This window comes from Electrona antarctica (assembly GCF_951216825.1).
Source record: "Electrona antarctica genome assembly, chromosome: 24".
Classification (NCBI taxonomy): domain Eukaryota; kingdom Metazoa; phylum Chordata; class Actinopteri; order Myctophiformes; family Myctophidae; genus Electrona; species Electrona antarctica.
Window position 1 is genome coordinate 20,124,039 of NC_136803.1, and position 71,768 is coordinate 20,195,806.

At 42.9% G+C, this 71,768-nt stretch overlaps 4 protein-coding genes across 7 annotated transcripts; 2 read left to right on the forward strand and 2 right to left on the reverse strand.

Annotated features, from left to right (window-relative positions):
* Positions 1 to 6,164: 6,164 nt before the first annotated feature.
* LOC306916999 (cytochrome P450 20A1-like) lies at positions 6,165 to 16,283 on the reverse strand. Of its 4 annotated transcripts, XM_079495114.1 has the most exons (12): positions 16,090 to 16,283; positions 15,522 to 15,571; positions 14,474 to 14,640; positions 13,349 to 13,494; positions 12,567 to 12,734; positions 12,378 to 12,456; positions 11,979 to 12,091; positions 11,383 to 11,437; positions 9,468 to 9,588; positions 8,617 to 8,728; positions 7,376 to 7,567; positions 6,165 to 6,238 (listed from the first exon to the last, which is right to left on the reverse strand). In XM_079495114.1, exons 1-11 carry the CDS (start codon positions 16,159 to 16,161, stop codon positions 7,484 to 7,486), a joined length of 1,167 nt encoding a protein of 388 aa, XP_079351240.1. In that variant the 5' UTR covers positions 16,162 to 16,283; the 3' UTR covers positions 6,165 to 6,238; positions 7,376 to 7,483. The 4 variants fall into 4 exon arrangements, with proteins under 4 accessions (XP_079351240.1, XP_079351242.1, XP_079351241.1 ...); XM_079495115.1 differs by lacking the exon at positions 6,165 to 6,238 and having other exon boundaries at positions 7,428 to 7,567; positions 8,617 to 8,735; XM_079495116.1 differs by lacking the exons at positions 8,617 to 8,728; positions 9,468 to 9,588; positions 11,383 to 11,437.
* A 526-nt stretch (positions 16,284 to 16,809) lies between these two features.
* Positions 16,810 to 30,583, forward strand: LOC306917559 (uncharacterized protein; the record flags this gene model as incomplete). Its single annotated transcript, XM_079495852.1, has 14 exons — positions 16,810 to 16,983; positions 18,721 to 18,819; positions 21,972 to 22,005; positions 23,865 to 23,945; positions 24,039 to 24,178; positions 24,813 to 24,951; positions 27,224 to 27,298; positions 27,389 to 27,528; positions 27,894 to 28,019; positions 28,510 to 28,555; positions 29,111 to 29,173; positions 29,258 to 29,607; positions 29,937 to 30,032; positions 30,473 to 30,583. Exons 1-14 carry the CDS (start codon positions 16,981 to 16,983, stop codon positions 30,581 to 30,583), a joined length of 1,503 nt encoding a protein of 500 aa, XP_079351978.1. The 5' UTR covers positions 16,810 to 16,980.
* A 17,973-nt stretch (positions 30,584 to 48,556) lies between these two features.
* Positions 48,557 to 58,279, reverse strand: LOC306917439 (cytochrome P450 20A1-like). The gene is made up of 11 exons (XM_079495663.1): positions 58,070 to 58,279; positions 57,512 to 57,561; positions 56,464 to 56,630; positions 55,342 to 55,487; positions 54,565 to 54,732; positions 54,378 to 54,456; positions 53,969 to 54,081; positions 53,534 to 53,588; positions 51,237 to 51,357; positions 50,377 to 50,488; positions 48,557 to 48,706 (listed from the first exon to the last, which is right to left on the reverse strand). Exons 1-11 carry the CDS (start codon positions 58,139 to 58,141, stop codon positions 48,623 to 48,625), a joined length of 1,167 nt encoding a protein of 388 aa, XP_079351789.1. The 5' UTR covers positions 58,142 to 58,279; the 3' UTR covers positions 48,557 to 48,622.
* Positions 58,280 to 59,339: 1,060 nt separating this feature from the next.
* LOC306917560 (uncharacterized protein) lies at positions 59,340 to 70,698 on the forward strand (the record flags this gene model as incomplete). Its single annotated transcript, XM_079495853.1, has 12 exons — positions 59,340 to 59,385; positions 60,459 to 60,557; positions 63,149 to 63,182; positions 65,053 to 65,133; positions 65,227 to 65,366; positions 65,990 to 66,128; positions 68,352 to 68,426; positions 68,517 to 68,656; positions 69,017 to 69,142; positions 69,691 to 69,736; positions 70,211 to 70,273; positions 70,358 to 70,698. Exons 1-12 carry the CDS (start codon positions 59,383 to 59,385, stop codon positions 70,696 to 70,698), a joined length of 1,287 nt encoding a protein of 428 aa, XP_079351979.1. The 5' UTR covers positions 59,340 to 59,382.
* Positions 70,699 to 71,768: the final 1,070 nt, after the last annotated feature.

Below are 71,768 nucleotides of genomic sequence, written 5' to 3' on the forward strand. Positions count from 1 at the left end.
TGTAAACAAGTGTAATGCTTGATTGGGTTGTCCACTCAATTAACAGTCTTTGTATTGAGTTGTGCTTGAATTGTACTGTAATTCTGCAAACTGTTAATAAATATTTCAATCAATCAATCAAAAAACTCATCGGATGTCTGCCACAAGAATAAAAATCAAAACAATTGTTAACATGATTATAATTCATATTTGAGTTCTGACATGAACAGTAGCTGTGCCATGTTGTCTTTTACTTATTCAAATGTTTTTTTTTCCACTTTTCTTTAATGTGCATGTGTACTTTGGACATTTGTAGTTGGAGACATTGTTATAACAAATGTGATGCACACTTCCCTATTTTAAGGTGTAGGACTTTCTTTTATTAAAATACAAAAAATAAAAAACGGACTTTGTTCCATACATACAGTGAATGCAAAATGACTTGTTTCCATACTAGTGAGTAAAATTGCTTTACAGCATTGATGGTCTTTTAAACTAAATTAAAGGCGGATGGTTAAACAAAAATGTTGTATTACAATAAAGGTACCCCCATCTCTATACAAAACACTGCCATGGTGTATGAAGATATATCGAGATGCAATTTTACAGAAATGTAATCATTTGTTTTGGTTTAATTGCATTTCATTTGCACAGGCTGTTTCTGATGAATCAGTGTGCACTGTGCGGTCAATCATATTCTATTTATTTCCCATGTTATTTCTCCTATATCAGTGTGCACTGCAGCAAGACAGGGTTGACTGATGTAATAATGCCAAAACCTTGTGCAGCAGTAGGCTGTAACAATTAAAAATCACACCTTTGTGAAGTGAGGGGCACTCTTATCGTATATCATCCCTTCATTGTCAAAGGACAAGGACAAATGTAGCCGATGTGCTCGTCTACATATGACGTAAATTCATCCATTGTCAATGTAAATATGTTTGTAAGACGAAAATTGTCCAAAAACATTCCACATGTCACTTTTTTCCAATATTTGTTTTGTTGAAAATATCAATATCTACAAGCACTGGGCTTGTAGATCTGATAAATAACTAGAAAAAGTGCCCTTCTGGGCACAGGTCTACTCTCCACCAGGAGTATAGGAGTGTGTGTGTAATGTTTGGCAAAATGTTTAGGAGCAATATAAACGTGTGTGTGTGTGTGTGCCGCGGCTTGGCCTGTTGTAGCGCCACCATGAGGCTGATTCGAAAAGTGGCATTTCTTCCAAAGCCTAGTGGGAATATGCATGCACAGTTTCACCACAATCGGACGCTGCATTCAGTAGTTGTGGCGATTTGTACAAAGCGGGCTACTCCTGAAAAGTTTAGAAGCCAATCGTAGCCAATGAGGGTGGATTACGAGAAATTAAACAAACCCGTCTTGATCACATGACTATGAAGAGCATGTGTACCGATTTGCGTGAAATTTGGATAAAATCTGAAGGAGTAATATTAGAAAATGTGTTTTACATAATTTATGTCGGCCTCCTGGTGGCGCTAAAAAGAGCAGATGTGAAAAATTCCAGGCAAAGGTTTTTCCTTGGCCTCTAGGGAGTTGGCATACAAAGTTATCCACAGATCCGTGCAGTTAGAGGTAAAAACTCTTTTCGGCCAGTTATAGCGCCACCATGAGGCCGAGTTGAAAATGTTCATTTGGCATTTCTTCCTCATCCTAGTGGGAATGTGCGTGCACAATTTCACGGAAATCACACGATGTGTTCATGATTTGCAGCATTTTGTTTGAAACTGAGCACTCCTGCGAACTTTGGAAGCCAATCTTAGCCAATCAGGATGGAGTCTGAGAAATCTGAAAGACCCTTTCGTTGAATGGCTCTAGAGAGACTGTGTACCAATTTGCGTGATGTTTGGACAAAATCTGTAGGTGTACTGTCCAAAAACTTGTTTTGCACAAAGCGGCCTCCTGGTGGCGCTATAACAGGCCGTTCTGGAAATTTGGGGGCAGAGGTTCATCCAGGGAGTGAGTGCAAAATTTGGCATCGACCGGATTAATGGTGCCGGAGATTAGCTGTTCACAGACGGAAGGACGGACGGACGGACGGACGGACGTGCAAAACATACTCTCTCCCCATGCCTTCGGCCTGGTGGAGACAATAACATATAGTGCAGTAACAGTTGCTTGTTTTGGGCTTGTTTTCATAGACCTGGTTGCTTATTTCTCCCACAAAATATGGCAACACTGGGAGTAGAGTAGACCAAATTAATTCATCTCAGAGAGAGAGTGGATGAGAACATGAAAACAACAAACATCAGAGAGAGACGAACAGTGGACGTTTTATAATAGAAGTGTGCTGCAGTGCACAAACCTTTGTGTTTGAGATTGTCTTTGCAGTTCCCTGTGTTTCTTCACTAGTCCGATCCTGAAGAACAGTTTGCCGGCCACTGCTACAGAGCTGACAATGAGGTTATATCTTCCCTTCTTCTCTGGAGTCCTGCCTCAAAGCAGACCAGAGGTAGAAAACTGTCGTTCCCCTAGGGACACAGGCATCACAGTAAGCAGGAACTGGGGGTGGCAATGAAGGACCGGGAAGTCTGGCGTGATGTTGTGAAATCCACGATCTCGACCGCGGTCGAAAAATTATGACACCAAACCTTTTTGCTGAAAATAACATCAGTAATCAGTTTAGGCCCTAACGCATTGGTTTTCAAAGTGGGGACTAAGGACCCCCCTAGCCTGACCAAATTAGTAACTACATTTTAACAGATTTAACTATAGGCAATTAATCAATTATAGTTAGAAGATTGCATCTAGGATCCTCTCCCATAACTGTTACCTCTGCAACCTGACTCTGGATAAAAGATGGATGGATGGATATAATTCAATTAAACTTAAGTTATTACAAAAAAAAAATTACCAAGTGTGTGTGCGCGCGTGTATATACATATATATATAGACATAGTTAGAGAATTAAATTAAGTCCAAAACAAAGTTATAAATCCCTTGGACTAACAGAGAGAAAATGGAGATGCAAAAACTGACCCCACACAGTATCCTGACTGCAGTATTCTTATTTCTCTTTAGGCTTTGTAGTAGAGTATTTCTCTGTAAGAACTTACACCAGTATTTTTTAAATAGTGATTGCATACAGACGCCTGGCTTCTATACGGGAGCATATCGTCATTTTACAACCAGGATGCTACCTAGTGGTAAGTCTACATTGGATTGGCTGATAAATAATGAAATCCTCTCTACAGAGGACAGAAATGGAACGTTTAAATTTCGACGATTCTACAAATGTCTTCTAAATCCTGATAATTTTCTGAAAAACCCACGATGTTTCTATGTCAGTGGTTCTCAAGGTTTTTCATGTCAAGCACCCAAAAAATTATATGAATTTGGCCGCCGACCCCCATCTGAAAATATGTTGTTCCAGGGATTCCCCCCACCCCCCCCACCCCACCCCACCCCCAGAAGCAAAGATTTGAGTTAATTGTTTTTCTCCAAAAATAGCAGACCTACAAGCTCGTAGCTATGAGCCTGTAGATCTGCTATTTTTCAATAGCTAAAGTATAACAATGCTTAAAACACCAAAAGGGGTTCCCGCCCCAAAATGGGTTAATTCCGAAATCTCACTGTTGAGCTCAATAGAATATATGAACGAAGCACAGTCATCACTGCAGTTGGATAAAATCTTATATTTCAAAAGGTGAACATTATATACAACAGATTAAAGATTAAAATACAAAACTAATGTACTGCCAAAAAAATATGCTAAATAGTACAAAGGTGTGTGAAATGTGTAATTGCGTATTTTCTTTGTCTCATGCAGTCATTTCATTTTTGTCCTCTAATTCAGGTGGTTTAATCTCCATCTCCATGAGGTACCCTGAAAAACACAACAGACGTGAATGCTACTTTCGTTTGTTTTTTTTGCAAAGTGTGTGTGCGTGCGTGCGTGCGTGCGTGCGTGCGTGCGTGCGTGCGTGTGCGTTGAGAAACAGACAAGTGAGAGAGAAATGGTTGTTCTATGGTTTTATGGTTAAGACTTTGAGATAGGCTTACAATTAGGAAAAGGGGTGTGTGTGTGTGTGTGTGTGTGTGTGTGTGTGTGTGTGTGTGTGTGCACGTCTCTCACTCTCAGTGTGGTCAATGTCAGGCCGGGTGGCGATGAGGATCCAGGCGAGGCCGACCAACAGCGCCACCACCAGGTTGACCGTCAGCCAGGGGTGAAGGAAGTGGTGCTCGGAGCCTTGAGGCCTGAGACAGACAGGGAGAGCACATTCAGTCAAAACGGCTTCAAAAGCTGTTCGGAGATAACACCAGAATCCATCCATCCCATCCATCCAGTGTTGTTTTTAGTTTTAAGTCATATTCTCTTGAATAGTTTTCATTTAGTTTTAGTCACCTGGAATGTTTTAGTGTTAGTCTAGTTTTAGTCGTCATAAGATTTTTAGTCGACTAAATCTACAGTTGAATTAGTCGAACAAAATGTATTTTGGCGGGCCTTGATGCCGTTTTTTACACTTGCTGAAAATAGCTGATCTACAAGCCCACGACACGTTGTGAGCTTGTAGATCGGCTATTCTCAGCGTGCAGCTAATTGTAAAAGGACTTATACTGGATCCCTTGTCCACTAGTCCCTTCCTAACATTTTAGTCTAGTTTTTTGATGAAATTTTCATTATATTTAGTCTTATTATTTAGTTTCCATTTAGTTTTCGTCAGTGGAAAAAGGTAGTCGCCGAACATTTTTCGTCTTAGTTTTAGTCGACGAAATCAACACATCAACCCATCAATCTTCAAATGCTTATCCGTAGTCGGGTCGCGGGGGCAACAGCTCCACCAGAGCGCTCCAGACTTCCCTCTCCAGAGCAACATTAGTGACTTCCTCCTGGGGGGACGTGCCTCGAGGACCTCCCTATAGGGAGACGCCCAAGAGGCATCCTAAACAAGATGGCCGAACCACCTAAGCTGGCTCCTTTCCAGGCGAAGAAGCAGCGACTCTACTCCGAGTCTCTGTCGCATGACTGCAACTTCTCACCCTATCTCTAAGGGAGATGCCAGCCACCCGACGAAGAAAACTGACAGACAGCGATTCTAACATCAGAATTAGAGATGGGATTTTTGGTTCTTTGAAGGGAGCCGGATCTCTGGGATCCGTTCCTTTCAAAGAGTCGTTCAAAAGACTGGCTCTTTTGAACGACGTTCCCGCTGGGGGGGGGGGGGGGGGGGGGGGAAGGGGGGCAAAAAAAAAAAAAAAAAGTCTGCCCAGTGTCCCCCCCAGTGCCTCCCCAGTACCTCCCCAATATCTGCCCAGGGCCTCCCTAGGGACTCCCCACTCCCCAGTGCCTCCCCAGTGTCTCCCCAGTGCCCCCCCCCCCAGTTGAAACCCCCCTGCCCCCCTCCTCCTCTAAAAAGGAACGGCTCCCTACTGTGAACCGGATCCCATCGTTCCTTTCAAAGAGCCGTTCAAAAGATCCGACTCGTTCACGAACGTCACATCTCTAATCAGAATCAATAACACATACAAAGAAATGTTATAAGTGCGTCCTATGGAACACATGGTTGTTGTTCTTGCTTACTATAAATCGCTCTGGATTAAGAGCGTCTGATAAATGCCTAAATTGTAACAATTGTATCAACAAAACTCACCAGTTAAAAGGACATTTTGACTTGATAATTCGATTTGACTTGACTCACCACAAAGTTACATTGGGGCTTTCGTAGAGGTTGATACGATCGCTGGTCATCTGCTGGCTGAGAGACAGGACCAGGGCCGAGGAATAAACTGTAGGTTGTACGGAAAGATGCACAGACAGACATGCACGCATGCACGTGCACACCCAGGCAGGCAAATGGGACACAGTAAGTGTAAGCTGGATAGAGACGAGCAGAATGCTAAACAAAATGGAGAAGTACATTATTGTGAAAACCTTCCTTCTTTTCTGCCAACTTTCCCCCCATTTTAGTCGTTATGCCAATTCCCTGATGTCCCTACACACTTGTGTAGTGTTGTCACTGCTGACCCCTACTGGTTGGTCTTGGGACTGGTTGGTCATAGGGATCATAATCTAAGTTCCCAGACGTTTTCGGCTGCTGCTGTGTGTGCATTATAAATACAAAGTTAAGAAGAAACTACAATCGAGATTATACTAGAGAGTGCGGATATTCCTTTTTTCATTCAAATAAATGCATGTCTGTTAAAATGTGTGTGAACTAAAGACTCACAGAATGCTGCCAGCGCCACAGGGTCCAGTGTGACAAACTCCCGCATAGCCGTGGGGCCTTTAGCCAGATTCATCCTGAACAGAAAACACAGTATGTGAATTCATTTTTCAACAATGTGTGTGACTACATACTGTACACAATGCACACATCTCTTTTAAAGCAATGGACTTATAATTGATTTTATTTAACAATTTAGCTTTTTCCCCTCACATCATTTTGTATCATCAGAATTGTCAGAGACAGTTAGGAAAGCAAGATAATAAGTTATCCCAAACTGTTAGCAACCTATAATATGATGTAAAAGTGGTGGTTAATATTTTTTACAGTCTGGTGATGGTGGATCTCATGTGACCAGCCTTGGAAATATCAACTCTCATGCCTGAAAATGCTGCCCACCCTTGTATAGAAAAAAACTATTATTAATATCGGCCCCACCCTACTGATGTACTGAATGCTGAAGACCATATCGCTCTATTGATGGAAGATGATTCTTTCTCAACGCTTTTGTTATTATTATTATAATACATGTATTTAAAATGGAGCATACACACAACTCCCCCTTGGGCTTAAGTTGTACTCTGTCATACTATCGGCGAAAATAGCTAATCAACGCATGATACGCATCGCAATGTGACACTTTGGCCCCTTTTCCTCTAGGGTTGAACCGGCCCAGTTCTTAGTCCATGAGCCAGATCCCCAAAATTGGAACGTTAATTACACATTATGCAATTGTGCAAAACCATACCTATTTTAAATTGTTTATATGATCATTGTTTATAGGATCAATATAAGTAAATTAAGATATGATAAACCCTTCCGTAGCTTTGTCATATTTATCACAGCTTTAGTAATTTTCACCTATAGTAGCCTATACAGGTGAATAGGTAAAAATGTAATTAATAGTTATCACCATGAAACCGATTGATTACTTACACAAAGATAATGATTTATTGAATTTAGTTTTCTGAAATTGTAAAATATGAAAAAGCTACTACTGTGGAACTGTTATAATATATTAATTGACTTATATTGACCCTATAAACAATTTAATATAGGTATGCTTTTACCCAATGCATAATGTACGTTCCAATTTTGGAGCTCTGACTCATGGACTAAGAACCGGGCCGGTTCAACCCTGGTGGAAAAGGGGCCTTGGTGAGCTTGCACTAGGGCGGCTAGTTTCAGCGTGCGTAGGAGAGGGGAGAGCGTACCTGTCGAAGGCGGCCACAGTGCTAATTGCCAGCAGCATGTAAAGCAGAGACTGCGACGGATACGCCAGGCTGTGGTAGTGTTCCAGCAGGTTGTCGAGAGCTGTGAGCTCAGGGCCGGCCAAGACGTACACTATGATGGTGTTCCACACGGCGTAGCCGGCCAGGAACCCATGACAGAACACCCCTAGATCCCTGCAGAAGAGAAGAGAGGAGAGGAGGAGTGTTTTTCATTCCCATCTGTCTACGGATATGGTGTGTGCTTCTTCACTGATACAGTGACGCACTCACATTCAATTCAATCTTATTAAAGTGTCAAATCACAACAAGAGCAAGACATTCTATGACAGTGATATTAACTGGAAAAAACGTCAAGCAGAACCCGACTCTAGGGTGGGCCAGAGAAATATAGTAAGAGAGTGGCGACACTAGCGTTGACTCCCATTGTAACAATGGAATAGAGGGTATGCGTGTGACATCATCATCAAACCCGGAAGTTATGCAGGAATGCCTAATGAGTGGCAAAAAACTACTTTCTGGCCTTGACAGCCCATACACCAAACAGAAAAGTCCTATCTGATTGCATTAAACAACATTAAACAATGTTAAACTCACTTTTCCTGTTGCTTTGCCACTCGATTTGCCACTCGATGTGCCATTCACTTTAAGAATGCGCATACTCTCTATACGGAAATGCTCATTCTATCTCAATGGGATAGTTCCAGCCATAGGAGCAATGTTTGGAACTATAGCCCATAGGCACCCGCTTTGCGGCGAGATCAAAGCGTGTCGCTACTCTCCTACTCTACACTCTGGGGTGGGCGGGGACCGTGTCAGGGGAGAGAAATGGAGAGAGATGGAGAGACAGGAGGAGAAACGGAGAGTGGATATAGCCACATAATGATGGAGACAAAACTGGAACAAGAATAAAAGGTGCACGGCACTGCACGGGCGCACACACACACACACACACACACACACACACACCTGAACCCTGTGTGTACTCTGAGTGCCACGTCTCTGGTGTTATAGAGAGACTGCAATTCCATTAAGTTGTCCGACTGGTGATTGGTCTTCCCCCCCCTGTCATAACGCTCTGCTGGCTGAAAACGCTCTGCAGATGCACGCGCGCGCGCACGCACACGCGCACGCACGCACGCACGCACGCACGCACGCACGCACGCACGCACGCACGCGTGATAACTTGGTGATGAGCAGACAAGACAGACGGAGAAAACGGATACCTCTTTGGGGATGACATGCTGATCCACTTTCCCTTCCACTTCCTGAAGGCGGGCTGCGACGGGGGTCAGTTTGGCGGTCCTGACCGTCTCGTTCAGAACCTGCTGGCAGTATCTGGGTCCTGGACAGAAACGCCATCAGAGCAGGGCAACTGAACTGATCAATATTTCACTTTAATGTCTGTATCTTCCTAACAGAGTTAATTTTCCAAATATAATAATCCTTCTTCAATCTCATATTTTAGTTTACCGGTACACATTATTATTATTATTAATATTATTGCAACACTTCCCCATGATGTGCTCCTGTAATCACAGGATCATATTTTCTCTGCTTAATGGATTTATTTGACCTTGTACTACTTCATGTCATCTATTTGTAGTGTGGGCGATATATGAACTTCCTCTGGAGACCAACCAGCTAAATGACTCGAACATAAAAGTGTGTATATTTTTTTTATTTTGGAGGGAAACGGGGAGTATAATCACTATGTCAGTATGATATTTAATACCTAGAAAATGGGTTAATCTGTGAAAAACCGTCAGCCATGAGCTTGTTAGAAATGTTGTGTGGCCTTGGGTTGTTCTTTGCTTTGCTCATCTATAACCCTCAACTTTAAAGAGCTATTTTGATTTGAGTGTTTTAGTACTTTGGTGTTAAAAAATAAAGATTTTCACTATTTTCAACTAGGTTTGAGAAAAGTGAAAAGTGGATATGTCTGGGTTGTATACAACAAGAGCTTATGACTGAATAATAACTTAATCCAGGATCCAGTGGTCGAACACAGGTTATTCCCAACAACAGAAGATGGATGGGCATCGTGGATGGAGGTTTGAACTGTGACTGGTTTTACCTGAGCTGAGGGATCTTGTCCAGAGAAACGGGACCAGAACCCAGAACCTCCTCCAGCTCTTCATACAGCTTGTCCTGAACCTCTTCAGAGGTGGACATGAAGTGGACCGCCCAAACACACACTGCACCAAACAATTAACAATTTACAATTAAGGCCTTTAGCATACATTCTTAACTCATTGACTGCCATCTAGTGGTGGCTTTGAGCAGAGCTTTTGCCAGTAATGCAAAGGCAACGGGAGGTAGTCTTATTTTGAAGGGGAGTCAAAAGCCGATATGTCCCTTGATTGTCATTTAATACACCCAAAACATACTTTTGATCAGCGAAATACTAGTGTTTGGATACATCAGACGCAAACCAAGCTTGCATTTTGGTCTAAAAAGTGATTCCGAGATATTTACGTTCTAAGATGCTCCAGTCCGTCCAATAGCAGAGATTAAAATAGGGTGCATTTTTGCATCCCAAAACGAAGTTTATAGTTGAGGGACGCAATAAAACGACTACCTCTGCATCCACGGGATGCACTACTGTACTGTTTTTTATTCTAGTTTATTTTTCTAGCTTTAGTTATAATAATCATTTATTCTTCTGTTTTCTACATGAATATAACCACATTATAACCATATAAAATGAAATAGGAGTTAAATGCTGCAATTTGTAAAAATGGCAAAATATGACTCATAACGTTGTTGAAGTGGGACTCATAAAATGTCCCTGGGACTCATCTAAAAGACCATCCCTGCATCCCGGGACTCATTACATTGAAAACCTATTTACATCACTGCAATAGCAAGCAAAAGCCTTCACTTACGGTTTTTTTCCGGAAATGAAAACCGGAGCGAAACCAGAGTGTTACACAGGGAAACTAGACACAGCTGATCACCCGAATGAATTGATATTAAAAAAGGCGTCCTTAGGCGTCAGTGGCAACGGGTACATTAATAGTAAGAGAAATCTATGAAAATCTGGGAACTAAATCGTTACCAAGAAATTTCTTCACCAATGTGTTTCTGTTTTAATATTTTTATACAGTGAGTAATCAGCCTTGGAAATCAACGGTTCCTGAGCCATGATGTGGCACATACAGTAGGTCAGGAGCCCAACATCCATTTCCATAGAGCGAGGCATAGAGTTGTCCCGATACCATTTTTTTCAGACCGAGTACGAGTATTTAAGTACTTAATTTTTAGTACTCGCCAGTACCGAGTACTTTTTTATTTTCCTTGAATAACCACTTATTTTACCCCTTTTTCGCCAATTTAATTTAATTGTCATACCTACACTTGTCAGTTGTCATTTATGCTTGTAGATCGGCTGTTTTTGGCGATTTGCTGCAGTGTTGTTGGGTCAGACTTGCTCCCGTTGCATTCGTTCAGCCTAGTGTCAATTGTACCAGTACCAGTATCGGTATCGGAACTTTAGCGAGGCAGCTTGATGTACAAGTGCTGTGTACACCCCCTGGGGCCTGTCCTGTCCTGGACATGACACTAGTGTGTCATATGATGTACTGTACAAGTACACCCCCTGGACATGACACTGGATAGTAGCAGTGTTGTTTTTGGCAGCAAATGTGATTTTTAGTTTTTGTCATGGTCTCTGGAATAATTTTCATATAGTTTTAGTGCCCTGGAATGATTTAGTCTAGTTTTAGTCGACTAAATATCATAAGATTTTAGTCGACTAAATCTACAGTTGATTTAGTCGACTAAAATGTATTTTCTCGGGCCTTGAAATGACCGATTACAATTCTCACAAAATTAGATTGCATAGGTGTCTGAATCTAGATCTCGATATTTTTTTCGATTAATTGTGCAGCACTAAATCCCAGGGAGGACACTCTCACCACAAGGCTTCATGTGTTAAGTAATTCAAATGGGGTTTAAGTATTCCTTTAAAAGTGTCAAACTTTACTTACAGTTGGCTGTGATGACACATCCTGCTAGAGTGAACACCATGCTGTCCTCCATGATCTGAAAGGATTCATTATACACTGTCAAAATACTTAATAATTTCTCTGTTGGCTTTCAACTTCAACATTTTGAAGTATAAGTCGTCACATTTGTGATGTGATTGAACCCCACTTTAATACCATTGCATCATTTCACGAAGAAATAACAAGAGCTTGTGAGTAAAATAGCAAAATCTGTGACCCACATTAAAGATGTATTTTTGAGTGGTGCAAACCACTCCAACAACTGGCTTTGTACCCGTGTACCCATGTTCGTACCAAAAAAACGAGCATGGTTGCTATGGTTAGCATGTGACGTGTGTAGTTGCACCACTCAGTTCACACGGGTGTGATTTTTTTAACCCATTTAGACCTGAGGTACGATTCAACAACATATCTGATGATCTAAATCATCGCAGTTTTCTGAATAGATATAGTTTCTATATCAGTGGTGCTCACACTATTTCATGTCAAGGACCCCAGGAATTATATGTAATTGGCCGTGGACCCCCCCCCCCCCAGAAGCAAAGATTTGACTTTAAAACGTTTGCTCTAGTATTCACCTGTCTCTCTGTGAGGCTGGATTGAAGCAAGGCGTCTACAAACACGCTCTGGCTCTGCAGGGCTTTCCTCTCCCTGGTCACAGACAGCAGTACTGACTCCATCTCGGACAGGGCTGGACAACACAAGACGCTCTCGTTAAACACATGTCATGAACCCTAGCCCAACACCGCCAAAGTGCCCTTGAGCAAGGCACTTGAACCCCAGCGGAGCTGCTCAATGGCTAACGGACCGGTATAAGACTGTGGTTGTACTTGTCAGCTCTTAGGTTTTAATGTGTAATCTGCCTTGTCTGTGTGTTTCTATATGCCGTGCGTTGCTGAAAATAATAAAAGAGAGAGAGAGAGAGAGAGAGAGAGAGAGAGAGTGATAACAGACGTATTGAACCTCCTCTCACTCACCGCTCTCATAATGTCCCTTCCTGCTGGAGCTCTTCTCCATGGAGCCATCCTGGTAGCCTTTCCCAATCTCTGACCAGATCTGGTGAATTAGGAGCGACAGTCAGGAACAAGGAACAACCCAGTTAAAAAAAAGAATATGACATGTCATATTTGTCAGGTGAAGCAAGCACTGTCTGTTAATTTTCTCACCGCATCGTGGTTCTTGCGGAAGCGCATGACCTCCGCGTCGTCTTTGAAGCGCGGACCCAGGGCCAGCTGGGTGACGGTCTTCATGGAGAGTCCGAGCAGGTGGGCACACAGAGGGGTGTGCTGGCCCTGTGGGAACGACTGCCATTTCTCCACCAGCTCCTCCACCAGCTTAGAGAGAGAGGGAATGCACAAAACAGGAATGATTATCTCATTGCTGAACACTTTGTCGTACGACGCATTCTGGGCTTCTAGACGGGCTACTTTCGGCACGCTTAAAAGGGGGTGCGTACGTTTTTCAACAATGTTTCGCCCTGCCCCGGGTTGTTTCATTAGGTTGAAATAAAGAGGACGGGGAGCAGAATTATATGGTGTGCGGACATTCCACTTTTTTCTTCATTTGATCATTTTTTGGGGTCCAGCATCATATTTAAAAACTGTGGGATGTGCATATTGTTGTCCTTCTTTACATATGAATTACGCTCCAGCTAGGGATAATACTTCCAAAATTATTATATGTCAAAACCCACATCAAAACTGTGTGTGGGGGAGGAAGGGGAGAATGTTTAGGCCTGTCACAAAAATGCAAAATGATATTATGCTCTATATCTGATTGACATTTATACCACTTAACTGGTGTAAAAGATCAGTTTCTCCAGATAAGGTAAATTGCTGATCACAGAGAGGGTAAATGCCGATTACCGATCAGAGTGAATATCGGTCGATATGGCCGATCACCGATCGCTGGCCGATTATCGGAGCATCTCTAGCTCCAGCCCACCAACCTGGAGGACGAGGTGGAAGTTGTTCTTCAGCGTGTTGTCGATGCCGTTCTCGTACACCTTCTTCCTCATCATGGCCTCTGTGGCCCCGCCCCCCGCGCCTGCCTGGTAACCTAGCAACGACTTCAGCATCGTCTCGAAGGAGTCCGCTGGGGAGGGAAGAACAAAAGGAAACGAACGTAGAAACATTTTATATCCATTTCAAAAGAGAACAAGCCAAGGGCAAATTATGGTTGTTGTTCTGAAGATAATAAACATGCAGCGTGAATGTTACTTTGCCATGATGTAACTCCAAATATTGGTGAGATATCTGCAATAGTTACTCAGCTGATTCATTGATATATTTATTCCCAACAGTCTCCAGCCCTCAATGGCTTACGTTGCACGCCAGGTGAAACCGCTCTCAAGTCACTCTTTTACAATATATAAAAGAAGGAAAACAAATCTGATTCTGCCAGACGGCATTCGTATTTTTATTTGAATGGCATTTTTAACTTCCCGTTGTGTTTTACTACTTGAAGATACAGATCTACTGTACTGGTCCAGTCCAGTCCAGCCCAATTAATTAGTCAACTCAACAGGAAGATGGTTTTGTGATTTTATATATGGTAGAATCTGCTTTGATTACAATTTGTATATGTGCTATGAAGACAGTGACTTTGAGAGCCGTTTCATCCATTCATTACAGTTTACACAACCCAAATATCTACCAAAGTCTCATTGTGATTTAAGTACCCATTTAGACCTGAGATCTGTTTCTATGTCAATTTCATTTCATGTCAAGGATCCCCAGAATGATCTGTATTTTGGCCGCGGACCCCCATCTGAAAATATGTTGTTCCAGGCAGGGACATCCCAAGAAGCAAAGATTTGAGTTATAAAAAGTTCGCTGTGAAAGAATATATATTCAAAGATGTGCGGTGTGCGGCACATTTTCAAGATAAAAAAAATTGCAGATCTACAAGCTCGCAGCGTGGCACTCGGTGCCGCGCTATGAACTTGTAGATCTGCTATTTTTCAATAGCTAAAGTATAACATAATGCTTAAAAAACACCAAAAGGGGTTCCCGTCCAGAATGGGATCGACTGTTTCTCCCGACCAAAAAAATGGTTCACAGTTCACACTCACTGGTCCTGTTGGGGTTGATGTGCTGTCGTAGCTGTTCCACAGAGCCCAGACTGACCACCGGCCGGCCTCCGAACCAGAACGACGCCACGGGTCCAAACTCCTGGTGCAGGCTTAGCAGGAACTCGTGCAGACTGCCCCGGTTCACAATGTCCTGCAGGTTCCCATCCCTGACAAGAGAGGAAACACTGTTCTGAACCACTGTGTTAGAGGGGCAGGGGCTGAAATCCCCTAAATCCCCTGGACAAAAAATGCGAAAATAGCAGATCTACAAGCTCACTACATCAGCTATTTTCGTGGGGGGAACCCAGCACTCTTTAGCTAGTGGAGATGCAGTGTACGACATGGGTGAATGTAATGCACAATCTATGTAAAGCGCCTTGGATAAAGGCACTATATAAATGCACCATTTACCATTTATTTCTAAATATTTTTTTTCAATGCAAAATACTGTGTTCAAGTTCAGGAGACTTTGGAAAAAATCAATTCTCCTAGAATGCTGGCATGGAAAGAGGGCAGTTGTTTTGCAGACGGGCAAAAGGAAAGGATCTGAAGCCCCCTTTGATGTCTATGTATTGTGTGCACGTCCTTGACTGTACTGTTGTTCTGTTTAACCAGCATGGGCTCCATACTAAGGCTGCAGCAGTTAGCATGGAATACAGCAACATAGAATCTCATGACTGAAAGTGTAATGATCATTGATGTAAATAGGTTTTCGATGTAATGAGTCCCGGACTCCCGGGATGCAGGGATGGTCTTTTAGATGAGTCCCAGGGACATTTTATGAGTCCCACTTCAACGACGTTAGGAGTCATTTTTACAAATGAGTCACTATAAATAAGATAACTAAGAACTAAGAATATCGCATGGATGCACCTGGGACGTATCCTCAGTGATGTATCGCAAGGTCATAAGCAGAAAGTATAGAAAAAGATTGTTGCAGCCCTGTTTTCAATTAATTAAATCCAACCAAACACTACTTCATAACACCATGTGTTAACTTACATTCCCACCCTGATAAGAATATGAATCAATAATAAAGTGAACTTACTTCTCATCTGTGGGGTTGAGACCTGGAATGCCAGAAGCACGCCTGGATGACTGGAATGGTGAGCAGATAAAAGAGCCACAATGGAAACACATTCATTTAAAAATAAATGCAGGCCTATATGTTGCAGTGTATGCTCTGTAACCATATGCATTTTGTAAGAAAAACCCTAACACATTAAATAAAAATGTGAGCATGCAGACTATGCTGACATATGGAAGAGGTTCAACTGATTTGTTTGTAGACGAAATATTATGTAAACGACTCCAGAGAAGTCTCACACACGCACGCACGCACGCGCGCGCACACACACACACACACACAACTTATCTCTCTCACCTCTCTCACTGACACACATACATACAGTACAGTAGGCTATATATGGGTCACAGGGTCAGGACGTTTCTGTTACATTTCAACAATAGCATACCAGATAATGATAAAACATCTGTTTTGGGTTTCCAGATGTTAAAGTTCCATTACAAACCGTTTTAGACACAAAGCAGTAGCAGGGGGTTCGTTTGTTTGCTATCAGGCTAACTACACTGCTGTTATTGTTTCACGAACTTACCGGATAAAGATAGAGAACCGCACCAACCAGAATGACAACAAATGTCACAGCGAAGATGGCAAAGTCCAGCATGGTTTATAAACAAAGTACAACGTTTTATTAACTCTTAATTAGTGCAGGACTATAATGAGTAGGACTTTCACATGGTCAGATGACTGTTACCACGTCTACGCACTCTGCAAGTTAGTCACTAATCCATCTCTCCGAGTTCAACTACACGGACTAGTAGGAAGTTGGAACCTATTTCCTCCCAGATCAGCCATGGAGTAAAACAGAGTTACGACAACTCCGTTCACTTCATGGGGCTTCAGTCCAATGGCGGCTCTCCTACATAGACTTCTATTGGCAAAGAGCAAATGGGGACAAGTCCTGGAGCGCAAGTTGGCAGAAATACAGGCAACAGCTCAGCTTTAATGATATTAAATACCATTTTAGATTGTTTTGTAGTAATAGTACAACATAAACATTACAAAGACTTTAGTTGTCACTGTACAATACTTTTAAACAGTTGTCATGTTGCACACGTGCCTTAAAATAGCTCTTGTTTGCGCCGCCCTCGTTGAAAACAATGTATTTCCAACTCCAGCTTGTCCCCGTTCAGGCTGCATGAACAACAGCAGCGCTCGAGCGCTTAGTTTTCTGCCCCCTCAATGTCGTAACTCTGTCTTAGTGTCTTACACTACTCTATGGCTTTGTTTTCCTCCGAAGTGGTGGAAAGCCTGGTGGACGAGGTTAATGGCTTTGGCAGCAAGCAGCAGCAGATACAGCTAGAGCAGTTCGTTTCATGTCCTGTCCTAGTAAACTGTATCTAGCATCTAACTCGCTAAAGTGTGTTACTTGCCGGGAAGACCTCGATCCACACCAGCAATCAGGCTCAAGAGAGAAGAGGCTATGGTTTGTATTTGCAAAACAAATCGCAAAACGCTAACCCGGGAACCCTCCAAGCTACTCATTCGCTGCTAGTTTCGATCGAGTTTAATAATTGGCAAATTATATTCAAGCGGCCGTCAGGACTTTCAGGACCTAGCTCTGGTCCATAGCCCTAACCCTAATGCTAATTAAATAGCATTAGGGCTATGGACCAGAGCCAGTCAGGAGGACCCTTAGCTCCTTTCGGAACCCTACGTTAAAGTTTCTGACATTTTGATGACTTTATGTAGGGTTCCTTCTCACCGGATTCAAGCGACATGGGATGCCATCTGATTTCCCCTGACTTAGCCCTGTGCTGCGGTGTGGGTGTCACGCTGACATATTCCAAACGAAGCATATGAACGCTATAGGAGACAACGAACCATCTGACCCCCCCCGCGAACGGCTCAGAAGCCGTTAAGTATTTTTAATGTTTGTACGACCGTTTTGCCAGCTCTGAAATTCTCTCTTCGGTCCCTCCTTGTTGACATCTCGGTTGGCTAGCTGCGCCTACGAGGCGCGTAGGGAGGCGCTGCTAGCCAACCGAGATGCCGAGAGGCGGTACAATGGGATGTCAACAAGAGAGAATTTCAGAGCTGGCAAAACGGTCGTACAAACATTAAAAATACTTAACGGCTTCTGAGCCGTTCGCGGGGGGGGTCAGATGGTTCGTTGTCTCCTATAGCGTTCATATGCTTCGTTTGGAATATGTCAGCGCGACACCCACACCGCAGCACAGGGCTAAGTCAGGGGAAGTCAGATGGCATCCCATGTCGCTTGACGCCGGTGAGACCGGACCCTACGTGGTAGGTCCAAAGGAGCTCAACCCGGGGGGTCCGGAGACGGGCTAGAGGACCCTGAACCTGCTCTCTCCTTGGCCGAACAGGCGGATTCCTTCCATCCACCTTTCATAAAGTGTCTGCCTGGTTACCAAAAAAAACACAGTGGGCGCCAAAACAGTGCATGGAATACTGGGCAGTGGGCACCAAAACAGTGCATGGAATACTGGGCAGTGGGCGCCAAAACAGTGCATGGAATACTGGGCAGTGGGCACCAAAACAGCCCAGCCAGCACGCCGACGTGGGAGCCAGGTGGGATAACTATATGGGACCCATATGGAAATCTCACCTGGGTTGCCCGTGTGGGCTTTAAGTGGGTTCTACCTGGGTCCCACCATGGCAATTTTATGTGGGCCTAACTGGGCTAGCCCGTGTGGGCTTTAAGTGGGTTCTACCTGGGTCCTAGGTGGGCCCCACCCCTATGGCCCCACCTTGGCAATTTATGTGGGGCTGACATGGGTCCCTAGTGCATGGAATACTGGGCAGTGGGCACCAAAACAGTGCAACCTGAGAAGTCTGGGAAAGAAATGCACATCCCCAACCCAAACTTGGGCAGGTGCTGAGCGAGGACGAGGAGTATAGCCTATAAGTGAGGGTAGCAAATATATTAAAGTCTTAACTCATGTTGATTTAGGTGATGTAATGGTGATGTAAAACAAACGGTGCCAACACAAACATTAAATGCCATTAACACAATCAGCGCCGGGATTCCTTCAAAAATAGGAGCTCTAGGGTGCTCAAGACCACGGAGAGCGCCCTGGATTAGGAGAGACGACTGAGACTTTAATCTTGACAAATTGTTTTTAATGATAGTAGGCTGACTTTGTTATTGTTAATAATAATGTGGCTGTTAAAATTAGACTTATTTGATCCCACACTATAGGATGGAAAACATGGAAGTGGAACCTGCAGCCCGTCATCCCACCCAGAATCGACGGCAAAATGTGCCACAGAATCAGATGATGAAGAAACCCGAGGCGGGGTAGGTTTTCTCACAATGCAGGTGTTCTGATTAATTCTAATTATTTCAATAATAATAATAATATCCATAATTAATATAATAATAATTACTATTCTATTAATACACACACACACACACACCAAAGTCAAATTTGTAATGGAATATCAGTAATTCTATGGCTAGTTTTCCCTGACGCTGTTCTGATGCCTGGGGCAGCAGTGCTAGTGGCATAGGGCTTTAAGCAACTAGTCGACTAGTAAATCCACTAGTCGACCTTGTTGGTACTAGTTGACTAGTTTTGTTTTTACATAAAAAATAAATAAATAGGTAGGCCTAGTTAAACAACTAGCCGACTAGTAAACTAGGAAGCTAGTCAACTAGTAAAAATCACACCCGTGTGAACTGAGTGGTGTAAGGTTTTATATAGCATGATCAGCTGTGGTCTGACGTAATGTCTAACGTAATGAAATAAGGTAAGGTATTATGTAGCCTGATCAGCTCTGATCTGACGTAATGAAATCACACCCGGATGTGATTTCACAACTGGCTTTTTCTGTGCAGAGAAAATGACCATGGTTGCTACGGTCATCCAGTTCACCCGGGTGTGATTTAATTACGTCAGAAATTATTTTGAACATAGCAACCATGCTCATTTTTTTCTGCACACAAAAGCCAGTTGTAGGAGTGGTTTACACCACTCAAAAATCACACCTGTGTGAACCGAGTGGTGCAACTCCCCTCTCCCCCTGCCCCTCTCTCTCTATCTCTCTCTCTCTCTATCTCTTATTAGCAGGCAACAGTGCAGCACTATATCTCTCTCTCTGTTTCTGGCACAACAGCGCCACCTTTGCCCCTACTGGTACTCTAAACATAGTCCCATAGTCCCGGACATTGCTGTTCCTTGGAGTGGTTGCACCACTCAAAAATCACTAGAAGTGAAAGCTCTAGCATGAGCCTTTGGCCCATGGTACCCTAAACTACCTTGCCGCTCAAGTGAGCCCATTATTGGCATCATTTTTATACAAAGACAGATGACATCCATTTTTCTTTTCTTCTATTTTTCTCCCAATTAACTTTTTTGCTGCTATCTACGTTTATAAACGTAGCTAGGCTATAGGTACCTAATGGTACGTACATGTTCATAGATAACCGTATACTCCATGTATGAAAGCGGCGCCCGTCAATTTACCTTTTAGCATTGTTCCGGTTACTATGGAGAGCATCCGTACCCACCAGCTATGGGATTTAAAAAAGTCCAGCTCCATTGAGCCTCCATTATAACAGGATTTTCAAAGCGCTGTATCTCTAATCCATGGTGAGCCGTCGCGCATCCCGACGATCATTTGTGAGTTTGTATCGCATCGCTGAGCACATGTAACTGTTTGTAATGATAGCTAAGGGGTATGAGCTACTGCTAACGATGACTGCTCACAACAACAGCCCCCACCTCCCTGAATAACCCGGAAACTAAACAAGGATAGTAGAGTTGGAGTGGACGGGTGGCATTCGTTAGGTGTGCTTATGCTACCACCTAGCGGCAGTAATTGATTTAAGTCGTTAATGCCAATTTCCCCCATGTGTATAGTTTAGTTCCCTTCACTGCTGACCACTAATGAAATGAAATTAAATCTATATTTACCCAGGGTATCTGGGCTAAGCTCAAGAACTTGTTTCCAGCCAGGCCCTGCTCATAGAACACATTTCATCGTAGTGGTTGATGCCTTGTTCAAGGGCATTTCAGCGGTGGTAATTTTAACGTGTCGGACGGCTGATTCGAACTGGGAACCTTCCGGTATCTAGACCGCGCCGCTATCCGTTCGGCCACCGCCACAGTACTACAGTACTGTTTGGTCTGGGGAGGGTGTAGACATCCACTTGTCTCCTCTGATACACATGTCGGCAGCCGCTTCTGTTCACCGGGAGGGTATAATGTGTGCGGAGCAGCGGAGGAACACACTATCCTTCCACTTCCACTGCTCCCCACTATATAGGCGCCTCAGCCAACCTGTAGGAGTCGCAGACATGCAGCGACAGAGAATGGTCTCACCTGCAGACAATTGTTTGTTGGAGCACCCAACCAAGCCTGACTCGGAAGCTCAGTCTCCACGGTGGTGGGCACGTTGTGTCTCCGTCGCGTGCGTCAAAAAACGAACCGGGGCAATTTTAATGCAGTCACACAACGCAACGCAACGCGGGCAGTGGAGCCACCCTTCATTGATTAAAAAGGGAACATTCCCTGATGGTGACAGAGACGCGACGCTGACGCGCCCGGTGGAGCCCTGGTGTAAGGGGATTTGCCTCACAACTGTTGGCTGAAGTCAATGTTCTACAATTAATTAATAAGGAACTACACTGGAACTCCAGGCTCTTTATTTTTATGTCCACAGAGTTGTCAGCTTGTACCACACTCCTTCATTACTTACTTTACTTATGCCTATCGCTCCTTTTCATGGAGCATAGGCCGTTGACTACAGTTCGCCAGACTCCTCTATCCTGGGCCTTCTTTTCCAGCTGTTTCCATGTCAGTCCACACTGCTTGATGTCAGTCTCAAGGTCCCTGCGCCAGGTGTTCTTCGGCCTCCCTCTCTTTCTTGTGCCTTGCGGGTTCCATCTAAGGGCTTGTCTTGTGATGCTGGTATTGGGCTTCCGAAGTGTGTGGCCGATCCATCCCCACCTTCTTCTCTTAATCTCCTCTTCCACTGGTGGTAGCCTCGCTCTCTGCCAGAGGTCATTATTGCTGATGGTGTCTGGCCAGCGAATGCTCAGAATTCTCCTCAGGCAGCTCATAGATATCAATAATTAATGGTTAAAATAATCTTTATCCAACCATGGCAGGCTGCTGTTTTTTTTCTTAAGAGTGCTGCTGCTTTGGTTGTGTATTATATTTTTGTAGATTAAACTAGTTATAGCATTCAGTGTGTCAGCATATCTTTAAGTCTATAATGTAACAAGTTCCTCTGTCATACATCATGTAAAGAGAACTTTAACTTAATCAGTAACAGTAGCATTTGAGGCATGTCTCATTTGCCTCATGCAGGGCAGGGGACATGGTGGATGAGCACCATTTAAGATGTGGAGGACAGGGATGAAAGGCCACACCTCTGTTTAGCCTCATCCTGTCACTAATGCTTGTGTCTCTCTCCTCCATTTGGGTTAATTCTCACCATTGACAGAGAAAACAACAGATGAAGCGTTCTAGTGAGATGGGTAAGTTCTGGCTCCACACGGTGATGGTACCGCCACCAATGATGAGGGATGAAGGCAGCAGCGACTTGGATGTCATTGCCTCATTTGTCAGCTCATCATGGGCTTGTTGGCATTTTCACCAAGTGGGGTTTAATGATGTGCCGCCCATGCCTGCAGAATGTGTGGGTCAGTGTTTTCCACTGATTGAAAGTATGTGCAAGATATGGGACATGGTCTTGCTACAGTCCTGTATTGTACTGTATAGAGCGCCGCAGTCCCGCCCCCTACGAGGGCCCAGGAAATAATTCCCCGTTCATTTTCCCCATAGACATTTCAAAAAGTATTTATTTAAAGACCTTTTAAGCCTCGTACAAAGCCAACAAGAAGAAGAAAAAAACGGCAGGTTACACTTTTTTTGTTGTTTTTCTTCTTTGTAATTATTTGTTCGGCACAAAATATTGTGTGTGTTTTCAACTTAAACGTCTTTTTGAAAAGCTTATAGGGAAAATGAACGGGGAATTCACTTCTGGGTCTCTCGTCGTCATGAAAGGGCGTGGGACTGCGACGCTCTATAGAGCTCCAGTTCATGGTTTTAAATGGTTCTTGGCTATTAAACTGAACAACCTTAGTTTTAGAACAGAACAATGCCACAGCATCTCTAACGTTCCTGGCAACTGTTGTGCTGGGAACACGGCAAAGAGCACGAACAACTTTTAATCAGCTTGGCATGATGGCAGACAACCATGCATCTGCTGTGATGATGGCCGGTGAATAGGCCTACTCTTAAACCATAGCAATCTTCAACTGCAGTGCACTTTTCATGCTGGCTGATGGCTGCGTGAATACATATGTCTTTTTGTGTTTATCACAAATATTTAAAACACTGTTTACCTGTTTTTGAACAGTGTTCCATTCTCCTCACCCAGTTGCTTGTGTCATACTGGTTTGGTTGGAGTGATTGTGTGATGATCTTTGATCTCCCTTGCTCCTGAATTCTACTCAACTCCTCGTTTCTTGGTTTACCAGAGTAATTTAAACAATCCAGACAGTTAACCTTATTTTTTTACTGGACTGCCGTCGGTAAAATGGTGCATTTATATAGCGCCTTTATCCATACATAGATTGTGCATTCCATTCACACATTCACCCGCACATTCATACACCGATGGCGGCGGAAACCATGCAAGGCATCAACCTGCACATCAGGAGCAATTAGGGGTTCAGTGTCTTGCTCAAGGACACTTCGACACTAACTCTGGGGGAACCCGGGTTCGAACTGGCAACCTTGCGGTTACCATCCAGCCACTCTACCCCTGAGCCACCACCGCCCCAGTAACCATGCAGATCATCTGGTCCTGTGGATGGGTGTAATGAAGGCAGGCCATCATTGGAGCTGGATTCCTGTCGCATAACTCTGGACATATGTGTGGTGTTGCAGAGGACGCCTGTTCATGTTCCCTCTTGTCTTTGAAAGCACAAGTGAGGATGTTGGCTTTCTAATTGTTGTTCAGTGGACAAAGGACCTGTTAAAATGCACATTTTAAATGTGTATGATTATACATTATTGTATCATTGTATCCCCTCAAAAACGAGATGGTACATCTCAAGGAGGGGTTCAGAATAAATAATTTCAATCCTGGAGTTATACGGTACATGCTACCGCAATGTCCACCTTCATACAAGTTTCCTATACATGTGTTTAACTTGTCCACAGGGTGCCCATGTAAGAGGGTTCTCATTGGGATTACCCTCTTAGTGTTTAAACAATAAATCGCCATATAGGTGATTGGATGTGATCACTTGTCAATTGCTTGTAAGCCGCTGTTTCAAGCTTTATTTGGATAGATGCTTTGAATTTATATGCTGCTTTGCTTTCCCAGTCTTCACTAAAGGCACATCGAAGACGATTGCTTCTCTGTCCAGCATGTTGCACTTGCAGGGGGTCACTGAGCCAATCCTTGGTAAATTAAAACCCAGTTCCTGGTATTATATCATATCCAACTGATCTTAATGCTGATCCACTTTAATCATGCTTGTTGTGTATGCATGCACAGGCCTTCGGTACGTGTGGGAGTACCGCAGCCCCACTACATCTGTCCCACCACACTACGAGTGCAAGCTCTGTGGCGTGTCCCGTTCACAAAGTGATATGGTGGACCATATTCAAAGCTGGAAACATTGCTTCAACTACTTGGTTAGTGTGACACTTCCTACATAATTTGGTTGCGTTTCCTTTTTTTAGATAGGATTTTGAATTTTACAACTTGACAACAAAATCACACACACACTAACCCCCTCTTGTAAACGTCCCTATTGTAAATAAGAAAAGAAAAATCACACCCGTGTGAAGTGAGGGGCGCTAATATTAAAGTCTAACACATGTCGATTAGGTGATGTAAAACAAACGGTGCAAACACAAACATTAAACGCGGTTAACAATAAAGAGACAATATGACGTAAATGACACATTATGACGTAAATTTTCCCTTCATTGTCATTGGCATTTACAAAACAAACATTGAACTTAAGACACATTAAGCCAGTGTATAGGAGGGGCTAGCGCCCCTCAAAAATACAGGTCAGCGTCCCCAATGTTGGTGCGGTGTTGTTGTGTTCACAGAAGCGTGTACACCCAAATAAGATCACATGTGAATGCCATTATTGTTAATGGTATTTAATGTTTGTGTTAGGGACAAGCTGACATACATTTTCCCTTCATTGTCAATGGCGTTTTTAAAACAAACATTGAACTAAAAACAAACCTGTATCCCTCAAAAGAATCCAGGTCTACGTCCTCAATGTTGGTGCGGTGTTTGTTGTGTTCACAGAAGCGTGTATACCCAAATACGATCACATACGTGTATGAAGAGCTTGAAGATGCCCAGGAAGACTCTGCCATTAAGAAGAGCATTAGAGAGTTTGCAGCAGAGGTTGAGCAGCTTGAGGGAAGGGGTGAACTCAAGATAGGTACGTTCTGGCTCCATGCGGTGATGGTACCACCACCAATGACGAAGGCAGCGACTTGAATGTCATTGCCTCATTTGTCAGCTCATCATGGGTTTGTTGGCATTTTCACCATTCCTGAGATTCCCTCTCAGAAGTGGGGTTTAACCCCCATTCTGGGCGGGAACCCCTTTGGTGTTTTAAAGCATTGTTATACTTTAGCTATTGAAAAATAGCAGATCTACAGGCTCATAGCTCGCCACCGAGTGGCACGCTACGAGCTTGTAGGTCTGCTATTTTTGAAAAATCGTGAAAATGTGGAGCAAATCTTTGAATATATATTATTTCAGTGTGAACGTTTTTAACTCAAGTCTTTGCTTCTGGGGGGGACACTGGAACAACATATTTTCAGATGGGGGGGGGGGGGGGGGGGTCTGCGGCCAAATACAGATAATTCTGGGCGTCCTTGACATGAAAAAGGTTGAGTACCACTGACATAGAAACATGGGGTTTTTCAGAAAACCTTTAGGATTTAGAAGACATTTTTTAAGAATCGTCCTCAGGTCAAAATGGGTTAAATGGTTCTTGACTGAACAACCTTAGAAATGCCAACCTTTTAGAAACAGAGCATACCTATTTGCACACACCTCGACAGTGGGTGCAGGGCCAATAAGGCAATTATGGAAGGAGGTTGGGCCCGCACACCATTCTTTTGGTAAAGAATTACTTTATTGAATAAATAAACGACAACGTTTTAGAACAGAACAATGCCACAGCATCTCTAACGGTCCTGGCAACTGGTGTGCTGGGAACACGACAAAAGAGCACGAACTAATTTGAATCAGCTTGGCACGATGGCAGACAACCATGCATCTGCTGTGATGATGGCCGGTGAATAGGCCTACTCTTAAACCATAATCTTGACTTCAACTGCAGTGTACTTTTCATGCTGGCGTTGGTGTTTAAATAATAAATCGCCATATGTGAACCTTGTGGTATCACTTGTCAATTGCTTGTAAGCCGCTGTCGAGCTTTATTTGCATCTATGCTTTGAACTAGGGATCGACCGATTATCGGCAACGGCCGATTATCGGCTTCGATATTCATATTTTTTATTAATATCGCTATCGGTGCAAAACAAATAATAATCTACTTTTTTTCTCATAAATGCACGAACATGGTGCAACAACCACTCTCATTGAAAAATCGGTAGAGCACGGTTGTAAGCAGAGCCATAGAATAGAGTATAGAGGGTATGCGCGTGACATCATCATCAAACCCGGAAGTTATGCAGGAATGCCTACTGAGTGTCAAAAAACTACTTTCTGGCCTTGACAACCCATGCATCCAAACATAAAAAGTCCTATCTGATTGCATTAAACAACGTTAAACAATGTTAAACTCACTTTGCATGTTGCTTTGCCTCTCGATTTGCCACTCGATGTGCCATTCACTTTAAGCATGCGCATACCCTCTATAGACAGTTACGACATTGAGGGGGCAGAAAACAGCCTGGTCACGTGGTTCATGTACTCGCGCGAGCCCATATACTCCAATGCCTTCCGTAACTTCCAGTTACCAGTAGAAGTCTATGTAGAAGAGCCGCCATTGGACAGTCAGTATTAATTTCTAATTCATATTTAGTTGCCAATAATTTAACTGTAAGTCATTATTGCTATAAAATACAAATTCTACATGCAATAAAAAAGTGGCCAGTAGTTACAATGGTGGGGCCAGTAAAAACAAGGTCACATGGCTTTGGGGAGTTTGGGCAGCAGATCTACAAGCTCTCAACATGTCATGCCGCAATGCCTTGTGGGCTTGTAGATCACCTATTTTGATCAATATTAAAAAAAATAAACATTTCTTTTCCCCAAATTCTTTTTCTTTTTCAAAGGTTCGAAACCCGTACATTAGAACGAAGCTTTGAAAATTCGATTTTTGTGGGTCAGCCCTACTGTACACAGCCTGCACTTCATACAGTACCATGTTGCATATGCTGCTACAGTACATGTTTGCACTTGAATAGAAAGAAAATTGATGGGGGGAAAGTGTTAGAGAAACGATGTTGGTGCTTTTTGCACTTCTTTTTTATAAGCAATAAATGTCCTCCAATGCATTTAAAGGAATTCTTGTGTTGGAATTTATGTTACTGTAAAAACTGTTCAACTTAAATTCATATCGGCTCATAATATCGGCTATCAGGCTCTTTTGATCTCCACTAATCGGTAATCGGCCATATCGGCCAAAAGACCTTTGAACTACTTTGTACTTATATGGTGCTCTGCTTTCCCAGTCTTCAATAAAGGCACATCCATCAAGTCGTTTTCTCTGTTCAGCATGTTGCAGGGGGCCACTGAGCCAATCATTGGTAAGTTAAAACCCAGTTCCTGGTATATCATATCTAACTGATCTTTGCTGAGCCACTATAATCATGCTCGTTGTGTATATGCATGCACAGGCCTTCAGCACGTGTGGGAGTACCGCAGCCCCACTAAATCTGTCCCACCACACTACCAGTGTAAGCTCTGTGCCGTGTCCTGTTTACAAAGTGATATGGTGGACCATATTAAAGGCTGGAAACATGGCTTCAAATACTTGGTGAGTGTGACACTTCCTACATCATTTGGTTTGCGTTTTCTATTTTTAGATTGGACTTTGAATTTTACAAATTGACAACAAAATCAAAAGAGAATCGGACCCGTCTGAAGTGAGTGGTACTGTACTGTACTGTACTGTACTGTAAAAGCCCTCCTCCCTGGCCTATCTGTGTGTTAGGCTGTGCAACAGTGACACTTGGTGGTGAACAAACGCTATAACGCTATTTCCGTGCTCGGACACAGCCAGGGACACGGGGACAGACCCGGGGACACAGCCACACACACAGCTGTCTATAGGAGTGGTTGCACCACTCAAAAATACAGGTCAGCGTCCTCAATGTTGGTGCGGCGGTGTTGTGTTCACAGAAGCGTGTACGCCCAAATACGATCACATGCGAAGAGGAAGATGCCCAGAACGACCATGAAATTAGGAAGAGCATTACAGAGCTTGCAGCAGAGGTTGAGCACTCTGAGGGAAAGGGTCACGTCAAGGTGAGTGGCACCAGGATCAAAGATGTTTTTGCTTGTCTACTGCTAGTTTGTTTGCAGCCACATGCACAGCATTCAAATGTAGCTTAAGTATTTATAACAATACACTATTATGATAAGGCCCCCTCTCCTTTGGGCTATTTTCTGTGACAGTACATTGCTGTCACAGTACATTGCACATGCGGTACCAGTCCTACAACTATTAGGTGCAGTGGGTGCTATTAATACAGCGCCTAGGGAGCAGTTAGGCGTTACGTTTTTTTGCTCAGGGACACTTTAACACATGGACTCGGGCCAGAGGGGACGAACTAGCTATGGCCGCCCGATAGACTTCAGATGTCAACATTATGACTTGCTCTAAACTATTCAAGTCAAAGTGCAGTAACTCCAGGGGGGGGGGGCTTGATCAGAAAATATACTTTGTTGCTTACACATTAATTACTGTATATAACAATGATTTCAACCAATCCTGATTCCTTTCTGGTGATTTTAGATTATCTTCAAAGAGCCCTGCGATGTCCCTGCCTTTCAAGGACCCCGTAAGTCGCTGTCATTCAAGGGACCATACCAGTGTTTTTGCCCTTTGACTACAATTCATTTCACTTAATTCAAATATCACTTTTTTTGTTTTGTTGTGATAATCCTCCCTACTATAGAGTGTTCTGACCATATAAGGCATTCCTCCCTGTCCCCAGTAAACCCCTGGGGGGGGGTCAAAAAACCTTAGGTTTTGTTTTTGCCTAGGTGGCCCAGCCTCTAGTGTCATGAACAAGACACTGAACTCTTGCTCGTGTGTGTGTGTGTGTGTGTGTGTGTGTGTGTGTGTGTGTGTGTGTGTGTGTGTGTGTGTGTGTGTGTGTGTGTGTGTGTGTGTGTGTGTGTGTGTGTGTGTGTGTGTGTGTGTGTGTGTGTGTGTGTGTGTGTGATGCATACATTTAAAAAAACTGCTTTGGAAAATTGTTGATGGTGCCATAATATCTGATTTGTTGTCAATGGGCTAAAACATACGAAAACACTCCCAGTCCTTTTAAGCGTTTTTATTGTGAAATGGTTCAGATGCCAAGATTATTCGGTTTCTCTCTGGTCTTTTTTAGAGTTTTCTTTTCCTACAATGAAACCCTCAATGGGTGGGATGGGACCGAATGGACCAAGATCAGGTCTGTATTTTATCTAAGTAAGTATGTTCCTCTGAGCCTTTCTCCCACATTGCATGAGTACATTTAAACATTGGAATCTTACAGGGGGCAGGCTTCCTGGAGAGTTTAAAATGGCTGGGCGTCGAGAACCGGGTTTTGGTGGCTATGCAGCCAGACCAGATGTCCCAAACCTCGATATGGCTAAAAAAAGACGCATGGGCCATCACCATGGGGGTGGAGATGGTTTTGGACGTGATTGCAGAAGAGATGACTTTGGCATGAGTGGTCGGCAGGTTGATAGCCCAGGAAGGCGTTTTCCGGATGAGTTCAGAGGCAGCCAAATGGGGAGTAGCTTGTTGGAACGGCCAACAGACAGGACAATGGATCGGCCAGGCTCGATGGCGCAAGCGGATCCAGACTCGAGCAGCCTCCCGGCAACTTTGCTCAATTACCTGGTATGTGTGTTATTATAAATGCTATAACCCATTTAGGCCTGACGTCGAAATAAAAAAAAGTCTTCTGAAAGAATATATATATTCAAAGATATGTGCCGCATTTTCACGATTTTTCAAAAATAGCAGACCTACAAGCTCGTAGCGTGCCACTCGGTGGCGCGCTATGAGCTTGTAGATCTGCTATTTTTCAATAGCTAAAGTATAACATAATGCTTAGTTAAAACACCAAAAGGGGTTCCCGCCCAGAATGGGATAAAGATGGCTTCAGTGTACATAATTTGTGGTTCATGAATATAACTGTATTTGTTGTTTGTGTGGAATGTGTCCAGGATACCGTCCGAATAGAAAATGAGAGCGATGCCCAAATTGTGCTAAAGAAGTTAACCGATGTGCTGATGGATTACCGGCTGAGGAGTGTAGACACGGTATGAAACGTTTCTAATGCAGGACACTTCAAAGGGCACTATACGGACGGCTGCAATTCGAAACTGGGCCCCGTAAAATCTGACCCCACCACCCACCCCTTTCCCCCCCTCACTGTATATGTTTTCTTTTCCCCTTTTACCTCCTTTAGGATGATGATTTCCTTTTTTGCTATATAGAAGTGTATAAGACTGTATATTTGTATGTCTCTAAATGTTATGATAATTGAACATAACTTGTAAACAAGTGTAATGCGAGTTGTGCTTGAAATGTACTGTAATTCTGCAAACTGTTGAATGAATACATCAATCAATCTGCTCCAGATACCAAGAACAGTGTCATAGGAGCATGTGCTCTAACCATAGGCATTTTAATCAGAACCAAAACAGAATGGAGTGAAAATGTCTACTAAATTGCCAATGGTTTTCCTTGAGTGTTGCAGGTTCCTAGTGTGAGCAGCAGTTCACCAGTGAGTTCCCTGGGCTACTCGTCGCCTCCTTCCAGAATGCCCGGTGCTGCAGATCGCTACTCGGGAGGCCCCTCAGGTATGTAAAGCATTGTCTTTTTGCAGATGTCTGCACGGTTACAATTGTACCGTAACCAAGCATATCATTATGTTAGCAATCGTCAAGTCACATTTAACTTTTCATTATAATTTGTCTTTACAGGTCCATCAAGGTACTCGGGCGCCCATCAAGGTTCTACAACTGAAATAGTTTTACTAATTGGATGACTGCCACAAGAATAAAAATCAAAACAATTGTTAACATGATTAAAATTCACATTTGAGTTCTGACATGAACAGTAGCTGTGCCATGTTGTCTTTTACTTTATATTCACATGTTTTCTAATGTGTGTACTTTGGACATTTGTAGTTGGAGATATTGTTATAAAAAATGTGATGCACACTTCCCTATTTGGAATAATTGTAAGGTGTAGGCCTATAAAACCCTTTTCCCAAGACTTTCTTTTATTAAAATACAAAAAATAAAAAACTGACTTTGTTCCATACAGTGAATGCAAAATGACTTGTTTCCATACTAGTGAGTACAATTGCTTTACAGCATTGATGGTCTTTATTAAAGGCGGATGGTTAAACAAAAATGATTAAAGTTAAATGTGTTAAATTACAATAAAGGTACCCCCATCTCTATACAAAACACTGCCACGGTGTATGAAGATATATCGAGATGCAATTTTACAGAAATGTAATCATTTGTTTTGGTTGAATTGCATTTCATTTCTGATGAATCAGTGTGCACTGTGCGGTCAATCATATTCTATTTATTTCCCATGTTATTTCTCCTATATCAGTGTGCACTGCAGCAAGACAAGGTTGACTGATGTAATAATGCCAAAACTTTGTGCAGCAGTAGGCTGTAACAATTAAAAATCACACCTTTGTGAAGTGAGTATATCATCCCTTCATTGTCAAAGGACAAGGACAAATGTAGTCGATGTTTTTGTGCCACAATAAGGCACGAAGTGGATAGGTAAAAAGGTAAGAGCTGATGCGGCGCTCGTCTACATATGACGTAAATTCTCCATTGTCAATGGGAATTTAATGTTTGTGTAGGACAAATTGTTCAAAAACATTCCACATTTGTAACTTTTTTCCTATATTTTTTTTGTTGAAAATATCAGATCTACAACCACTGGGCTTGTAGAACATAATAACAGATCTATGACGAGTCGTTGCTGGAAATAGTGCAGTTGCTTGTTTTGGGCTTGTTTTCATAGACCTGGTTGCTTATTTCTCCCACAAAATATGGCAACACTGGGAGTAGACCAAATTAATTCATCTCAGAGAGAGTGGATGAGAACAATGAAACAAACGGGAGAGGAGACGAACAGAGGACGTTTTATAATAGACGTGTGCTGCAGTGCACAAACCTTTCTGTAACTTTGTGTTTGAGATTGTCTTTGCACGGCGTAACGTTGTGAAAACAGCAGGATCAAAAAAGACTGTTTGCTTTGTGAGATAATGCTAAGCTAGCTAGCCTCAAGTACAGTCCGTCTATACAAGTGAATAGAAAGTTTAACGTGAACCGAACCAGTTGGTCGCCGTTTGGAGGGACAGTCTGTCCTTTTCAACCTGAAGACACAAAGAGGTCAACCCAGATAGAGCTTTGAGCAACCAGGGCTTCACTCAAAGTTCCTCTGGCAACGTGGAATGAGATTGAGAAGGCAGTGAGTGGACTGAAATACCACATTAAAGGTTTGGTTTCTCACATTCATTTTTCATTCCTTTTTCTTTTAGCAGGGGGCGGACTTTGGCTTTTGGTGACTAGTTTCTGAATTTTGGTGTGGTGTTAGGTATGGGTTTTCAAAAAGCTGTGCAAACGCATTGGGCGCCCCCTAGTAGTCTTGGATACGTCCACGATGGAGCTGTCGGGAGCTTAAAATGCCTATGGTTTCATTGCAAACCGACCACTAGGGGGCGAGCAAAATAAGTTTGCAATGTTTTTTGAAGTCCTTATGACCATACCTAACAGCATGCCAAAATTCACCAAGTGCATAATTGTTGTGATTTTTTACGTGACACTGCCGGGAGCTAAAATGCATATAAACTGTGATTAATGTAAAAAATTATAACAATTATGCACTTGGTAACTGCTCTTTGAATTTTGGCATGGTGTTATTTATGGTCATAAGGTTTTCAAAAAACATCGCAAACTAATTTGGCTCGCCCCCTTTAAGCTTGCGGCAGCCATCGTGAACGCCACCTTGAAAACGATCCCTTTCAAGTTGTTTGTTTTCCGTAAAATGTTAGTATGTTATTTAGCACACCCAATGGTAACAGAATCCTTTCATTGCAAACCGACCACTAGGGGGCGAGTCAAATTAGTTTGCAATGGTTTTTGAAAACCTTATGCCCATACCTAACACCATGCAAAATTCAATTCAAAAAGTAGTTACGAAGTGCATCATTGCCTTTCTGGTTGTTCGTTGTTCACAAACTTTTAGTATGTTATTTAGCACACCCAATAGTAACAGAATCCATTGAAAAATCTCTTTTACAGAGATTAAAATAGGGTGCATTTTGCATCCCAAAACACAGTTTATAGTTAAGGGACGCAATAAAACAAGAACCTCTGCATCCACGACCACGGGATGCACTACGGTACTACTGTATTTCTAGTTTATTTTGCTAGCTTTAGTTATAATATAATTTCTTCTGTTTTCTACATGAATATAAACACATTATAACCATATAAAATGAAATGGGAGTTAAATGCTGCAATTTGTAAAAATGGCAAAACATGACTCCTAGCGTCGTTGAAGTGGGACTCATAAAATGTCCCTGGGACTCATCTAAAAGACCATCCCTGCATCCCAGGACTCATTACATTGAAAACCTATTTACAACACTGCTTTTATCAATTATTTTGGTTTTCAACGATACCTATACGTATCTAATATTTGAGTCTGTGCAAACAGACCACTAGGGGGCGCACCCAACGCGTTTGCACAGCTTTTTGAAAACCTTATACCCATACCTAACGCATGTATCAAAATGACGGAGTGGTTGCGCAAAGACCCGCCCGACAGCACTGTTTAATGCAATTTATTTGTGCAAGTTATGGGTAGACCTACTGTTGACTTTTACAACTTTGTCATAAGTAATTCAACAAAAAATACTTTTAAATTGCATTAAACAGTGCTGCCGGGCGGGTCTTTGCGCATCTGCTCCGTCATTTAGAATTAGGCATAGCCAGCGGATTCGAACGTTATCTCTGCATTGCGACGGCGAAATAATCCGTTATCAGCACGTTTGAATGGTGCCAAAAAATCCAGTCCATACTGGCATCCTCACCACATAGCCTGGTCAAGGTTTCCCCAGGTGGACGTGTCATTTCCAACTATTGTCGGTGCATGGAACTAGGAGCTACTAATATATACTATTCTCTGCCTATCAGGACGTAACTCGGACGGCGCTGAGTCGGGTCTGGTGGCCTTCGCAACACTCGGCACGGCGACTCCCTCGGCTAGCGCCTCGCTCGGCGGTGCCTCACGTAGCTCATGGCCACCAGACACCGTCAGGACATCAGTGATAATGACAATGCTACAATCGCAGATAATGACATACTGAACAGTGAGGATGCCAGTATGGACATTTTGGCACCATTCAAACGTGCTGATAACGGATGATTTCGCCGATTCAATACATGATACCAGTCGAATGGGGTGGCATAGCCTACCTAACACCACACCAAAATTCAGAAACTAGTCCCCAAAAACCAAATCTTTACAAGTCCGCCCCCTGCTAGTTTTATGACCTCAATTACACCCCAAAAAAAACCTGAACTGTGAACATTCAGTGGATTTTCTGTGGTCTGACGTTTTCTCTGGGGTTTGGAAGCATTTTGAGCTGCAATGAAAACAGGCAAAACAATAAAAACAGTGACATCTGCTGGCAAATCCCATTGACATATATGGAATTTGCAGGTTGTGACATCATAAACAGCAGGAAGATCAGAGCACTTGTTTGAGCCAGAAAACACCAGACCACAGAACATCTACTGAATGTTCTGTAGTTCAGGTTTTTTGAGTGGTGTAAACCACTCCTACGACTGGCTTTGTTAGTTTACGTGTCTGTCTGTCTGTCTGTCTGTGCTCAAAAAATGAGCATGGTTGCTACGGTCACCCAGTTCACCCGGGTGTGATTTCATTACGTCAGCCATTACGTCAGACCACAGCTGATCAGGCTATATAAGACCTTACACCACTCAGTTCACACGGGTGTGATTATCTTTTGGGTACAATTGAGCTCAGAAAACCAATTTTTGTTTTTTACAAAAATACTTTTTTATGTCACCTGTAGCTCCTAGCCAGACCAACCTGAAGACCAGCCATACCTCAACCAGTGTGGAGCCCAGACTGCAGGTGAAGATGAACTCTCCAGACTCAGCCAGGGATGTTTCTATTAAACAGGAGGAACCTGAAGACATTTCTATTAAACAGGAGGAACCTGAAGACATCTCTATTAAACAGGAGGAACCTGAAGACATCTCTATTAAACAGGAACCTGAAGACATTTATATTAAACAGGAGGAACCTGAAGACATTTCTATTAAACAGGAGGAACCTGAAGACATCTCTATTAAACAGGAGGAACCTGAAGACTTCTCTATTAAACAGGAACCTGAAGACATTTCTATTAAACAGGAGGAACCTGAAGACATTTCTATTAAACAGGAGGAACCTGAAGACATTTCTATTAAACAGGAGGAAACTGAAGACATTTCTATTAAACAGGAACCTGAAGACATTTCAATTAAACAGGAGGAACCTGAAGACCTCCCACAACTCAACATTCTGCACATGGTTGTGTGCAAAGAGGAAGTTTCTCCTGGACAGGAGAGGATCCCCAGTCTGCTCCAGGAGGAACCAGAGCCTCCACACATTAAAGAGGAGCAGGAGGAGCTTAAAGAAGAACAGGAGGAACTACTTCAAAGACCAGAGGAACCTGATGGGTCAATGTTGACATTACTAGCAGTGAAAGGTGAAGTTGATGAAGACATCTCTTCACACTGCTCTGAAGTTGAACTCGAATCTGACACTGAAGTCACTGATGACAGTGGTGATTGGGGGGAGACAAGTGGAGGTGCCGAGTCTGTCGACACTGTAGAAAGACCTTTCCACTGTAAACATTGTGACAAGAGTTTCAGAATGGCAGCTGTCCTGAAGACACACCAGTTTGTCCACACTGGAGAAAAACCTTTCCACTGTAAACAGTGTGACAAGAGTTTCAGTAGGTCAGATAGCCTGACGGCACACCAGCATCTCCACACTGGAGACAAACCTTTCCAGTGTAAACAGTGTGACAAGAGTTTCAGTAGGTCAGATAAACTGAAGGTACACCAGCGTGTCCACACTGGAGACAAACCTTTCCAGTGTAAACATTGTGACAAGAGTTTCAGGAGGTCAGATAGCCTGACGGCACACCAGCATCTCCACACTGGAGACAAACCTTTCCAGTGTAAACAGTGTGACAAGAGTTTCAGTAGGTCAGATACACTGAAGGTACACCAGCGTGTCCACACTGGAGACAAACCTTTCCAGTGTAAACATTGTGACAAGAGTTTCAGTAGGTCAGATAGCCTGACGGCACACCAGCATCTCCACACTGGAGACAAACCTTTCCAGTGTAAACATTGTGACAAGAGTTTCAGTAGGTTAGGTGACTTTAAGACACACCAGCGTGTCCACACTGGAGACAGACCTTTCCAGTGTAAACATTGTGACAAGAGTTTCAGAACGGCAGCTGTCCTGAAGACACACCAGTTTGTCCACACTGGAGAAAAACCATTCCACTGTAAACATTGTGACAAGAGATTCAGTCAGTTAGGTGACTTTAAGAGACACCAGCGTGTCCACACTGGAGACAAACCTATCCAGTGCAAACAGTGTGACAAGAGTTTCAGTAGGTTATGTGACTTTAAGACACACCAGTTTGTCCACACTGGAGACAGACCTTTCCAGTGTAAACATTGTGACAAGAGTTTCAGAACGGCAGCTGTCCTGAAGACACACCAGTTTGTCCACACTGGAGAAAAACCTTTCCACTGTAAACAGTGTGACAAGAGTTTCAGTAGGTCAGATAGCCTTACGGCACACCAGCATCTCCACACTGGAGACAAACCTTTCCAGTGTAAACAGTGTGACAAGAGTTTCAGTAGGTTAGGTGACTTTAAGAGACACCAGCGTGTCCACACTGGAGACAAACCTTTCCAGTGTAAACATTGTGACAAGAGTTTCAGTCGGTTAGGTAATCTGACGTCACACCAGCATCTCCACACTGGAGACAAACCTTTCCAGTGTAAACAGTGTGACAAGAGTTTCAGTAGGTCAGATAGCCTGACGGCACACCAGCATCTCCACACTGGAGACAAACCTTTCCAGTGTAAACATTGTGACAAGAGTTTCAGTAGGTTAGGTGAGTTTAAGGGACACCAGCGTGTCCACACTGGAGACAGACCTTTCCAGTGTAAACATTGTGACAAGAGTTTCAGAACGGCAGCTGTCCTGAAGACACACCAGTTTGTCCACACTGGAGACAAACCTTTCCAGTGTAAACAGTGTGACAAGAGTTTCAGTAGGTCAGATAGCCTGACGGCACACCAGCATCTCCACACTGGAGACAAACCTTTCCAGTGTAAACATTGTGACAAGAGTTTCAGTTCGTTAGGTAATCTGACGTCACACCAGCGTGTCCACACTGGAGAAAAGAAAAGTACTGCCGAAGCATTAGGGCTTTAAGCAACTAGTCGACTATTCAACTAGTCTACTAGTAAATCCACTAGTTGACCTTGTTGGTACTAGTTGATAGTTGGTAGTTTTTTTTAGGCCTCAAGATCAGCTAGATCAGGGGTTCCCAAACTTTTTTGGCCCAGGTACCCCTTGGGGAGAAGATCTTTTTCCAGGTACCCCCTCATCCTCACAACACCGATAAGCATATTTGCAACCTTACATTTAGGCCCAGGCTACACGAATATGGATCTTTTGCTAAACGCAATTTTTTTGTGTGCGTTTGGGCCTTTCAGCCACACTCAAACGGCGTTTTCGGCCACTCAAACGGAGGTTTTTGGAAACGGATAAATAAGTGAACATTTTCGAAAATATCCGGATCAGTGGATCTGTTTAGTCATGCGAAACGGAGCTTTTGAGAAACGATGATGTCACTGCTTATTAGCGCATATCATTTTTATTATAATTAGGTGAGAAATGCAGCTTGTGCAGGCCTGCATGGAAACTACATGGATATCTATCCAATTGTTCATGTTTATATATCACTGTTAACAACTTTAAAACGTATCATATGTTGCATCAACTGCAAAGGCTCTGCTCTGCTGCCTCCAATAATACATATATCAGCCTACTAGTCCAGTGCGGACTGGTGATTTAATTTGTATTGGTGCCGAGTGCGAAGCTTGAACAATATATAGGTTAATTGCGGACCGCTACAGATAAACTGTGGATATTAACCAATAAGGACCCAGGCCAAATGCCATTGCAGTACACCTGCAACAAAAAGTCTAACTGTCTATGCGTGGTGTGTGCATAGCCATGTGAAACTATATTCTTGTGCTGTATTTTGCTCTCCATTTCATGGTCATGGTTATGGAGGGGAGAGAGGGGGGGTGCAGAGAGAGAGAGAGAGAGAGGTGTCAATGGTGAGAAGAAAGTATACAGTGGGTCGCCGTGCGCATATGGCTCTCTCCTGTTTAGGTAATAAAGGGCGCACCCTTGACTGCATTTGTCACTGTGCCTGCACAATGCATGCCGACAATGCACGCGTGTGAACCTTTATTAGCCTACATTATAACGTGACATTTATTATACACCTCGAAAATATAGCCACTCTACAAGCTCACAAGTGGTTGTGGACACCTCTATAGGTCTGACTCTGCTGTTATTTTCTGTGCAGGACTTGCCAAGTCACCAAAGTGTAAGGGCCAATTCATACGCCTATTTTACCGCTGTAGTGCCGAAATGATTTTGGGTCGTCATTTTCAGTAGCACCGAAGAGCCGACTTTAGGACGGTACCCGCCCCCCCAAACCTCAAATGACGTCACATTGTAGGCTCTACAGAGCCGAACCGACTTTTATTCGGCTCTAAAATAGGAGTATGAATCGTGCCTAAGACTAAACATTAAAAGAAGCAGCCCAATAGAAGCTCCTCATTGACACTTCTTGTCAACGCTTCCCTCTGGTCATTTCCCCTGTCACAATTGTATACATTGGAAGAGTGAGTCATTTCTACACCCACATTCGGGGAAAACATATGCAGTTAAAGGCAGGATTCCATGCAAAACAAAATATGTGGTATACCTTTTGAAATGCCCCCATGGCCTATGTTATGCTGTGATTTCTGTACGTTTTGTGTTTTGAATGTGTCTATGGAGTTAGCATTACTAAGTTTAATAGACCCCCAGGTGTGGTTAGAATATTGAAATGTCTTCCCTGAGTATTTGTGGTTTCTCAAAAGGCCCAATGGAGGCCCAGGTCAACTCAAAAGGCCCAATGGAGGTAACTCGGGTGGCCCATCAAGGTTCTACAACTGAAATAGTTTGACTCATTTTTGATGAATTGAACAAGGTGGACCCTCTTGTAAACAAGTGTAATGCTTTATTGGGTTGTCCACTCAATTAACAGTCTTTGTATTGAGTTGTGCTTGAATTGTACTGTAATTCTGCAAACTGTTAATAAATATTTCAATCAATCAATCAAAAAACTCATCGGATGTCTGCCACAAGAATAAAAATCAAAATTGTTGACATGATTATAATTCATATTTGAGTTCTGGCATGAACAGTAGCTGTGCCATGTTGTCTTTTACTTATTCAAATGTTTTTTTTTTCACTTTTCTTTAATGTGCATGTGTACTTTGGACATTTGTAGTTGGAGACATTGTTATAACAAATGTGATGCACACTTCCCTATTTTAAGGTGTAGGCCTATAAAACCCTTTTCCCAAGACTTTCTTTTATTAAAATACAAAAAAAAAAAAAACGGACTTTGTTCCATACATACAGTGAATGCAAAATTACTTGTTTCCATACTAGTGAGTAAAATTGCTTTACAGCATTGATGGTCTTTTAAATTAAATTAAAGGCGGATGGTTAAACAAAAATGTTGTATTACAATAAAGGTACCCCCATCCAGGCGCGCAGCTACGGGTGGGCCTGGGTGGGCCGCGGCCCACCCATATAGAGAGCTGGACCACCACTCGATTTTTCAAAAAAAAAAATATATATTTTTTTTTATTTTTTTTATATAAATACATAATAAGTTTCATAATGTCTTTCTTTCTTTCAGTAAATATGTTTTTGTTGTGTTTTTTACATGATCATCTTGCTTAATATGAATAAACAGGCTGTCGGTTCTTTTTCACTAATGTGCCTAGACTAGCCTTTTTAAGACCCAGGTTTTTGGCCTAGACTATAGTCTATAGGATGCGATCATGCAAGTTGTTACGTCCACTTCCTGAGACTGCTGCTGCAGAGCCATGTGGAGATGTTTACTTTTTGTTTCATTAATTTTTCTCGTTCCGGGGCCGTAGCACGCCGACAAATCTGATAAACTAAAAATAGACTAGGTCACGGACGCGGTGACAATACTGTGGATTATGCTTTTCTAAATCTTCCGAAGTTCCGACGCCTCAGCAGTCAGCAACAAGGTATTTGGAATGGATTGGAAGCTTGTTTTGTGATTTTTCCACGTTGATGCTTTAGTTTCAAACAAAGGCTATTTATTTCTGCAGCTTGAAGAGATACGTTAGAGTGTGTGTGTGTGTGTCACGTGTGTCGTGTGTGTGTGTCGCGTGTGTGTGTGTGTGTGTGTGACGGGGACGGTAAACACTAAACGCCACAACTACGAGAGAGAGAGAGAGAGAGAGAGATGGGGAGGGAGAGAGGGAAGGGGGAGAGAGAGAGAGAGAGAAAAAGAGAGAGAGAGAGATTTCTTACTTAGTGACACTTGAGTAAATTTTCGCCACTCCTCCGACAGGCGTGCATGCATGTGTGTGTGTGTTTGTGAGTGTGAGACAGACGTATTTGAAGCGTTCCAGCGGGTCTGTCTGTCTTGTTAATGTTAACTAAAGCCGGTAAAAATAAGAACTGCCTGGCTGTCAATCTGGGGGCAATATAACCCGAAATATAACCGAAATACGCCAAATAAATAAATAAATAACCGATTAACCCCACTCGCGTGTGCGCGAGTGCGTGACCACCACGCACGCGCGCTGCGTGAGCGTGCGTGCCGGCCCACCTAGCCATAGCGAGGCCCATCTAGAATCGCATTTCTGGCTGCGCCTCTGCCCCCATCTCTATACAAAACACTGCCATGGTGTATGAAGATATATCGAGATGCAATTTTACAGAAATGTAATCATTTGTTTTGGTTTAATTGCATTTCATTTGCACAGGCTGTTTCTGATGAATCAGTGTGCACTGTGCGGTCAATCATATTCTATTTATTTCCCATGTTATTTCTCCTATATCAGTGTGCACTGCAGCAAGACAGGGTTGACTGATGTAATAATGCCAAAACCCTGTGCAGCAGTAGGCTGTAACAATTAAAAATCACACCTTTGTGAAGTGAGGGGCACTCTTATCGTATATCATCCCTTCATTGTCAAAGGACAAGGACAAATGTAGCCGATGTGCTCGTCTACATATGACGTAAATTCATCCATTGTCAATGTAAATATAATGTTTGTGTAAGACGAAAATTGTCCAAAAACATTCCACATGTCACTTTTTTCCAATATTTGTTTTGTTGAAAATATCAATATCTACAAGCACTGGGCTTGTAGATCTGATAAATAACTAGAAAAAGTGCCCTTCTGGGCACAGGTCTACTCTCCACCAGGAGTATAGGAGTGTGTGTGTAATGTTTGGCAAAATGTTTAGGAGCAATATAAACGTGTGTGTGTGTGTGTGTGTGTGTGTGTGTGTGTGTGTGTGTGCCGCGGCTTGGCCTGTTGTAGCGCCACCATGAGGCTGATTCGAAAAGTGGCATTTCTTCCAAAGCCTAGTGGGAATATGCATGCACAGTTTCACCACAATCGGACGCTGCATTCAGTAGTTGTGGCGATTTGTACAAAGCGGGCTACTCCTGAAAAGTTTAGAAGCCAATCGTAGCCAATGAGGGTGGATTATGAGAAATTAAACAAACCCGTCTTGATCACATGACTATGAAGAGCATGTGTACCGATTTGCGTGAAATTTGGATAAAATCTGAAGGAGTAATATTAGAAAATGTGTTTTACATATGTCGGCCTCCTGGTGGCGCTAAAAAGAGCAGATGTGAAAAATTCCAGGCAAAGGTTTTTCCTTGGCCTCTAGGGAGTTGGCATACAAAGTTATCCACAGATCCGTGCAGTTAGAGGTAAAAACTATTTTCGGCCAGTTATAGCGCCACCATGAGGCCGAGTTGAAAATGTTCATTTGGCATTTCTTCCTCGTCCTAGTGGGAATGTGCGTGCACAATTTCACGGAAATCACACGATGTGTTTATGATTTGCAGCATTTTGTTTGAAACTGAGCACTCCTGCGAACTTTGGAAGCCAATCTTAGCCAATCAGGATGGAGTCTGAGAAATCTGAAAGACCCTTTCGTTGAATGGCTCTAGAGAGACTGTGTACCAATTTGCGTGATGTTTGGACAAAATCTGTAGGTGTACTGTCCAAAAACTTGTTTTGCACAAAGCGGCCTCCTGGTGGCGCTATAACAGGCCGTTCTGGAAATTTTGGGGCAGAGGTTCATCCAGGGAGTGAGTGCAAAATTTGGCATCGACCGGATTAATGGTGCCGGAGATTAGCTGTTCACAGACGGACGGACGGACGGACACACACACGGACGGACGTGCAAAACATACTCTCTCCCCATGCCTTCGGCCTGGTGGAGACAATAACATATAGTGCAGTAACAGTTGCTTGTTTTGGGCTAGTTTTCATAGACCTGGGGCCTGTTCCACGAAACTTGGATTAACTAATCCAGGATTTAGGACAAAACCAGGCTTTTTAAATCCTGGTCTTTACAGCCTGGTTTATTCTGTTCCACTAAAGCCAAGCGAGGCTTAGAATGGGCGGATTTATCGAGCCAGGATCATAAAGCCTGGCTGAATGCAGAGCCTGGCTTTTTGTTTCTAGACCCATTCGGTGGAACACAGATTTACTGATCCTTCTTCTTCATGGGGTATTATGGCAGTTTGCATCATTAATAGTTGCATTACTGCCCCCTTCTGTATATCTCAGTATCATTACTAATCTATTCAAGACTTACTGATACAAGGACTTAAGCTTCTAAAATAAATACTGCTGCTGTAATTAAAGAGAGAACATACTCTCAACAGTGGATAGACTGAATGATTACCCCAAAAATGTAGTTTACATTTTACCACTACTATTAATTTAAAACAGAATTCTTAATATTGTAAGCATAATGATATTGTCGCATTGTGATATTTGGCCATAACTCCCTCCTCTGAGGGAGCTACCTTTGGGGAAGGGGGTTGTTGTCCAGACAGGGGCCAGACTGGTGAACTGTGGGTCATGGGTTCAATAGTGGGTGAAACGTTACAATGGTAATATGTTGTAAAACAATGAGTAATGGTAATATTTTGTGGTTTTCACTTTTACAAAAAAAATATATAATATAATATAATATAATATAATATAATATAATATAATATAATATAATATAATATAATAATTCTTCTTAACCGTGCACTTGCACGACAGCAAACCTATTCTGGGGGAACATTCACCAAAAGCAGCTGATCTACAAGCTCACAAGCTGTCATGATGATGTTGTGCAGCCTATATATTTTGGTTCTTTGATTTTGTATATAGTGCTTAAATTAGTCCTTTAATGCAGACCGATTAAAACAAGGCAACATAAACCCATAATAATTGAATAAGTGTGGAAAAAATCATTGGTTTGTGATCAGATTGACTGCTTAATGAACAGTAAAGACATCAGGATTAGGTTAAACCTGGCTGTTAGCCTGGTCCAGAGCAGGTTAAGTCCAAAGCATTAGTTTCCATGGAAACTAATGTGGCATTGCTTTCATGAAACCGAATCAAGCCTCAACATATCCAGGTTAACTGGTCAAGTTAATCTGGCAAGATTAACCAGTTTTCATGAAACCGGTTAATCGCTGATCCAGGCTATAATAAACCAGGATATCTGTTAAATCCCGGTTTAATCTCTAATCCAAGTTTCGTGGAACGGGCCCCTGGTTGCTTATTTCTCCCACAAAATATGGCAACACTGGGAGTAGAGTAGAAACAAACAGCAGAGAGAGACGAACAGTGGACGTTTTATAATAGAAGTGTGCTGCAGTGCACAAACCTTTGTGTCTGAGATTGTCTTTGCAGTTCCCCGTGTTTCTTCACTAGTCCGATCCTGAAGAACAGTTTGCCGGCCACTGCTACAGAGCTGACAATGAGGTTATATCTTCCCTTCTTCTCTGGAGTCCTGCCTCAAAGCAGACCAGAGGTAGAAAACTGTCGTTCCCCTAGGGACACAGGCATCACAGTAAGCAGGAACTGGGGGTGGCAATGAAGGACCGGGAAGTCTGGCGTGATGTTGTGAAATCCACGATCTCGACCGCGGTCGAAAAATGATGACACCAAACCTTTTTGCTGAAAATAACATCAGTAATCAGTTTAGGCCCTAACGCATTGGTTTTCAAAGTGGGGACTAAGGACCCCCCTAGCCTGACCAAATTAGTAACTACATTTTAACAGATTTAACTATAGGCAATTAATCAATTATAGTTAGAAGATTGCATCTAGGATCCTCTCCCATAACTGTTACCTCTGCAACCTGACTCTGGATAAAAGATGGATGGATGGATATAATTCAATTAAACTTAAGTTATTACAAAAAAAATGTTACCAAGTGTGCGTGCGCGCGTGTATATACATATATATATAGACATAGTTAGACAATTAAATTAAGTCCAAAACAAAGTTATAAATCCCTTGGACTAACAGAGAGAAAATGGAGATGCAAAAACTGACCCCACACAGTATCCTGACTGCAGTATTCTTATTTCTCTTTAGGATTTGTAGTAGAGTATTTCTCTGTAAGAACTTACACCAGTATTTTTTAAATAGTGATTGCATACAGACGCCTGGCTTCTATACGGGAGCATATCGTCATTTTACAACCAGGATGCTACCTAGTGGTAAGTCTACATTGGATTGGCTGATAAATAATGAAATCCTCTCTACAGAGGACAGAAATGGAACGTTTAAATTTCGACGATTCTACAAATGTCTTCTAAATCCTGATAATTTTCTGAAAAACCCACGATGTTTCTATGTCAGTGGTTCTCAAGGTTTTTCATGTCAAGCACCCAAAAAATTATATGAATTTGGCCGCCGACCCCCATCTGAAAATATGTTGTTCCAGGGATTCCCCCCCCCCCACCCCACCCCCAGAAGCAAAGATTTGAGTTAATTGTTTTTCTCCAAAAATAGCAGACCTACAAGCTCGTAGCTATGAGCCTGTAGATCTGCTATTTTTCAATAGCTAAAGTATAACGATGCTTAAAACACCAAAAGGGGTTCCCGCCCCAAAATGGGTTAATTCCGAAATCTCACTGTTGAGCTCAATAGAATATAAGAACGAAGCACAGTCATCACTGCAGTTGGATAAAATCTTATATTTCAAAAGGTGAACATTATATACAACAGATTAAAGATTAAAATACAAAACTAATGTACTGCCAAAAAAAGATGCTAAATAGTACAAAGGTGTGTGAAATGTGTAATTGCGTATTTTCTTTGTCTCATGCAGTCATTTCATTTTTGTCCTCTAATTCAGGTGGTTTAATCTCCATCTCCATGAGGTACCCTGAAAAACACAACAGACGTGAATGCTACTTTCGTTTGTTTTTTTTGCAAAGTGTGTGTGCGTGCATGTGCGTTGAGAAACAGACAAGTGAGAGAGAAATGGTTGTTCTATGGCTTTATGGTTAAGACTTTGAGATAGGCTTACAATTAGGAAAAGGGGTGCGTGTGTGTGTGTGTGTGTGTGTGTGTGTGTGTGTGTGTGTGTGTGTGTGCACGTCTCTCACTCTCAGTGTGGTCAATGTCAGGCCGGGTGGCGATGAGGATCCAGGCGAGGCCGACCAACAGCGCCACCACCAGGTTGACCGTCAGCCAGGGGTGAAGGAAGTGGTGCTCGGAGCCTTGAGGCCTGAGACAGACAGGGAGAGCACATTCAGTCAAAACGGCTTCAAAAGCTGTTCGGAGATAACACCAGAATCCATCCATCCAGTGTTGTTTTTAGTTTTAAGTCATATTCTCTTGAATAGTTTTCATTTAGTTTTAGTCACCTGGAATGTTTTAGTGTTAGTCTAGTTTTAGTCGTCATAAGATTTTTAGTCGACTAAATCTACAGTTGAATTAGTCGAACAAAATGTATTTTGGCGGGCCTTGATGCTGTTTTTTACACTTGCTGAAAATAGCTGATCTACAAGCCCACGACACGTTGTGAGCTTGTAGATCGGCTATTCTCAGCGTGCAGCTAATTGTAAAAGAACTTATACTGGATCTCTTGTCCACTAGTCCCTTCCTAACATTTTAGTCTAGTTTTTTGATGAAATTTTCATTATATTTAGTCTTATTATTTAGTTTCCATTTAGTTTTCGTCAGTGGAAAAAGGTAGTCGCCGAACATTTTTCGTCTTAGTTTTAGTCGACGAAATCAACACATCCATCAATCTTCAAACGCTTATCCGTAGTCGGGTCGCGGGGGCAACAGCTCCACCAGAGCGCTCCAGACTTCCCTCTCCAGAGCAACATTAGTGACTTCCTCCTGGGGGGACGTGCCTCGAGGACCTCCCTATAGGGAGACGCCCAAGAGGCATCCTAAACAAGATGGCCGAACCACCTAAACTGGCTCCTTTCCAGGCGAAGAAGCAGCGACTCTACTCCGAGTCTCTGTCGCATGACTGCAACTTCTCACCCTATCTCTAAGGGAGATGCCAGCCACCCGACGAAGAAAACTGACAGACAGCGATTCTAACATCAGAATCAATAACACATACAAAGAAATGTTATAAGTGCGTCCTATGAAACACATGGTTGTTGTTCTTGCTTACTATAAATCGCTCTGGATTAAGAGCGTCTGATAAATGCCTAAATTGTAACAATTGTATCAACAAAACTCACCAGTTAAAAGGACATTTTGACTTGATCATTCGATTTGACTTGACTCACCACAAAGTTACATTGGGGCTTTCGTAGAGGTTGATACGATCGCTGGTCATCTGCTGGCTGAGAGACAGGACCAGGGCCGAGGAATAAACTGTAGGTTGTACGGAAAGATGCACAGACAGACATGCACGCATGCACGTGCACACCCAGGCAGGCAAATGGGACACAGTAAGTGTAAGCTGGATAGAGACGAGCCGAATGCTAAACAAAATGGAGAAGTACATTATTGTGAAAACCTTCCTTCTTTTCTGCCAACTTTCCCCCCATTTTAGTCGTTATGCCAATTCCCTGATGTCCCTACACACTTGTGTAGTGTTGTCACTGCTGACCCCTACTGGTTGGTCTTGGGACTGGTTGGTCATAGGGATCATAATCTAAGTTCCCAGACGTTTTCGGCTGCTGCTGTGTGTGCATTATAAATACAAAGTTAAGAAGAAACTACAATCGAGATTATACTAGAGAGTGCGGATATTCCTTTTTTCATTCAAATAAATGCATGTCTGTTAAAATGTGTGTGAACTAAAGACTCACAGAATGCTGCCAGCGCCACAGGGTCCAGTGTGACAAACTCCCGCATAGCCGTGGGGCCTTTAGCCAGATTCATCCTGAACAGAAAACACAGTATGTGAATTCATTTTTCAACAATGTGTGTGACTATATACTGTACACAATGCACACATCTCTTTTAAAGCAATGGACTTATAATTGATTTTATTTAACAATTTCACTTTTTCCCCTCACATAATTTTGTATCAGAATTGTCAGAGACAGTTAGGAAAGCAAGATAATAATTTATCCCAAACTGTTAGCAACCTATAATATGATGTAAAAGTGGTGGTTAATATTTTTTACAGTCTGGTGATGGTGGATCTCATGTGACCAGCCTTGGAAATATCGACTCTCATGCCTGAAAATGCTGCCCACCCTTGTATAGAAAAAAACTATTATTAATATCGGCCCCACCCTACTGATGTACTGAATGCTGAAGACCATATCGCTCTATTGATGGAAGATGATTCTTTCTCAACGCTTTTGTTATTATTATTATAATACATGTATTTAAAATGGAGCATACACACAACTCCCCCTTGGGCTTAAGTTGTACTCTGTCATACTATCTGCGAAAATAGCTAATCAACGCATGATACGCATCGCAATGTGACACTTTGGCCCCTTTTCCTCTAGGGTTGAACCGGCCCAGTTCTTAGTCCATGAGCCAGATCCCCAAAATTGGAACGTTAATTACACATTATGCAATTGTGCAAAACCATACCTATTTTAAATTGTTTATAGGATCATTGTTTATAGGATCAATATAAGTAAATTAAGATATGATAAACCCTTCCGTAGCTTTGTCATATTTATCACAGCTTTAGTAATTTTCACCTATAGTAGCCTATACAGGTGAATAGGTAAAAATGTAATTAATAGTTATCACCATGAAACTGATTGATTACTTACACGAAGATAATGATTTATTGAATTTAGTTTTCTGAAATTGTAAAATATGAAAAAGCTACTACTGTGGAACTGTTATGATATATTAATTTACTTATATTGACCCTATACACAATTTAATATAGGTATGCTTTTGCCCACTCAATGCATAATGTACGTTCCAATTTTGGAGCTCTGACTCATGGACTAAGAACCGGGCCGGTTCAACCCTGGTGGAAAAGGGGCCTTGGTGAGCTTGCACTAGGGCGGCTAGTTTCAGCGTGCGTAGGAGAGGGGAGAGCGTACCTGTCGAAGGCGGCCACAGTGCTAATTGCCAGCAGAATGTAAAGCAGAGACTGCGACGGATACGCCAGGCTGTGGTAGTGTTCCAGCAGGTTGTCGAGAGCTGTGAGCTCAGGGCCGGCCAAGACGTACACTATGATGGTGTTCCACACGGCGTAGCCGGCCAGGAACCCATGACAGAACACCCCTAGATCCCTGCAGAAGAGAAGGGAGGAGAGGAGGAGTGTTTTTCATTCCCATCTGTCTACGGATATGGTGTGTGCTTCTTCACTGATACAGTGACGCACTCACATTCAATTCAATCTTATTAAAGTGTCAAATCACAACAAGAGCAAGACATTCTATGACAGTGATATTAACTGGAAAAAACGTCAAGCAGAACCCGACTCTAGGGTGGGCCAGAGAAATATAGTAAGAGAGTGGCGACACTATAGTACAGCGGCTTATACCCCAATACAAGAGGTATTGTGCACTTTTTCAAAAAAGCATGAAACTTCTACCATAGTTAGATGATATCATGAGGTGTATTTTCAGATGTGGAGTCAAGTCAGATTTGACCCCTGAGGCCCGGTAGAGCATAATATGTGACCAATACCCATAACATCCTATATAAGGCAAAAAAGTCCAAATTTCATCATTCTTTAAGTAGCATGTGACATACGAAACTAGGGTGTTTGCATGATTCTGAATCCATTCCAAGCATTAGTTTTGCAAAAAAACACTCATTGGGCTTAAAACGGCCATGCCCACTTGCCCAAATGTGCTGGCATCATCAATTTGTGATGACGGCATTGGCCGTTTTTAGCCCAATGAGTGTTTTTTTGCAAAACTAATGCTTGGAATGGATTCAGCATCATGAAATCACCCTAGTTTCATATGTCACATGCTACTTAAAGAATGATGAAATTTGGACTTTTTTGCCTTATATAGGATGTTATGGGTATTGGTCACATATTATGCTCTACCGGGCCTCAGGGGTCAAATCTGACTTGACTCCACATCTGAAAATACACCTCATGGTATCATCTAACTATGGTAAAAGTTTCATGCTTTTTTGAAAAAGTGCACAATTTTTTGGTAATCCGCTGTACTACTAGCGTTGACTCCCATTGTAACAATGGAATAGAGGGTATGCGTGTGACATCATCATCAAACCCGGAAGTTATGCAGGAATGCCTAATGAGTGGCAAAAAACTACTTTCTGGCCTTGACAGCCCATACACCAAACAGAAAAGTCCTATCTGATTGCATTAAACAACATTAAACAATGTTAAACTCACTTTTCCTGTTGCTTTGCCACTCGATTTGCCACTCGATGTGCCATTCACTTTAAGAATGCGCATACTCTCTATACGGAAATGCTCATTCTATCTCAATGGGATAGTTCCAGCCATAGGAGCAATGTTTGGAACTATAGCCCATAGGCACCCGCTTTGCGGCGAGATCAAAGCGTGTCGCTACTCTCCTACTCTACACTCTGGGGTGGGCGGGGACCGTGTCAGGGGAGAGAAATGGAGAGAGATGGAGAGACAGGAGGAGAAACGGAGAGTGGATATAGCCACATAATGATGGAGACAAAACTGGAACAAGAATAAAAGGTGCACGGCACTGCACGGGCGCACACACACACACACACACACCTGAACCCTGTGTGTACTCTGAGTGCCACGTCTCTGGTGTTATAGAGAGACTGCAATTCCATTAAGTTGTCCGACTGGTGATTGGTCTTCCCCCCCCTGTCATAACGCTCTGCAGATGCACGCACGCACGCACGCACGCACGCACGCACGCACGCACGCACGCACGCACGCACGCACGAGATAACTTGGTGATGAGCAGACAAGACAGACGGAGAAAACGGATACCTCTTTGGGGATGACATGCTGATCCACTTTCCCTTCCACTTCCTGAAGGCGGGCTGCGACGGGGGTCAGTTTGGCGGTCCTGACCGTCTCGTTCAGAACCTGCTGGCAGTATCTGGGTCCAGGACAGAAACGCCATCAGAGCAGGGCAACTGAACTGAATTTCACTTTAATGTCTGTATCTTCCTAAACTGGAAGTCAACAGAGTTAATTTTCCAAATATAATAATCCTTCTTCAATCTCATATTTTAGTTTACCGGTACACATTATTATTATTATTAATATTATTGCAACACTTCCCCATGATGTGCTCCTGTAATCACAGGATCATATTTTCTCTGCTTAATGGATTTATTTGACCTTGTACTACTTCATGTCATCTATTTGTAGTGTGGGCGATATATGAACTTCCTCTGGAGACCAACCAGCTAAATGACTCGAACATAAAAGTGTGTATATTTTTTTTATTTTGGAGGGAAACGGGGAGTACAATCACTATGTCAGTATGATATTTAATACCTAGAAAATGGGTTAATCTGTGAAAAACCGTCAGCCATGAGCTTGTTAAAAATGTTGTGTGGCCTTGGGTTGTTCTTTGCTTTGCTCATCTATAACCCTCAACTTTAAAGAGCTATTTTGATTTTTGAGTGTTTTAGTACTTTGGTGTTAAAAAATAAAGATTTTCACTATTTTCAACTAGGTTTGAGAAAAGTGAAAAGTGGATATGTCTGGGTTGTATACAACAAGAGCTTATGACTGAATAATAACTTAATCCAGGATCCAGTGGTCGAACACAGGTTATTCCCAACAACAGAAGATGGATGGGCATCGTGGATGGAGGTTTGAACTGTGACTGGTTTTACCTGAGCTGAGGGATCTTGTCCAGAGAAACGGGACCAGAACCCAGAACCTCCTCCAGCTCTTCATACAGCTTGTCCTGAACCTCTTCAGAGGTGGACATGAAGTGGACCGCCCAAACACACACTGCACCAAACAATTAACAATTTACAATTAAGGCCTTTAGCATACATTCTTAACTCATTGACTGCCATCTAGTGGTGGCTTTGAGCAGAGCTTTTGCCAGTAATGCAAAGGCAACGGGAGGTAGTCTTATTTTGAAGGGGCGTTTGGCCGGAAACCGCTGAGTCAAAAGCCGCTATGTCCCTTGATTGTCATTTAATACACCCAAAACATACTTTTGATCAGCGAAATACTAGTGTTTGGATACATCAGACACAAACCAAGCTTGCATTTTGGTCTAAAAAGTGATTCCGAGATATTTACGTTCTAAGATGCTCCAGTCCGTCCAATAGCAGATTAAAATAGGGTGCATTTTTGCATCCCAAAACGCAGTTTATAGTTGAGGGACGCAATAAAACTACTACCTCTGCATCCACGGGATGCACTACTGTACTGTTTTTTATTCTAGTTTATTTTTCTAGCTTTAGTTATAATAATCATTTATTCTTCTGTTTTCTACATGAATATAACCACAGTATAACCATATAAAATGAAATGGGAGTTAAATGCTGCAATTTGTAAAAATGGCAAAATATGACTCATAACGTTGTTGAAGTGGGACTCATAAAATGTCCCTGGGACTCATCTAAAAGACCATCCCTGCATCCCGGGACTCATTACATTGAAAACCTATTTACATCACTGCAATAGCAAGCAAAAGCCTTCACTTACGTTTTTTTTCCGGAAATGAAAACCGGAGCGCAACCAGAGTGTTACACAGGGAAACTAGACACAGCTGATCACCCGAATTAATTGATATTAAAAAAGGCGTCCTTAGGCGTCAGTGGCAACGGGTACATTAATAGAAAAGAGAAATCTATGAAAATCTGGGAACTAAATCGTTACCAAGAAATTTCTTCACCAATGTGTTTCTGTGTTTTAATATTTTTATACAGTGAGTAATCAGCCTTGGAAATCAACGGTTCCCGAGCCATGATGTGGCACATACAGTAGGTCAGGAGCCCAACTTCCGTTTCCATAGAGAGAGGCATAGAGTTGTCCCGATACCATTTTTTTCAGACCGAGTACGAGTATTTAAGTACTTCATTTTTAGTACTCGCCGGTACCGAGTACTTTTTTATTTTCCTTGAGTAACCACTTATTTTACCCCCTTTGTCGCCAATTTAATTTAATTGTCATACCTACACTTGTCAGTTGTCATTTATGCTTGTAGATCGGCTGTTTTTGGCGATTTGCTGCAGTGTTGTTGGGTCAGACTTGCTCCCGTTGCATTCGTTCAGCCTAGTGTCAATTGTACCAGTACCGGTATCGGAACTTTAGCGAGGCAGCTTGATGTACAAGTGCTGTGTACACCCCCTGGGGCCTGTCCTGTCCTGGACATGACACTAGTGTGTCATATGATGTACTGTACAAGTACACCCCCTGGACATGACACTGGATAGTAGCAGTGTTGTTTTTGGCAGCAAATGTGATTTTTAGTTTTTGTCATAGTCTCTGGAATAATTTTCATATAGTTTTAGTGCCCTGGAATGATTTAGTCTAGTTTTAGTCGACTAAATATCATAAGATTTTAGTCGACTAAATCTACAGTTGATTTAGTCGACCAAAATGTATTTTCTCGGGCCTTGATGCCGTCGTAATGACCGATTACAATTCTCACAAAATGAGATTGCATAGGTGTCTATGCAATCTAGATCTCGATATTTTCTTCGATTAATTGTGCAGCACTAAATCCCAGGGAGGACACTCTCACCCACAAGGCTTCATGTGTTAAAGGAGCATTCAGTGATTTGGGTGATTTGGAAAACCACCCAGTCCGCCCCTGTAACAAAATGTGCACATGCACGCTCTACAGTGGGGGGAAGTGCAACAGGCCAACAGCATGTGCACCAAGGCCCGCCCCCACTCGATCATGATTGGAGGAAGGCCCCACTCATCCTGATTGGATGAAGGTTTTGCCACCCGCCACCAAAACTGAAACTAGGGTTTTTTGACCCCAGGGGCTCACTGGGGACAGGGAGGAACTCCTTATATGGTCAGCACACTCTATAGTAGGGAGGATTATCCAGAAAAAAAGAAAAAATAAGTGATATTTGAATGAAGTCAAATCACTGAATATACCTTTAAGTAATTCAAATGGGGTTTAAGTATTCCTTTAAAAGTGTCAAACTTTACTTACAGTTGGCTGTGATGACACATCCTGCCAGAGTGAACACCATGCTGTCCTCCATGATCTGAAAGGATTCATTATACACTATCACTGTCAAAATACTTAATAATTTCTCTGTTGGCTTTCAACTTCAACATTTTGAAGTATAAGTCGTCACATTTGTGATGTGATTGAACCCCACTTTAATACCATTGCATCATTTCACGAAGAAATAACAAGAGCTTGTGAGTAAAATAGCAAAATCTGTGACCCACATTAAAGATGTATTTTTTTAACCCATTTAGACCTGAGGTACGATTCCACAACATGTCTTCTAAATCATCGCAGTTTTATGAAGTTTCTATATCAGTGGTGCTCACACTATTTCAGGTCAAGGACCCCAGGAATTATATGTAATTGGCCGTAGACCGGTGGACCCCCCCCCCCGTTTGCTCTAGTATTCACCTGTCTCTCTGTGAGGCTGGATTGAAGCAAGGCGTCTACAAACACGCTCTGGCTCTGCAGGGCTTTCCTCTCCCTGGTCACAGACAGCAGTACTGACTCCATCTCGGACAGGGCTGGACAACACAAGATGCTCTCGTTAACCACATGTCATGAACCCTAGCTTCCCTAGCCCAACACCGCCAAAGTGCCCTTGAGCAAGGCACTTGTACCCCCAACTGCTCCAGCGGAGCTGCTCAATGGCTAACGGACCGGTAAAAGACTGTGGTTGTACTGGTCAGCTCTTTGGTCAGGTTTTAATGTGTAATCTGCCTTGTCTGTGCGTTTCTATATGCTGTGCGTTGCTGAAAATAATAAAAGAGAGAGAGAGAGAGAGAGTGACAACAGACGTATTGAACCTCCTCTCACTCACCGCTCTCATAATGTCCCTTCCTGCTGGAGCTCTTCTCCATGGAGCCATCCTGGTAGCCTTTCCCAATCTCTGACCAGATCTTGTGAATTAGGAGCGACAGTCAGGAACAAGGAACAACCCAGTTAAAAAAAAGAATATGACATGTCATATTTGTCAGGTGAAGCAAGCACTGTGTTAATTTTCTCACCGCATCGTGGTTCTTGCGGAAGCGCATGACCTCTGCATCGTCTTTGAAGCGCGGACCCAGGGCCAGCTGGGTGACGGTCTTCATGGAGAGTCCGAGCAGGTGGGCACACAGAGGGGTGTGCTGGCCCTGCGGGAACGACTGCCATTTCTCCACCAGCTCCTCCACCAGCTTAGAGAGAGACGGAAAACAGCAATGATTATCTCATTGCTGAACACTTTGTCGTACGACGCATTCTGGGCTTCTAGACGGGCTACTTTCGGCACGCTCAAAAGGGGGTGCGTACGCTTTTCAACAATATTTCGCCCCGCCCCGGGTTGTTTCATTAGGTTGAAATAAAGAGCACGGGGAGCAGAATTATATGGTGTGCGGACTTTCCACTTTTTTCTTCATTTGATAATTTTTTTGAGGTCCAGCACCGTATTTAAAAACCGTGGGATGTGCATATCGTTGTCCTTCTTTACATATGAATTACGCTCCAGCTAGGGATAATACTTCCAAAATTATTATATGTCAAAACCCACATCAAAACTGTGTGTGGGGGGAGGAAGGGGAGAATGTTTAGGCCTGTCACAAAAATGCAAAATGATATTATGCTCTATATCTGATTGACATTTATACCACTTAACTGGTGTAAAAGATCAGTTTCTCCAGATAAGGTAAATTGCCGATCACAGAGAGGGTAAATGCCGATTACCGATCAGAGTGAATATCAGTCGATATGGCCGATCACCGATCGCTGGCCGATTATCGGAGCATCTCTAGCTCCAGCCCACCAACCTGGAGGACGAGGTGGAAGTTGTTCTTCAGCGTGTTGTCGATGCCGTTCTCGTACACCTTCTTCCTCATCATGGCCTCTGTGGCCCCGCCCCCCGCGCCCGCCTGGTAACCTAGCAACGACTTCAGCATCGTCTCGAAGGAGTCCGCTGGGGAGGGACGAACAAAAGGAAACGAACGTAGAAACATTTTATATCCATTTCAAAAGAGAACAAGCCAAGGGCAAATTATGGTTGTTGTTCTGAAGATAATAAACATGCAGCGTGAATGTTACTTTGCCATGATGTAACTCCAAATATTGGTGAGATATCTGCAATAGTTACTCAGCTGATTCATTGATATATTTATTCCCAACAGTCTCCAGCCCTCAATGGCTTACGTTGCACGCCAGGTGAAACCGCTCTCAAAGTCACTCTTTTACAATATATAAAAGAAGGAAAACAAATCTGATTCTGCCAGACGGCATTCGTATTTTTATTTGAATGGCATTTTTAACTTCCCGTTGTGTTTTACTACTTGAAGATACAGATCTACTGTACTGGTCCAGTCCAGTCCAGCCCAATTAATTAGTCAACTCAACAGGAAGATGGTTTTGTGATTTTATATATGACAGAATCTGCTTTGATTACAATTTGTATATGTGCTATGAAGACAGTGACTTTGAGAGCCGTTTCATCCATTCACAGTTTTACACAACCCAAATATCTATCAAAGTCTCATTGTGATTTAAGTACCCATTTAGACCTGAGATCTGTTTCTATGTCAATTTCATTTCATGTCAAGGATCCCCAGAATGATCTGTATTTTGGCCGCGGACCCCCATCTGAAAATATGTTGTTCCAGACAGGGACATCCCCAGAAGCAAAGATTTGAGTTATAAAGTTCGCTGTGAAAGAATATATATTCAAAGATGTGCGGTGTGCGCCACATTTTCAAGATTAAAAAAATAGCAGATCTACAAGCTCGCAGCGGGGCACTCGGTGCCGCGCTATGAGCTTGTAGATCTGCTATTTTTCAATAGCTAAAGTATAACATAATGCTTAAAAAACACCAAAAGGGGTTCCCGTCCAGAATGGGATCGACTGTTTCTCCCGACCAAAAAAATGGTTCACAGTTCACACTCACTGGTCCTGTTGGGGTTGATGTGCTGTCGTAGCTGTTCCACAGAGCCCAGACTGACCACCGGCCGGCCTCCGAACCAGAACGACGCCACGGGTCCAAACTCCTGGTGCAGGCTTAGCAGGAACTCGTGCAGACTGCCCCGGTTCACAATGTCCTGCAGGTTCCCATCCCTGACAAGAGAGGAAACACTGTTCTGAACCACTGTGTTAGAGGGGCAGGGGCTGAAATCCCCTAAATCCCCTGGACAAAAAATGCGAAAATAGCAGATCTACAAGCTCACTACATCAGCTATTTTCGTGGGGGGAACCCAGCACTCTTTAGCTAGTGGAGATGCAGTGTACGACATGGGTGAATGTAATGCACAATCTATGTAAAGCGCCTTGGATAAAGGCACTATATAAATGCACCATTTACCATTTATTTCTAAATAAAAATTTTCAATGCAAAATACTGTGTTCAAGTTCAGGAGACTTTGGAAAAAATCAATTCTCCTAGAATGCTGGCATGGAAAGAGGGCAGTTGTTTTGCAGACGGGCAAAAGGACAGGATCTGAAGCCCCCTTTGATGTCTATGTATTGTGTGCACGTCCTTGACTGTACTGTTGTTCTGTTTAACCAGCATGGGCTCCATACTAAGGCTGCAGCAGTTAGCATGGAATACAGCAACATAGAATCTCATGACTGAAAGTGTAATGATCATTGATGTAAATAGGTTTTCGATGTAATGAGTCCCGGACTCCCGGGATGCAGGGATGGTCTTTTAGATGAGTCCCAGGGACATTTTATGAGTCCCACTTCAACGACGTTAGGAGTCATTTTTACAAATGAGTCACTATAAATAAGATAACTAAGAACTAAGAATATCGCATGGATGCACCTGGGACATATCCTCAGTGATGTATCGCAAGGTCATAAGCAGAAAGTATAGAAAAAGATTGTTGCAGCCCTGTTTTCAATTAATTAAATCCAACCAAACACTACTTCATAACACCATGTGTTAACTTACATTCCCACCCTGATAAGAATATGAATCAATAATAAAGTGAACTTACTTCTCATCTGTGGGGTTGAGACCTGGAATGCCAGAAGCACGCCTGGATGACTGGAATGGTGAGCAGATAAAAGAGCCACAATGGAAACACATTCATTTAAAAATAAATGCAGGCCTATATGTTGCAGTGTATGCTCTGTAACCATATGCATTTTGTAAGAAAAACCCTAACACATTAAATAAAAATGTGAGCATGCAGACTATGCTGACATATGGAAGAGGTTCAACTGATTTGTTTGTAGACGAAATATTATGTAAACGACTCCAGAGAAGTCTCACACACGCACGCACGCACGCGCGCGCACACACACACACAACTTATCTCTCTCACTGACACACATACATACAGTACAGTAGGCTATATATGGGTCACAGGGTCAGGACGTTTCTGTTACATTTCAACAGATGATGAGCACACCAGATAATGATAAAACATCTGTTTTGGGTTTCCAGATGTTAAAGTTCCATTACAAACCGTTTTAGACACAAAGCAGTAGCAGGGGGTTCGTTTGTTTGCTATCAGGCTAACTACACTGCTGTTATTGTTTCACGAACTTACCGGATAAAGATAGAGAACCGCACCAACCAGAATGACAACAAATGTCACAGCGAAGATGGCAAAGTCCAGCATGGTTTATAAACAAAGTACAACGTTTTATTAACTCTTAATTAGTGCAGGACTATAATGAGTAGGACTTTCACATGGTCAGATGACTGTTACCACGTCTACGCACTCTGCAAGTTAGTCACTAATCCATCTCTCCGAGTTCAACTACACGGACTAGTAGGAACCTATTTCCTCCCAGATCAGCCATGGAGTAAAACAGAGTTACGACAACTCCGTTCACTTCATGGGGCTTGAGTCCAATGGCGGCTCTCCTACATAGACTTCTATTGGCAAAGAGCAAATGGGGACAAGTCCTGGAGCGCAAGTTGGCAGAAAAACAGCTCAGCTTTAATGATATTAAATACCATTTTAGATTGTTTTGTAGTAATAGTACAACATAAACATTACAAAGACTTTAGTTGTCACTGTACAATACTTTTAAACAGTTGTCATGTTGCACACGTGCCTTAAAATAGCTCTTGTTTGCGCCGCCCTCGTTGAAAACGAATACAAGACAACTCACCCCGGTGCTTGCCCGTTTTTCCTCCCGGAATTTTCCCCAGTGAGGGGGATAACTTTGTAATATGCTATTGGCTGTTTGTATTCTTTTTGGACAAATATAAAAAGATACTCCTGTGGAAAGGCTATATTATTTTACTTATATTGACCCTATAAACAATTTAGTATTATTTAGTATATGTAAGATTTTTCCCACTCAAATGGTACCTCGTCAGATAATCCCCACATAGCCTACAACAACTTCTGTGAACAGACTTCACTGTAGTAGCTTTTCATAAATTATATTTGTACTTAGGCTGTCTGCTGCCGTGAAAGTTTATAGTTAGATAAATTCAAAGTCCAGCCGTCTGCTGTCCAGCCTCTCCCACCCCTCACTGGGGAAAATTCCGGGAGGAAAACAGAAAAGGGGTGAGTTGTCTTGTTACCGTTGAAAACAATGTATTTCCAACTCCAGCTTGTCCCCGTTCAGGCTGCATGAACAACAGCAGCGCTCGAGCGCTTAGTTTTCTGCCCCCTCAATGTCGTAACTCTGTCTTACTCTATGGCTTTGTTTTCCTCCGAAGTGGTGGAAAGCCTGGTGGACGAGGTTAATGGCTTTGGCAGCAAGCAGCAGCAGATACAGCTAGAGCAGTTCGTTTCATGTCCTGTCCTAGTAAACTGTATCTAGCATCTAACTCGCTAAAGTGTGTTACTTGCCGGGAAGACCTCGATCCACACCAGGAATCAGGCTCAAGAGAGAAGAGGCTATGGTTTGTATTTGCAAAACAAATCGCAAAACGCTAACCCGGGAACCCTCCAAGCTACTCATTCGCTGCTAGTTTCGATCGAGTTTAATAATTGGCAAATTATATTCAAGCGGCCGTCAGGACTTTCAGGACCTAGCTCTGGTCCATAGCCCTAACCCTAATGCTAATTAAATAGCATTAGGGCTATGGACCAGAGCCAGTCAGGAGGACCCTGAACCTGCTCTCTCCTTGGCCGAACAGGCGGATTCCTTCCATCCACCTTTCATAAAGTGTCTGCCTGGTTACCAAAAAAAACACAGTGGGCGCCAAAACAGTGCATGGAATACTGGGCAGTGGGCACCAAAACAGTGCATGGAATACTGGGCAGTGGGCGCCAAAACAGTGCATGGAATACTGGGCAGTGGGCACCAAAACAGCCCAGCCAGCATGCCGACGTGGGAGCCAGGTGGGATAACTATATGGGACCCATATGGAAATCTCACCTGGGTTGCCCGTGTGGGCTTTAAGTGGGTTCTACCTGGGTCCCACCATGGCAATTTTATGTGGGCCTAACTGGGCTAGCCCGTGTGGGCTTTAAGTGGGTTCTACCTGGGTCCTAGGTGGGCCCCACCCCTATGGCCCCACCTTGGCAATTTATGTGGGGCTGACATGGGTCCCTAGTGCATGGAATACTGGGCAGTGGGCACCAAAACAGTGCAACCTGAGAAGTCTGGGAAAGAAATGCACATCCCCAACCCAAACTTGGGCAGGTGCTGAGCGAGGACGAGGAGTATAGCCTATAAGTGAGGGTAGCAAATATATTAAAGTCTTAACTCATGTTGATTTAGGTGATGTAATGGTGATGTAAAACAAACGGTGCCAACACAAACATTAAATGCCATTAACACAATCAGCGCCGGGATTCCTTCAAAAATAGGAGCTCTAGGGTGCTCAAGACCACGGAGAGCGCCCTGGATTAGGAGAGACGACTGAGACTTTAATCTTGACAAATTGTTTTTAATGATAGTAGGCTGACTTTGTTATTGTTAATAATAATGTGGCTGTTAAAATTAGACTTATTTGATCCCACACTATAGGATGGAAAACATGGAAGTGGAACCTGCAGCCCGTCATCCCACCCAGAATCGACGGCAAAATGTGCCACAGAATCAGATGATGAAGAAACCCGAGGCGGGGTAGGTTTTCTCACAATGCAGGTGTTCTGATTAATTCTAATTATTTCAATAATAATAATAATAATATCCATAATGAATATAATAATAATTACTATTCTATTAATACACACACACACACACACCAAAGTCAAATTTGTAATGGAATATCAGTAATTCTATGGCTAGTTTTCCCTGACGCTGTTCTGATGCCTGGGGCAGCAGTGCTAGTGGCATAGGGCTTTAAGCAACTAGTCGACTAGTAAATCCACTAGTCGACCTTGTTGGTACTAGTTGACTAGTTTTGTTTTTACATAAAAAATAAATAAATAGGTAGGCCTAGTTAAACAACTAGCCGACTAGTAAACTAGGCAGCTAGTCAACTAGTAAAAATCACACCTGTGTGAACCGAGTGGTGCAACTCCCCTCTCCCCTGCCCCTCTCTCTCTATCTCTCTCTCTCTCTATCTCTTATTAGCAGGCAACAGTGCAGCACTATATCTCTCTCTCTGTTTCTGGCACAACAGCGCCACCTTTGCCCCTACTGGTACTCTAAACATAGTCCCATAGTCCCGGACATTGCTGTTCCTTGGAGTGGTTGCACCACTCAAAAATCACTAGAAGTGAAAGCTCTAGCATGAGCCTTTGGCCCATGGTACCCTAAACTACCTTGCTGCTCAAGTGAGCCCATTATTGGCATCATTTTTATACAAAGACAGATGACATCCATTTTTCTTTTCTTCTATTTTTCTCCCAATTAACTTTTTTGCTGCTATCTACGTTTATAAACGTAGCTAGGCTATAGGTACCTAATGGTACGTACATGTTCATAGATAACCGTATACTCCATGTATGAAAGCGGCGCCCGTCAATTTACCTTTTAGCATTGCTCCGGTTACTATGGAGAGCCTCCGTCCCCACCAGCTATGGGATTTAAAAAAATCCAGCTCCATTGAGCCTTCATTATAACAGGATTTTCAAAGCGCTGCATCTCTAATCCATGGTGAGCCGTCGCGCATCCCGACGATCATTTGTGAGTTTGTATCGCATCGCTGAGCACATGTAACTGTTTGTAATGATAGCTAAGGGGTATGAGCTACTGCTAACGATGACTGCTCACAACAACAGCCCCCACCTCCCTGAATAACCCGGAAACTAAACAAGGATAGTAGAGTTGGAGTGGACGGGTGGCATTCGTTAGGTGTGCTTATGCTACCACCTAGCGTCAGTAATTGATTTAAGTCGTTAATGCCAATTTCCCCCATGTGTATAGTTCCCTTCACTGCTGACCACTACAGTACTGTTTGGTCTGGGGAGGGTGTAGACATCCACTTGTCTCCTCTGATACACATGTCGGCAGCCGCTTCTGTTCACCGGGAGGGTATAATGTGTGCGGAGCAGCGGAGGAACACACTATCCTTCCACTTCCACTGCTCCCCACTATATAGGCGCCTCAGCCAACCTGTAGGAGTCGCAGACATGCAGCGACAGAGAATGGTCTCACCTGCAGACAATTGTTTGTTGGAGCACCCAACCAAGCCTGACTCGGAAGCTCAGTCTCCACGGTGGTGGGCACGTCTCCGTTGCGTGCGTCAAAAAACGAACCGGGGCAATTTTAATGCAGTCACACAACGCAACGCAACGTGGGCAGTGGAGCCACCCTTCGATTAAAAAGGGAACATTCCCTGATGGAGACGCGACGCTGACGCGCCCGGTGGAGCCCTGGTGTAAGGGGATTTGCCTCACAACTGTTGGCTGAAGTCAATGTTCTACAATTAATTAATAAGGAACTACACTGGAACTCCAGGCTCTTTATTTTTATGTCCACAGAGTTGTCAGCTTGTACCACACTCCTTCATTACTTACTTTGCTTATGCCTATCGCTCCTTTTCATGGAGCATAGGCCGTTGACTACAGTTCGCCAGACTCCTCTATCCTGGGCCTTCTTTTCCAGCTGTTTCCATGTCAGTCCACACTGCTTGATGTCAGTCTCAAGGTCCCTGCGCCAGGTGTTCTTCGGCCTCCCTCTCTTTCTTGTGCCTTGCGGGTTCCATCTAAGGGCTTGTCTTGTGATGCTGGTATTGGGCTTCCGAAGTGTGTGGCCGATCCATCCCCACCTTCTTCTCTTAATCTCCTCTTCCACTGGTGGTAGCCTCGCTCTCTGCCAGAGGTCATTATTGCTGATGGTGTCTGGCCAGCGAATGCTCAGAATTCTCCTCAGGCAGCTCATAGATATCAATAATTAATGGTTAAAATAATCTTTATCCAACCATGGCAGGCTGCTGTTTTTTTTCTTAAGAGTGCTGCTGCTTTGGTTGTGTATTATATTTTTGTAGATTAAACTAGTTATAGCATTCAGTGTGTCAGCATATCTTTAAGTCTATAATTTAACAAGTTCCTCTGTCATACATCATGTAAAGAGAACTTTAACTTAATCAGTAACAGTAGCATTTGAGGCATGTCTCATTTGCCTCATGCAGGGCAGGGGACATGGTGGATGAGCACCATTTAAGATGTGGAGGACAGGGATGAAAGGCCACACCTCTGTTTAGCCTCATCCTGTCACTAATGCTTGTGTCTCTCTCCTCCATTTGGGTTAATTCTCACCATTGACAGAGAAAACAACAGATGAAGCGTTCTAGTGAGATGGGTAAGTTCTGGCTCCACACGGTGATGGTACCGCCACCAATGATGAGGGATGAAGGCAGCAGTGACTTGGATGTCATTGCCTCATTTGTCAGCTCATCATGGGCTTGTTGGCATTTTCACCAAGTGGGGTTTAATGATGTGCCGCCCATGGCTGCAGAATGTGTGGGTCAGTGTTTTCCACTGATTGAAAGTATGTGCAAGATATGGGACATGGTCTTGCTACAGTCCTGTATTGTACTGTATAGAGCGCCACAGTCCCGCCCCCTACGAGGGCCCAGGAAATAATTCCCCGTTCATTTTCCCCATAGACATTTCAAAAAGTATTTATTTAAAGACCTTTTAAGCCTCGTACAAAGCCAACAAGAAGAAGAAAAAAACGGCAGGTTACACTTTTTTTGTTGTTTTTCTTCTTTGTAATTATTTGTTCGGCACAAAATATTGTGTGGTATGTCAACTTAAACGTCTTTTTGAAAAGCTTATGGGGAAAATTAACGGGGAATTCACTTCTGGGTCTCTCGTTGTCATGAAAGGGCGTGGGACTGTGACGCTCTATATAGCTCCAGTTCATGGTTTTAAATGGTTCTTGGCTATTAAACTGAACAACCTTAGAAATGCCAACGTTTTAGAACAGAACAATGCCACAGCATCTCTAACGTTCCTGGCAACTGTTGTGCTGGGAACACGGCAAAGAGCACGAACAACTTTTAATCAGCTTGGCATGATGGCAGACAACCATGCATCTGCTGTGATGATGGCCGGTGAATAGGCCTACTCTTAAACCATAGCAATCTTCAACTGCAGTGCACTTTTCATGCTGGCTGATGGCTGCGTGAATACATATGTCTTCTTGTGTTTATCACAAATATTTAAAACACTGTTTACCTGTTTTTGAACAGTGTTCCATTCTCCTCACCCAGTTGCTTGTGTCATACTGGTTTGGTTGGAGTGATTGTGTGATGATCTTTGATCTCCCTTGCTCCTGAATTCTACTCAACTCCTTGTTTCTTGGTTTACCAGAGTAATTTAAACAATCCAGACAGTTAACCTTATTTTTTTACTGGACTGCCGTCGGTAAAATGGTGCATTTATATAGCGCCTTTATCCATACATAGATTGTGCATTCCATTCACACATTCACCCGCACATTCATACACCGATGGCGGCGGAAACCATGCAAGGCATCAACCTGCACATCAGGAGCAATTAGGGGTTCAGTGTCTTGCTCAAGGACACTTCGACACTAACTCTGGGGGAACCCGGGTTCGAACTGGCAACCTTGCGGTTACCATCCAGCCACTCTACCCCTGAGCCACCACCGCCCCAGTAACCATGCAGATCATCTGGTCCTGTGGATGGGTGTGATGAACGCAGGCCATCATTGGAGCTGGATTCCTGTCGCATAACTCTGGACATATGTCTGGTGTTGCAGAGGACGCCTGTTCATGTTCCCTCTTGTCTTTGAAAGCACAAGTGAGGATGTTGGCTTTCTAATTGTTGTTCAGTGGACAAAGGACCTGTTAAAATGCACATTTGAAATGTGTATGATTATACATTATTGTATCATTGTATCCCCTCAAAAACGAGATGGTACATCTCAAGGAGGGGTTCAGAATAAATAATTTCAATCCTGGAGTTATACGGTACATGCTACCGCAATGTCCACCTTCATACAAGTTTCCTATACATGTGTTTAACTTGTCCACAGGGTGCCCATGTAAGAGGGTTCTCATTGGGATTACCCTCTTAGTGTTTAAACAATAAATCGCCATATAGGTGATTGGATGTGATCACTTGTCAATTGCTTGTAAGCCGCTGTTTCAAGCTTTATTTGCATAGATGCTTTGAACTTATATGCTGCTTTGCTTTCCCAGTCTTCACTAAAGGCACATCGAAGACGATTGCTTCTCTGTCCAGCATGTTGCACTTGCAGGGGGTCACTGAGCCAATCCTTGGTAAGTTAAAACCCAGTTCCTGGTATTATATCATATCCAACTGATCTTAATGCTGAGCCACTTTAATCATGCTCGTTGTGTATGCATGCACAGGCCTTCGGTACGTGTGGGAGTACCGCAGCCCCACTACATCTGTCCCACCACACTACGAGTGCAAGCTCTGTGGCGTGTCCCGTTCACAAAGTGATATGGTGGACCATATTAAAAGCTGGAAACATTGCTTCAACTACTTGGTGAGTGTGACACTTCCTACATCATTTGGTTGCGTTTCCTTTTTGTAGATAGGATTCTGAATTTTACAACTTCACACACACACTAACCCCCTCTTGTAAACGTCCCTATTGTAAATAAGAAAAGAAAAATCACACCCGTGTGAAGTGAGGGGCGCTAATATTAAAGTCTAACACATGTCGATTAGGTGATGTAAAACAAACGGTGCAAACACAAACATTAAACGCTGTTAACAATAAAGAGACAATATGACGTAAATGACACATTATGACGTAAATTTTCCCTTCATTGTCATTGGCATTTACAAAACAAACATTGAACTTAAGACACATTAAGCCAGTGTATAGGAGGGGCTAGCGCCCCTCAAAAATACAGGTCAGCGTCCCCAATGTTGGTGCGGTGTTGTTGTGTTCACAGAAGCGTGTACACCCAAATAAGATCACATGTGAATGCCATTATTGTTAATGGTATTTAATGTTTGTGTTAGGGACAAGCTGACATACATTTTCCCTTCATTGTCAATGGCGTTTTTAAAACAAACATTGAACTAAAAACAAACCTGTATCCCTCAAAAGAATCCAGGTCTACGTCCTCAATGTTGGTGCGGTGTTTGTTGTGTTCACAGAAGCGTGTATACCCAAATACGATCACATACGTGTATGAAGAGCTTGAAGATGCCCAGGAAGACTCTGCCATTAAGAAGAGCATTAGAGAGTTTGCAGCAGAGGTTGAGCAGCTTGAGGGAAGGGGTGAACTCAAGATAGGTACGTTCTGGCTCCACGCGGTGATGGTACCGCCACCAAATGACGAAGGCAGCGACTTGAATGTCATTGCCTAATTTGTCAGCTCATCATGGGTTTGTTGGCATTTTCACCATTCCTGAGATTCCCTCTCAGAAGTGGGGTTTAACCCCCATTCTGGGTGGGAACCCCTTTGGTGTTTTAAAGCATTGTTATACTTTAGCTATTGAAAAATAGCAGATCTACAGGCTCATAGCTCGCCGCTACGAGCTTGTAGGTTTGCTATTTTTGAAAAATCGTGAAAATGTGGAGCAAATCTTTGAATATATATTATTTCAGTGTGAACGTTTTTAACTCAAGTCTTTGCTTCTGGGGGGGACACTGGAACAACATATTTTCAGATGGGGGGGGGGGGGGGTCTGCGGCCAAATACAGATAATTCTGGGCGTCCTTGACATGAAAAAGGTTGAGTACCACTGACATAGAAACATGGGGTTTTTCAGAAAACCTTTAGGATTTAGAAGACATTTTTTAAGAATCGTCCTCAGGTCAAAAAGGGTTAAATGGTTCTTGACTGAACAACCTTAGAAATGCCAACCTTTTAGAAACAGAGCATACCTATTTGCACACACCTCGACAGTGGGTGCAGGGCCAATAAGGCAATTATGGAAGGAGGTTGGGCCCGCACACCATTCTTTTGGTAAAGAATGACTTTATTGAATAAATAAACGACAACGTTTTAGAACAGAACAATGCCACAGCATCTCTAACGGTCCTGGCAACTGTTGTGCTGGGAACACGACAAAAGAGCACGAACTAATTTGAATCAGCTTGGCACGTTGGCAGACAACCATGCATCTGCTGTGATGATGGCCGGTGAATAGGCCTACTCTTAAACCATAATCAACTGCAGTGTACTTTTCATGCTGGCGTTGGTGTTTAAATAATAAATCGCCGTATGTGAACCTTGTGGTATCACTTGTCAATTGCTTGTAAGCCGCTGTCGAGCTTTATTTGCATCTATGCTTTGAACTAGGGATCGACCGATTATCGGCAACGGCCGATTATCGGCTTCGATATTCATATGTTGTATTAATATCGCTATCTGTGCAAAAAAAATAATAATCTACTTTTTTTCTCATAAATGCAACAACCACTCTCATTGAAAAATCGGTAGAGCACGGTTGTAAGCAGAGCCATAGAATAGAGTATAGAGGGTATGCGCGTGACATCATCATCAAACCCGGAAGTTATGCAGGAATGCCTACTGAGTGTCAAAAAACTACTTTCTGGCCTTGACAACCCATGCATCCAAACATAAAAAGTCCTATCTGATTGCATTAAACAACGTTAAACAATGTTAAACTCACTTTGCATGTTGCTTTGCCTCTCGATTTGCCACTCGATGTGCCATTCACTTTAAGCATGCGCATACCCTCTATAGACAGTTACGACATTGGGGGGGCAGAAAACAGCCTGGTCACGTGGTTCATATACTCCAATGCCTTCCGTAACTTCCAGTTACCAGTAGAAGTCTATGTAGAAGAGCCGCCATTGGACAGTCAGTATTAATTTCTAATTCATATTTAGTTGCCAATAATTGAACTGTAAGTCATTATTGCTATAAAATACAAATTCTACATTCTACAAAAAAGTGGCCAGTAGTTACAATGGTGGGGCCAGTAAAAACAACAAGGTCACATGGCTTTGGGGAGTTTGGGCAGCAGATCTACAAGCTCTCAACATGTCATGCCGCAATGCGTTGTGGGCTTGTAGATCACCTATTTTGATCAATATTAAAAAAAATAAACAGATTTATTTTCCCCAAATTCTTTTTCTTTTTCAAAGGTTCGAATCCTGTACATTAGAACGAAGCTTTGAATTCGATTTTTGTGGGTCAGCCCTACTGTAAACACAGCCTGCACTTCATACAGTACCATGTTGCATATGCTGCTACAGTTCATGTTTGCACTTGAATAGAAAGAAAATTGATGGGGGGAAAGTGTTAGAGAAACAATGTTGGTGCTTTTTGCACTTCTTTTTTATAAGCAATAAATGTCCTCCAATGCATTTAAAGGAATTCTTGTGTTGGAATTTATGTTACTGTAAAAACTGTTCAACTTAAATTCATATCGGCTCATAATATCGGCTATCAGGCTCTTTTGATCTCCACTAATTGGTAATCGGCCATATCGGCCAAAAGACCTTTGAACTTCTTTGTACTTATATGGTGCTCTGCTTTCCCAGTCTTCAATAAAGGCACATCCATCAAGTCGTTTTCTCTGTTCAGCATGTTGCAGGGGGCCACTGAGCCAATCATTGGTAAGTTAAAACCCAGTTCCTGGTATATCATATCTAACTGATCTTTGCTGAGCCACTATAATCATGCTCGTTGTGTATATGCATGCACAGGCCTTCAGCACGTGTGGGAGTACCGCAGCCCCACTAAATCTGTCCCACCACACTACCAGTGTAAGCTCTGTGCCGTGTCCTGTTTACAAAGTGATATGGTGGACCATATTAAAGGCTGGAAACATGGCTTCAAATACTTGGTGAGTGTGACACTTCCTACATCATTTGGTTTGCGTTTTCTATTTTTAGATTGGACTTTGAATTTTACAAATTGACAACAAAATCAAAAGAGAATCGGACCCGTCTGAAGTGAGTGGTACTGTACTGTACTGTACTGTAAAAGCCCTCCTCCCTGGCCTATCTGTGTGTTAGGCTGTGCAACAGTGACACTTGGTGGTGAACAAACGCTATAACGCTATTTCCGTGCTCGGACACAGCCAGGGACACGGGGACAGACCCGGGGACACAGCCACACACACAGCTGTCTATAGGAGTGGTTGCACCACTCAAAAATACAGGTCAGCGTCCTCAATGTTGGTGCGGCGGTGTTGTGTTCACAGAAGCGTGTACGCCCAAATACGATCACATGCGAAGAGGAAGATGCCCAGAACGAACATGAAATTAGGAAGAGCATTACAGAGCTTGCAGCAGAGGTTGAGCACTCTGAGGGAAAGGGTCACGTCAAGGTGAGTGGCACCAGGATCAAAGATGTTTTTGCTTGTCTACTGCTAGTTTGTTTGCAGCCACATGCACAGCATTCAAATGTAGCTTAAATATTTATAACAATACACTATTATGATAAGGCCCCCTCTCCTTTGGGCTATTTTCTGTGACAGTACATTGCTGTCACAGTACATTGCACATGCGGTACCAGTCCTATAACTATTAGGTGCAGTGGGTGCTATTAATGATTTCATTACAAGTCAATTACGTCACTGGCCATAAACCATACAGCGCCTAGGGAGCAGTTAGGCGTTACGTTTTTTTGCTCAGGGACACTTTAACACATGGACTCGGGCCAGAGGGGACGAACTAGCTATGGCCGCCCGATAGACTTCAGATGTCAACATTATGACTTGCTCTAAACTATTCAAGTCAAAGTGCAGTAACTCCAGGGGGGGGGGGGGGGGGGGGGGGGGGCTTGATCAGAAAATATACTTTATGTTGCTTACACATTAATTACTGTATATAACAATGATTTCAACCAATCCTGATTCCTTTCTGGTGATTTTAGATTATCTTCAAAGAGCCCTGCGATGTCCCTGCCTTTCAAGGACCCCGTAAGTCGCTGTCATTCAAGGGACCATACCAGTGTTTTTGCCCTTTGACTACAATTCATTTCACTTAATTCAAATATCACTTTTTTTGTTTTGTTGTGATAATCCTCCCTACTATAGAGTGTTCTGACCATATAAGGCATTCCTCCCTGTCCCCAGTAAACCCCTGGGGGGGGTCAAAAAACCTTAGGTTTTGTTTTTGCCTAGGTGGCCCAGCCTCTAGTGTCATGAACAAGACACTGAACTCTTGCTCGTGTGTGTGTGTGTGTGTGTGTGTGTGTGTGTGTGTGTGTGTGTGTGTGTGTGTGATGCATACATTTAAAAAAACTGCTTTGGAAAATTGTTGATGGTGCCATAATATCTGATTTGTTGTCAATGGGCTAAAACATACGAAAACACTCCCAGTCCTTTTAAGCGTTTTTATTGTGAAATGGTTCAGATGCCAAGATTATTCGGTTTCTCTCTGGTCTTTTTTAGAGTTTTCTTTTCCTACAATGAAACCCTCAATGGGTGGGATGGGACCGAATGGACCAAGATCAGGTCTGTATTTTATCTAAGTAAGTATGTTCCTCTGAGCCTTTCTCCCACATTGCATGAGTACATTTAAACATTGGAATCGTACAGGGGGCAGGCTTCCTGGAGAGTTTAAAATGGCTGGGCGTCGAGAACCGTGTTTTGGTGGCTATGCAGCCAGACCAGATGTCCCAAACCTCGATATGGCTAAAAAAAGACGCATGGGCCATCACCATGGGGGTGGAGATGGTTTTGGACGTGATTGCAGAAGAGATGACTTTGGCATGAGTGGTCGGCAGGTTGATAGCCCAGGAAGGCGTTTTCCGGATGAGTTCAGAGGCAGCCAAATGGGGAGTAGCTTGTTGGAACGGCCAACAGACAGGACAATGGATCGGCCAGGCTCGATGGCGCAAGCGGATCCAGACAATTACCTGGTACGTGTGTTATTATAAATGCTATAAAGATGGCTTCAGTGTACATCATTTGTGGTTCATGAATATAACTGTATTTGTTGTTTGTGTGGAATGTGTCCAGGATACCGTCCGAATAGAAAATGAGAGCGATGCCCAAATTGTGCTAAAGGTGCTAAAGAAGTTAACCGATGTGCTGATGGATTACCGGCTGAGGAGTGTAGACACGGTATGAAACGTTTCTAATGCAGGACACTTCAAAGGGCACTATACGGACGGCTGCAATTCGAAACTGGGCCCCGTAAAATCTGACCCCACCACCCACCCCTTTCCCCCATATGTTTTCTTTTCCCCTTTTACCTCCTTTAGGATGATGATTTCCTTTTTTGCTATATAGAAGTGTATAAGACTGTATGTCTTTGTATGTCTCTAAATGTTATGATAATTGAACATAACTTGTAAACAAGTGTAATGCGAGTTGTGCTTGAAATGTACTGTAATTCTGCAAACTGTTAATGAATACATCAATCAATCTGCTCCAGATACCAAGAACAGTGTCATAGGAGAATGTGCTCTAACCATAGGCATTTTAATCAGAACCAGTGAAAATGTCTACTAAATTGCCAATGGTTTTCCTTGAGTGTTGCAGGTTCCTAGTGTGAGCAGCAGTTCACCAGTGAGTTCCCTGGGCTACTCGTCGCCTCCTTCCAGAATGCCCGGTGCTGCAGATCGCTACTCAGGAGGCCCCTCAGGTATGTAAAGCATTGTCTTTTTGCAGATGTCTGCACGGTTATAATTGTACCGTAACCAAGCATATCATTATGTTAGGAATCGTCAAGTCACATTTAACTTTTCATTATAATTTGTCTTTACAGGTCCATCAAGGTACTCGGGTGCCCATCAAGGTTCTACAACTGAAATAGTTTGACTAATTGGATGACTGCCACAAGAATAAAAATCAAAACAATTGTTAACATGATTAAAATTCACATTTGAGTTCTGACATGAACAGTAGCTGTGCCATGTTGTCTTTTACTTTATATTAACATGTTTTCTAATGTGTGTACTTTGGACATTTGTAGTTGGCGACATTGTTATAAAAAATGTGATGC

Coding starts and splice junctions, on each gene's coding strand:
- LOC306916999 (XM_079495114.1), bottom strand. CDS start 16,161: ATGCTGGACTTTGCCATCTTCGCTGTGACATTTGTTGTCATTCTGGTT. Junction 12,735..13,348: donor ACTTCCACCTCGTCCTCCAG/GTTGGTGGGCTG, acceptor TCTCTCTCTAAG/CTGGTGGAGGAGCTGGTGGA. Junction 11,438..11,978: donor CCAGCCTCACAGAGAGACAG/GTGAATACTAGA, acceptor GAATCCTTTCAG/ATCATGGAGGACAGCATGGT.
- LOC306917439 (XM_079495663.1), bottom strand. CDS start 58,141: ATGCTGGACTTTGCCATCTTCGCTGTGACATTTGTTGTCATTCTGGTT. Junction 54,457..54,564: donor TCCGCAAGAACCACGATGCG/GTGAGAAAATTA, acceptor CTAATTCACAAG/ATCTGGTCAGAGATTGGGAA. Junction 48,707..50,376: donor AGCATGTCATCCCCAAAGAG/GTATCCGTTTTC, acceptor TCTCTTCTGCAG/GGATCTAGGGGTGTTCTGTC.